Source organism: Lathyrus oleraceus, chromosome 6 (assembly GCF_024323335.1).
Source record: "Lathyrus oleraceus cultivar Zhongwan6 chromosome 6, CAAS_Psat_ZW6_1.0, whole genome shotgun sequence".
NCBI lineage: Eukaryota > Viridiplantae > Streptophyta > Magnoliopsida > Fabales > Fabaceae > Lathyrus > Lathyrus oleraceus.
In genome coordinates, this window is record NC_066584.1 from 13,893,125 (window position 1) to 13,965,213 (window position 72,089).

General features: G+C 37.5%; 2 protein-coding genes and 2 pseudogenes across 2 annotated transcripts; 3 read left to right on the forward strand and 1 right to left on the reverse strand.

Moving 5' to 3' along the window:
* Positions 1-23,749: 23,749 nt before the first annotated feature.
* LOC127093672 (30S ribosomal protein S2, chloroplastic-like) lies at positions 23,750-24,259 on the forward strand (annotated as a pseudogene).
* Positions 24,260-25,221: 962 nt separating this feature from the next.
* On the forward strand, positions 25,222-28,187 carry LOC127094535 (uncharacterized). Its single transcript, XM_051033359.1, has 4 exons — positions 25,222-25,496; positions 26,705-26,775; positions 27,474-27,609; positions 27,882-28,187. Exons 1-4 carry the CDS (start codon positions 25,340-25,342, stop codon positions 27,965-27,967), a joined length of 450 nt encoding a protein of 149 aa, XP_050889316.1. The 5' UTR covers positions 25,222-25,339; the 3' UTR covers positions 27,968-28,187.
* A 6,895-nt stretch (positions 28,188-35,082) lies between these two features.
* Positions 35,083-37,363, forward strand: LOC127093673 (uncharacterized; annotated as a pseudogene).
* Positions 37,364-37,668: 305 nt separating this feature from the next.
* Positions 37,669-53,238, reverse strand: LOC127093674 (uncharacterized). The gene is made up of 2 exons (XM_051032607.1): positions 50,982-53,238; positions 37,669-37,847 (listed from the first exon to the last, which is right to left on the reverse strand). Exons 1-2 carry the CDS (start codon positions 53,236-53,238, stop codon positions 37,669-37,671), a joined length of 2,436 nt encoding a protein of 811 aa, XP_050888564.1.
* Between the last annotated feature and the right edge of the window lie 18,851 nt (positions 53,239-72,089).

The window sequence follows — 72,089 nt, forward strand, 5'->3', positions numbered from 1 at the left end:
ATTCATGATTTGAATCAAATGAACAAGTAAAGTGGAATAAAAGAAAAAACATAATTTTAAACATTTTTTAGTTGATTCGAATCGTGAGGAAAGTGTGATTCGAATCAAAGACCTCGTGATTCAAGTCATGTGCAAATTTTGATCTGAATCAAATGCAACATGCCCAACTGGAAAATGCTGAAAAACTCTTTGATTTGAATCATGTACAATATTTGGTTCGAATCAAATAAAGCAGAGGTGACCAGTAAGAAATTGATTAAAGTCATGTATAAAAAATGATTAGAATAAAATGGTTAGAAAGTTCCAGTTTTGCCTTTGTCCAACTTGATTTGAATCAGAAAGTGTGCTTGATTTCTATGATTCAAATCAAACACATAAAATCTCAAATTTTCATGGTTTTAAAAGCGTTTTGAGGTTTTCCTTTGTATCTAACTCATATCGAAAACATAAAAAGTTCTTATTCCACTCACTCATGCAATTGACTAAAAACATTATGATCAAGATCAATCCTAACCAATAGTTTATGCATTCTAAAAACCAATATTTTTCAAACTTGATTCAGAGACGTGCAATTATGAAGGAGACTCAATAATCGAAATAAAATAAAAGATGAAAGCGATAAGACAAGTAACAAAATAACCAGATTGAGGTGCTCCCCCTGAATTAATTAGGGATATGCAACTACATCCCCCCCCCCCTTTTGATGTCTGACAAGCTTTCATTTGGAATTGAGTCGACTTTGAGTATAACGCAAAAAATGCTTATGCTCCCCTTGAAACATTTCACACAATCTCTAAAGAAATGGTGTCGGATCGCAATGTGTTTGGTCCATGAATGAAGTATCATATTCTTAGTAAGGCTTATTGCATTAGTACTATCTCACTTAATCGGAACGCGGTCAAGTTTTAAATCATAGTCTAATAATTATTTCTTTAGCCATAAGACTTATGCACAAAAACTACCAGTAGCTATATATTCATCCTCGACGGTAGAAAGAGCAACACTATGCTACTTCTTATCGTGCTAAGAAACTAAATAACTTACAAATAAGTGACATGTATCACTAGTACTTTTCCTATCAGATTTGCACCCCTTGAAGTCGAAATCAGAATAACCTACTAGGATACAAGCACTACCTTTAAGATACCAGAAACCGTGATGGGAGGTCCCGTTAAGATACCTTAAAATACGTTTTACAGTCTTAAAGTGGAAATCCTTAGGTGATGCTTGATATCTAGCACACATGCACACACTAAACATGATATATGTCCTACTTGTGGTTAAATAGAGCAAGGATCTGATTATACCTCTATATTTGATTACGTCAAAATCCACTCTTCTTTCATGTTTGTCAATAAACACATTTGAATCCATAGGTGTTAAGATACTCTTCGAATATTTCCTATCGAACTTCTTGATAAGCTCTAAACAATATTTCGTTTGACTTATGAAAGTGCCTTCGCCGACTTGCTTGATTTGCAATCCTAAGAAGTATGTTAGTTCTCTCATAAGTGACATCTCAAACTCTCTACGTCAAACTAGCAAAATCTTGACAAATATACCGTCTCAAGTTGTTGTAGTGATGCTGAGGATAGAAAATCCACAACTAGTTATGTGTTTATGCTAGGTGGTACACTAGTTGCTTGGAACTCAAGAAAAGAACCAGTAGTAGTATTGTCGTTGTGTGAAGCAAAGTACATAGATACTTGCCTCTGTGCATGTCAAGCAACATGGATGATGAATTTGGTTGAATAAATTACATAGAAGAATCATGGAGCAATTACCATGAATGAAATTCTAGTTATCAGACTTTAGATGTCACACGGGTTGTTATGACATCCAATTCTGCAGAGACAAGAATTATGCAGAACTTAACAGTAAGTGCAGTAAATAACACAAGTAATTGTTTACCCAGTTCAGTCCAACATGACCTACATCTGGGGGCTACCAAGCCAGGGAGGAAATCCACTATCAGTAGTATTAATTCAAAGCTAAACTCACCCGTTTACAACTTGTCACTTAATCCCTACCCAATGCAATTTCAATCTTACTCTAAGATCAGAGTTCCTACTCACTCCCCCTCAATCACCTCAGTGATTACTACCTTTAATCAATATTAAAGACAACGTTGAAGTCACACTTCAAACAACTCTTGATTGTGCTTAACAGCTTTAATCAAGATACACAACACTCACGCTTAAAAGCTTTGAGCGACACAACACTTACAACTCAATGAACACCCTATACCAAAACAATCATCAACGTGACAATGGCTTGGCTTACAAGATATGTCTAATACAAGACTCAAAAATACAGCAGTGAAGTATGATGGACACACTCAATCTTCACGCCTCAAAATCCCCAAAACTGAATGAAGGAACGACTTCCTTTTATATTGCAGTACCTGGGCTTTTGCACTTGTATTCTCCTGAATTTAAGGTCACGCGAGTTCCCATAAATTCAATATCTAGGTTACTAACAAATAGGCTATTTGTTAGGTTCATTAAATGTAGCTTGGTTGTTGATTTCTTGGTTTTTCTCTAAGCTGTTGACTTCCTGAAGAATAGCCTAAGAAAAAGCTGAAACAGAAAACTGAACAACCTACAATATAGCATATGCTGTTAGGAATGAATGTCACGACATTCAGCTAGACATCAAGGATCATATGCTGAGTCTATTTTTCCAGAAAACAGACTGTACAATTTTACTGACCTGTACATGACCAATATGACCATACTACAGTAACAGCTTACATTAATAAATGTCAAAGTATCCAATTTGACATTTACACATTTGGCCTTAAGTTAGTTCTGTTATCCTCTTGAAGAATAAACTAAGAAACATATTGAAGTGTAGCAGAACACCACTCTGTCTATTATTCAGTATATACTGTCCATGATGAATGTCATAACATCCAGTTTGACATTCATACAGTAGGCCTTATGCCAGGTCTGGTTCTTCCTTGATAACCAGACTGCAAATGAATACTGAGCTCTAACAGAACACCAACTGTTCTATTCCTCAGTATCTGCTGACAGGGATGAATGTCACAGTATCCAGTTTGACATTCAATAAATCCTGTATTAGCTAATCCTGCAGTGACTACTCAAGTGTGTCATGACATCAGTCAAGACATCAGAGTACAGTTAGATATTCTAACCTACAATTGCAGTCACACATACACACCATGTCATGACATCAGTCAAGACATTAGAATCCAGCTAGTGTTTTACCATATAATGCAGCCAATTTAACACCTACAAACCCCCCTTTGGCAAATTTTTGGCTAAAACACTTTGATCCCCATAACAAAGTTCATAGCAGCGGAATCACACATCTAGCAGGAAATAAACCTAGCTAATACACTCAGAGTGGCAGCACACTCACATACATGGAAGTTAAATAAAAACTTCACAAAGCAGCACACATACAGAGGAGCAGAAGTTAAATACAAAACTTCAACACACATCAGCTGCAGGGGAGGAATCTTTGAATCTGTCATGAATGTCTGTTTTCACAGACCAATCTGTTGTCTGGGGTATCATCACCTGTTACTCCCCCTTTTTGTCACAAATGTTGCCAAAGCCAACAACATAACCAGAAAAAAATGACAGACTTACAGACTTGGTTTTACTTCACAGTTTCAACCAAGTTAGTACCCACTTGATCTTGCTTCACAACTTTGATCAAGTAATCACCCACTTTTGCTTTACTGTAGGTACAACCATATCAGATGCCATGACTTTGTTTCTGACATCCAGAACCACTCCTGCATGAACAACGTCCTTGAATTCCTGCAGGTGCATAGGCCTTCTCACGTTAGGGTGTCTCCTTACCCTCTTGTTGCCACACTTGTTGCAAGTGGTAAAGCTATGATCTGTTGACCAATCAGAACATAGTTCCAATAAATACATTCCAAACATCAGTGATTGCTATAAGGTCTCAGAGAGACATATTCCCAGTTTGCCCCTTAAGTTTTCAAATTGAGTAGCATCCAGAGCCTTTGTAAATATGTCAGCCAGTTGAAGTTCAGTGGCTACATGTTCCAAAGTAATCACCTTGTCTTCCACCAGATCTCTGATGAAGTGGTGTCTAATGTCAATATGTTTGGTCCTGCTATGTTGGATGGGATTCTTGGAGATATTGATGGCACTGAGATTATCACAGAACAATGTCATGACATTTTGAGTGACATTGTACTCAGTGAGCATCTGTTTCATCCAAACCAGTTGGGAACAGCTGCTTCCAGCAGCTATGTATTCAGCCTCTGCAGTGGACAGAGATACACAATTCTGCTTCTTGCTGAACCAAGATATGAGATTGTCTCCCAAGAAGAAACATCCTCCTGATGTGCTTTTTCTGTCATCAGCACTCCCAGCCCAGTCAGCATCACAGTACCCAGATAGGACAGGCTCAGACCCATGTGAGTACAGCATTCCATAGTCAAAAGTCCCATTGATGTACTTGAGAATCCTTTTGACTTGGTTCAAGTGGCTCATCTTAGGCTCTGCTTGGTATCTCGCACACACTCCAACTGCATAAGAGATGTCAGGTCTACTTGCAGTTAGATATAGTAGACTGCCTATCATGCTTCTATACAAGCATTGATCAACACTAGGCCCTCCATCATCTTTGGTTAACTTCAGATGAGTAGGAGCAGGAGTCCTTTTGTGCCTAGCATTATCCATACCAAACTTCTTAACGATGTTTTTGGCATACTTGCTTTGGGAGAGGAACATAGAGTCCTCCATTTGGTTGACTTGCATTCCAAGAAAGTAGGTTAGTTCCCCAACCAGACTCATTTCAAACTCAGATTGCATCTGTTGAACAAAATGTGATACCATTTGTTCTGACATACCACCAAAGACTATATCATCCACATAGATTTGAGCAATCATGATTTTGGCGTCTTCATCCTTCACAAACAAGGTTTTATCTATTCCACCTTTTCTGTATCCATTTAAGGTCAGAAATTCGGTTAACCTTTCATACCATGCTCTAGGTGCTTGTTTCAACCCATACAAGGCTTTCCTCAGCTTGTATATATGCTTAGGTTAGTTAGGATCACAGAACCCTTTAGGTTGTTCCACATAGACTTCTTCATTCAAGTAGCCATTCAAGAACGCACTCTTCACATCCATTTGGAATAGTTTAAACTTCAGAATGCATGCTACCCCTAACAACAATCTGATGGACTCAAGCCTAGCCACAGGAGCAAATGTCTCATCAAAATCAACCCCTTCAACTTGAGTGTATCCTTGAGCTACTAGTCTTGCTTTATTCCTAGTAATTACTCCTTTCTCATCAGATTTGTTTTTGTAGATCCATTTGGTACCAATGATGTTGGTCCCTTCAGGTCTTGGAACTAGCTCCCATACTTCATTCCTTTTGAACTGCTCAAGTTCCTCTTGCATGGCATTGATCCAGTAGTCGTCAGTCAGGGCTTCTTTCACATTCTTTGGTTCAACCTTGGATACAAAGCAGGAATTTGAGCTTATTCCCTGTGACTTGGTAGTCACACCACTATTAGGATCCCCTATGATAAGATCCTTAGGGTGGTCTTTCTGAATTCTGATAGATGGCATTTTGGTGGTTGCATCTACTTCACATTCAGGAGGAGGTTCCTGTACTTCTTCAGACTTGAATGGAATGTCAGTTGAACTGTCAAGGAATGTTTCAACATCCTCTATGACATCGATCCCTTCCTCTTTATCATCCACAATAACATTTATGGATTCCATCAGGACATTGGTCCTGTAGTTGAACACTCTGTAGGCTCTGCTGTTAGTAGAGTATCCCGGAAATATACCCTTATCACTTTTGGGATCCAGCTTCCTTCTCTGTTCACGATCTGTGAGAATGTAGCATTTACTTCCAAAGATATGAAAGTACTTCACTGTGGGTTTTCTGCCCTTCCATATTTCATATAGAGTGGAGGAGGTTCCTTTTCTCAAGGTGACTTTGTTGTGGACATAGCACGCGGTATTCATTGCTTCAGCCCAAAAGTGCATGGGGAGCTTCTTTGCATGAATCATTGCTCTGGCAGATTCTTGAATAGTTCTATTTTTTCTTTCAACTATCCCATTCTGCTGGGGAGTTATAGGGGAGGAGAACTCATGACTTATTCCTTCAGACGAGCAAAACTCATCAAACTTGGAATTCTTGAACTCCGTACCATGATCACTCCTAATCCGGACCACACAACTGTCCTTTTCCCTTTGAAGTCTGATGCACAGGTCTTTGAAGACATCAAATGTATCTGACTTCTCTCCGATGAAGCTTATCCACGTGTATCTGGAATGGTCATCAACCACCACGTAGGCATATGTCTTCCCACCAAGACTTTCAACCTGCATAGGTCCCATTAAGTCCATATGCAACAGTTCCAGAACTCTTGAAGTTGTAGGATGTCCCAGCTTTGGATGTGACATCTTGGTTTGCTTGCCCACCTGGCATTCACCACAGACTCTTCCTTCATCAATGAGCAGCTTTGGGATTCCTCTGACTGCTTCCTTGGATATAATCTTCTTCATTCCCCGTAAGTGGAGATGTCCAAGTCGTCTATGCCACAGCTTCACCTCCTGTTCTTCCTTGGCTGAGGAGCATATTGTGGAAAAGTTAGAGACTTTAGGTTCCCACAGATAACAGTTATCTTTGGACCTGGTTCCTCTCATAACTTCCTGATTGTCACCATTTGTCACAATGCACAACTCCTTAGTAAACTGAACATAGAATCCTTGATCACACAGCTGGCTTATGTTGATGAGATTTGCAGTTAGTCCTCTTACTAACAGTACATTATTCAGTTTTGGAACTCCAGAGCAGTCCAGCTTGCCCACACCTTTTATTTTTCCTTTGGCACCATCACCAAAGGTCACATAGCTGGTAGTGTGAGGTTGAATATCCACCAGTAGATTTTCCATACCAGTCATATGTCTTGAGCATCCACTGTCAAAGTACCAGTCTTCTCTGGTAGAAGCCCTTAGAGCTGTGTGTGCTAACCTAGCATACCATTGTTGCCTCTGGCTGGGGACATAGCGCTTGTATGTCTTATGCTTAGGCCTGACATGCGAGGCTTGGTTAGGAAAACCATGAATCCAGTAGCAGAAGGCTTTGATATGTCCAAGCCTACCACAGTGGTGACACCTCCACTCCTGGTATTTCCTCTTCTGATGATTATTCATCCTAGTTCCCCGATGTTGAGACATTGGCTTTGACTTCCGCTTGAACTTCTGAACTTTAGCCTTTGAGCGTTTGTGTTCAGCTGAGGATCTTTTCCCAAATCCTAGGCCAAATTTGGTTCCAGACTTCTGTCCCACCTTTAGAATTTCTTCCAAGGTGTCAGTTCCCTTGTTCATCATTCTGATGGATTTAGTCATCTGATTCAGCTTGGGGGTCAGCAAGGCTATCTCACCATTTAGACCCTCTATGGCTGTCAGATGCTTCTGTCTCTCATCTTCCAGTTCCTTGATGAGTTTCTTCTGTTTTTCTCCTTGTGCACGGACTTCTGCACTGGTGGTACACAACTTCTTATAGGCTGCAGCAAGTTCATCAAAGGTCAGTTCACCTGCACTTGAGTCATCATCAGAGGCACAAACACTGGTTAGTGCAGTGACATGCTTGGCAGATTCTCCTTCAGATTCACTTTCAGAATCTCCTTCAGACCATGTGATAGTTATCCCCTTCTTTTGCATCTTGAGATAAGTAGGACATTCAGCTCTGACGTGTCCATACCCTTCACAACCATGACACTGGATTCCCTTGCCTTGGTTGAACTTTTCTTCAGAAGTTGATCTTTTCCTGATGTCAGACGGGATGTTCTTGACATTAGGTCTCCCTCTTTGATCAATCTTCTTCACGAACTTGTTGAACTGTCTCCCAAGCATGGCTAAAGCTTCTGATATACTTTCATCACCTTCAGTATATCCTGCTTCTGACTCCTCTTCAGCATTGGATACAAAAGCTATGCTTTTGTTCTTCTTTTCAGCATTCTCACACAAGCCCATTTCAAAGGTTTGGAGAGAGCCAATGAGCTCATCCACCTTCATATTGCAGATGTCCTGCGCCTCCTCTATGGCTGTGACCTTCATAGCAAATCTCTTAGGCAAGGACCTGAGAATCTTTCTTACAAGTTTCTCTTCAGCCATTTTCTCACCTAGTCCACCAGAGGTGTTTGCAAGTTCAAGAATATTCATGTGAAAATCATGAATAGTCTCATCTTCTTTCATCCTCAGATTTTCAAACTTGGTGGTCAGCATCTGAAGTTTGGACATCTTCACCTTGGAAGTACCTTCATGAGTTACCTTGAGGGTATCCCAAACTTCCTTAGCTAGTTCACAGTGGTGCACCAGCCTGAAGATGTTCTTACTGATTCCATTGAACAAAGCATTCAAGGCCTTGGAATTTCCAAGAGCTAATGCCTCTTGCTCCTTGTCCCACTCTTCTTCAGGAATCTGCACACTGACTCCATCTTCACCTGTCTTCGTTGGATGTTCCCATCCTTTGTTGACAGCTCTCCAGACTTTGCTATCCAGAGACTTTAAGAAGGCTATCATACGAGGCTTCCAGTCATCATAATTAGAGCCATCCAACATGGGTGGTCTATTTGAGTGTCCTATATCCTTGTCCATGGTACTAGAAAGTAACTTCCCTAGATCTCACCCAGAAATTCACAGGCAGGGTGCCTGCTCTAATACCAATTGAAATTCTAGTTATCAGACTTTAGATGTCACACGGGTTGTTATGACATCCAATTCTGCAGAGACAAGAATTATGCAGAACTTAACAGTAAGTGCAGTAAATAACACAAGTAATTGTTTATCCAGTTCAGTCCAACATGACCTACATCTGGGGGCTACCAAGCCAAGGAGGAAATCCACTATCAGTAGTATTAATTCAAAGCTAAACTCACCCGTTTACAACTTGTCACTTAATCCCTACCAATGCAATTTCAATCTTACTCTAAGATCAGAGTTCCTACTCACTCCCCCTCAATCACCTCAGTGATTACTACCTTTAATCAATATTAAAGACAACGTTGAAGTCACACTTCAAACAACTCTTGATTGTGCTTAACAGCTTTAATCAAGATACACAACACTCACGCTTAAAAGCTTTGAGCGACACAACACTTACAACTCAATGAACACCCTATACCAAAACAATCATCAACGTGACAATGGCTTGGCTTACAAGATATGTCTAATACAAGACTCAAAAATACAGCAGTGAAGTATGATGGACACACTCAATCTTCACGCCTCAAAATCCCCAAAACTGAATGAAGGAACGACTTCCTTTTATATTGCAGTACCTGGGCTTTTGCACTTGTATTCTCCTGAATTTAAGGTCACGCGAGTTCCCATAAATTCAATATCTAGGTTACTAACAAATAGGTTATTTGTTAGGTTCATTAAATGTAGCTTGGTTGTTGATTTCCTGGTTTTTCTCTAAGCTGTTGACTTCCTGAAGAATAGCCTAAGAAAAAGCTGAAACAGAAAACTGAACAACCTACAATATAGCATATGCTGTCAGGAATGAATGTCACGACATTCAGCTAGACATCAAGGATCATATGTTGAGTCTGTTTTTCCAGAAAACAGACTGTACAATTTTACTGACCTGTACATGACCAATATGACCATACTACAGTAACAACTTACATTAATAAATGTCAAAGTATCCAATTTGACATTTACACATTTGGCCTTAAGTTAGTTCTGTTATCCTCTTGAAGAACAAACTAAGAAACATACTGAAGTGTAGCAGAACACCACTCTGTCTATTATTCAGTATATACTGTCCATGATGAATGTCATAACATCCAGTTTGACATTCATACAGTATGCCTTATGCCAGGTCTGGTTCTTCCTTGATAACCAGACTGCAAATGAATACTGAGCTCTAACAGAACACCAACTGTTCTATTCCTCAGTATCTGCTGACAGGGATGAATGTCACAGTATCCAGTTTGACATTCAATAAATCATGTATTAGCTAATCCTGCAGTGACTACTCAAGTGTGTCATGACATCAGTCAAGACATCAGAGTACAGTTAGATATTCTAACCTACAATTGCAGTCACACATACACACCATGTCATGACATCAGTCAAGACATTAGAATCCAGCTAGTGTTTTACCATATAATGCAGCCAATTTAACACCTACAATGAAGATCGACAACATGTCTGCTATCAATCTGGCGAAGAATCTTCGACATATATTTTAGACTTAGCTTTATTTGTTTGTTTTAGCTGAGTTAGTTAGGTTAGTTGGAGATTACTTGGTGTGCACACAATCTCAGCCTATAATTGTAATATGTAGTTACATGAAGAAAAGATTGAATCAACTTCAGTTTGAAGGCATATAGAAACTATACATAAATATTCTTCTTCTTCCTCTTTTCTCCAAAACCCTAATTTCTCTTTTCTTCCCCCAATTCATCTTTTCTTTTCTTCTTCAATAATCGTTGTGCAGCGGAATCATCTTGCAACCACGGTGTGGTTGATTCACTCGAGTGAAGAATACAGAACAAGAGCAGTAATCAACCGAAAAGATTGTTTCTTGTTCATCAATATTGATTCGCAATTCTCCAAGATTTGGTCAATTTTCACATCAAAAATTCGTCGAAATCCCAACAACCTTGTGGTTCGATTTGATTTGCGGTTGAAAAAATGAACATCGTTATGACTAACATAATACTTTTTAAAATATGGAGGGGAATTTTTATTTTATTTTAAGTTTAAGAGACCAAAATAAACCTCAAATATAAATAAGATACACGATGGAAAATTATATTAAGCCTTTATTTTTTTACAAAAACTTTATTATTTTTATTATTGACTATTTTTGTTTATTTAAATGTGGTGCATTTTATTCTTTTTATTATGATTTTGTTTATTGAATTTTGTACTATAATTTATTTTTTCATTTTCATTAATTTATTTAAAATATTGAATATGTTGTGTTAGATAATTGTGTTGTTTTGGGTTGACAAATTTCTCTTTAGTAAAATATACTCAAAATTATTATTATACATACGATTATACGATTTTACTTAACATAAAATTTGTAAGATTTTAAAAATAAAAAAAGCAAATTAATTTTAAAATCTCTTCTTCTTGTAAACAAATGATATATTTAATTAAAATTTATCTTTTTTCCTTCTCTCCTTTCTTATAAACAAAACACATATTTAATTAAAATACTTCATATCCTACCCGAAAGTTCTTCAAAATTTTGTATTGTTTAGAATCAGTCCATCTTATCCTATTTCTTTAGAACGCTTTCACATTGAAAATAAAATAATTTTTAAAGCTTTGATCTTAAAGACAAGATCTAATATAGTGCTTATGTAATGAAATTATTTGAATTCTAATTAACAGAAAAGTGTGTATTGAAAAAATTATATTAGAGTTTTGATATCGTACATCTCATCATACACACTGTTGCTATAATGCACGCTGTCGTTTTGTTCACAATGTCATCATTTCTTTCTCTCTTTTTTGGGTGCAAACAAGGTTATTATTTACACCTTGTGTTCAACGTGTAACTTAAGAGAACAGCAAAAATGTTGGTAGTGTATGAACTAAAGCTTGCCACTTGAGTGCTTTTAAAGGTCTTAATTTAAATCCTTGTTTTATTTTAAAAACACACAGCTAAATACCTAACACGCGATTGAAATAGATATTACTATTGTGAAACTTAATCATTTGTTATCTTTTCTATTGTGATGTCTAATCCGAACAATTTCAACCATTTTTTTTTAGTAATTTGATATGAATAACATAAGAACGGAGGAGGAAAAAAATGAGTTTATTTGTGCATTTAGTATTTCGATTCAATGAGTTGTTGGTTTGTCTACTTGTGTTTATTGGCGTCAAATTCATTCACTAGGTGCTCATCATTTCACAAGCCGATTTATATTTTGCAATTTGGTTTCACGTCTATTTTGTATCGATCGATCCTAAGTCCGTGTCACTACGGTTTTGAGGTATTGTCTGTATTTGGTGGATGACCCTCACGGTTTTATCCTTTAGGAAATGTGTTTCGTTGGATTGAGGTGTTTTAGTGTTGTATATAAACCACCATTAGCCTCGATTCCGAAGTAATGTGGAATTATTTTGGTCAATCCATAATAGTTGCACCTCGGTCGAGGCTAAGGGGCACGATGTGAACTTTGAGTTCCCACAACTGGAGCCATTGTACTAGAATCAGAATTGATCGGTGATTGAAATATGTGGAGTGTGATGGTGGATTTGAGCTTTTGGTGCGGTGGAAGAAGGGCTAACCTTCAAGGTTAGCACTCCAACGCGCAAGTTAGTATGAGAATAAGATAAGTGAATGGAGTTTGAATTTAAAATGTACCTGAGAAATTGCGTGTTTCCCTTTATATAGTAGGGTGATTATAACAACTTGTTACTCTTTAGATGTGGAATGCGGAGATTCGTCTGATGGATCTTGAATTTAGATCACCTACACTCTAGACTAGGACGACGTCCTTATTCCATGAGTGACACGGTGGAACAATGTGTTCTCTGGGCAGTAGCTTTTGAGCCTTCTGGTGTGTGTGCGTGTGTGTGAGCGCATTTGTACGTGTGTGTTTGTTTGTTTGTTGAAGATTTAGATATATGTTTACTTTATTTTTTCTTTGGGATTGCTCTCTATTACCTTTGAGTTGTTTCTTATTTTATTAAGTCAGATTTTATGTCCCCCTTGTCGCTTTTTACTCTTCTCTTTATTTTAATTAATTTATGATGTTGTCGAAGATGATTTACTCACAATGTGCATCCTTCTTGCCAAAAAACAACTGCAGTTTAATAAGTATGAATTCCCTTGTTGTTAAAAGTAGCATTATTTTATTGATTGATCTAGGTAATATTATACAAGAAAGACTTTAAAAGTTTGAAGTCATACACGTTACTTGCATAACAAATTTCTCAACGAACTCTAACTACCTTAAGTTACAACTCAATAAAAATTTAGTTACAAACTTTCATAACAAAGTTACAACTCAACACAAAGTTAGTTACAAGCTTTCAAACCAAAGTTATAACTTAGCACAGTCGAACTTGAGCTCAAAATTAAGTTCGTAAAATAAATGCGTTTTAAGATGAACCAAAATCCTCATAGATATTGAATCTTTCAATCTCTTCACATCTTGTGGCGTCTTAACCTTTACCCCGTGGTGCATCCCTGGCCCCGTTATCCCTATCTACTGCGATTCATTCCTCTCCCTCTCTGTGGTGTCCTTGTTCTTGATTCCCCACCCCCCCCCCCCCACCCCTCCCTCCAAGATTTCTTAACGATATTCTCCTGTTCAATATTTCTTGAGTGAGTGTGGTTGTGTCCACCCTGTAGTTTTTCTCTTAGGATTGTTGCGGTTGTAGCCAAAATAAATCATTGGATGTCCATTACTACTACAAATAAAATAGGAATGTACTTGGCCTCCCTACTCAAGTTTGAAGGTCCAAAGAGAATGAATTTAATTTCATCCTAGAAAAAATTAGAAAATTAATTAATGGCTGAAAGAAAAAAAAACCTCTCATATGTTGGAAAGTCATCCTCATAAAATCCATAGCTCAAGTTATTCATATATATACACCATGAGTGTGCTTAAATTCCATGAAACTATTTGCAATGAAATGGATAGTATAATCCATAATTATTGGTGGGTGTTGAAGTAAAAAAGTAAGTAATTGTTTGTATCATCTCCACAAGAACGGGTGTAAATATCAAAAACCATTCAATCATTTCTATAATTCTAAGATGTTTAAAAAGTTTGATTGTTTGGTAACTAAGTTTAAAATATTAGTAAATGAAAATAAAAGTTTAACAAAATAGAATTGAGATTGTTAGGGTTAAATTTTGTTATCATGTCGTCATGCATTTTTTTGTCAATTATGTACATTTTTAGCCATCCATTAATATTATCATCTATCACTCTGCATTTGTTGTTTATGTCAAAACAACGTGAAATCAGTTTTATTGACTAATAGATAATTTTTCAGTCTGTTAACAAATACGACAATGTTAAGATTTAACAGTATATGTGAATATTAAACCTAAATCTGTTTCCATAGTTTAGCATTTAACAAATGAAACTTTTTCATCTAGTTAAGAAAAGTATCTTTCAATATCATTATAACAAGTTATAAGTAGTAAATTCATAACAAGCATTAAGAACGAAGATAATTGTCACATATCGAAAAATACGAGCACAAGTGCGTCGCACGCTCGCGGATGACTAACAGAGTCGCCACCAAACTTTATTTTTTCCAAAAAAAGAAAAGGGAAAATATCGATAAAAATCCTAAAACTTGAAAAAGATAGTGTCGTTACAACCAAATCGGGTTCGGGAGTGAATTTTGCAAGGGAAATGTATTAGCACCCCTCACATCTGTTGTACTCAACGGGAACCATTTAGTTAGTTTTGCGCATAAGTGTTAGGTTAAAAATGTTTGTTTTCTCGAGTTATTTAAAAATCTAAAGAGAAAAAGAAAGGGGTCACAAAAAGGTTTTTTATTAAGGTGTCTGACAAGATTGCAGGTTTTGCTCCTACGTATCTCCGGGTACGATGGAGAACTCAAGGTTATGCAATTTTGGATATGAAATGTTTGTTTGTTGGCCGATTTTAGCGAAAGTTGTCATTATCGCAATCGAACGGAAAACATTACTTACCCAAAATAGTTAGAGGGGGCATTTGCATCACAACATAATGAATTTTTATATCAACATTCGTGGGAAGACGTCACTTAGCTCACTCACACATATATGGATGAAGTGTTGTTTTGCACCGTCTCAAGACGAAACATCTTTCGTTTAAAAAAGAGTTTGAAGGTGAAATCCAAAAGGCAAAAGTTTGGATGTGTTGGATATATTTTTGGGTGATGATGAATGTTCGGATGGTCAAGATATACATCTCCTATCCTAACCCTCAGGAGATCGTGATATACACCACGCTCCTTTTTCATCTTATTTGTTAAAGGGGTTTACATGTAGTTAGGTATTTTGTTTGGACGACGAACATTCAGATGGTCGAGATATACACCTCGTATCCTAATCCTCTGGAGCTTGTGATATACACCATATTTTTTTAGGCCAATTTATTGAAAAAATGATTTGCATCGATCGCATTGAGAGTTTTTTTAAAGGGATGACAAGTGTTCGAATGGTCGAGATATACACCTCGTATCCCAACCCTCAGGAGCTCGTGATATACATCATGTTCCTTTTTTATCCTTATTCACAAAAAGATGTTTGATAATATTAAGTGTTTTTTTTTTATTTTAAAAATGTACTCGACGCTAATCAAGGTTTGATTTGCGTTGTGAAATGATCTATGAAAAATGTTTTAAAATAGACAGTAAAAATGGTTGAAGAATAAATGAAAGGTGAGAGTCGAAACACAAGGTTGGAATTACATCACGAAAGCGTGATGACGCAAACTCTAGCGTGAGGCGTAACTTAGCGCCGCAAATAAATCAAATTAAAACATTACATATAAATGCAATAGAATAAGAGGATAGAAGCGCATATAAAATAATTACAACACACAATCATCCAATTGAATCGAAAAATAAACAAACACAAAGCATGCACGAATTAAGGTATCATACGCGAGGAAGTGAATCGAGGTCACGTAACGCGAAGACGTGTGATGAAAAGCTACCAAAGTAAAATTTCAATTCGATTTAAATGTAATAAAAATTGAATCGTTGTATGTCAACATAAATTAAATCACAAGTTGCAAATGCATAAGTGCGGTCATCGCAAATAAATCGAAACGCAATAAAATATATCATCACGAAAGCAAAAGTCACATGTCGAAATGCAAAGTGGCGAAAAGCAAAATGCAAATTGTCGTTATGCCAAACAATCAAACGTGCATATGAAACCGAATAAAACGCGACGGAAACCAAATTAAAAATGGCGTACATAAATAAAAGTCACAACAGCTGGCGAATTGCTAACATAAGTGTGGTCATCGCAATAGAAGTAAACGCGCAGAAAACGATGCTGACAAACAAAATTAACCCGAATAGAAGTAAACGCGCATAAAACGATGTTGACAAACAAAATTAACCCGAATACACATAATTCTTTTAATCCAATTTCGATGTAACGGTAGACAATAAACTGAATATTTACATTAATATGTCATTTCATATATAATAACAAACTTTCTCCTTAATTAGGTTTAGAAAAAACAAAGATTGAATGTTTGATAGCATACTCGTTTTAATCCACATTATACTTCCAACTTGAACTATTCACCACCTGTTCAATGCGACTGTGAATTATTAATTTTTATAGTATCTTAATTTTTAAAATTGTGAGGTTTTGTATAGAAGACTCAATTTAATTACAATTCAACTATATAGATTGTCTTGAGTCATACTTAGTTACATTCAATTTGACAAATATTTATAGAGGCTCTATCTAGACACATTGTTAATTGAAAAAAATATAAAATTTTATTTAATCACAGTTCAACGTAATAAATGTGTATCTTTACTTAAATATGAGATAAGCAGGAAAGAATATGAAATCTTCTGATGTATTTCACTTTATACGTTCTTATAGAGATTTTGTGAACTTTTTATATACTTTCAATTTTAAGTTTTATTTTGAAATGCTATTCATATGTAGATATGATATTTTTTTCTAAGTTTTATATGTTAAATTTTATGTACTATTTCAATTTTAAAATATTTTGTTTTGACAAATTAATTATTAAAAATATGGTATTTTTTTATTAGATTTATACCTTAAGTTTTGTCAAATTTTGGCAAAGTTGAAAAATCCTTTTATAGAAAGTTGACAATATTTTTTCTGGGACTTTGCATTCACTTCTCTGCCTTAAATCTCTTTTATTTATAATAAATATTATTTTTTAATACTGTTAAATCAATTTAATTTTGAGTAAGAATATTAGATATAGAGACATAAGTTCGAACACATTCGAACATATGATATTCTACTCATTTTTAAAGAGTTAGGATTTTAATTATTAAATTATTTGACAAAAGAATATTCACCTCTCTAAAAACTATTTGCTGCATCGATCTATAATCAATATTATACTTTATTTAATATAATATCAATCCTAGTTGATAATATATATATATATATATATATATATATATATATATATATATATATATATATATATATATATATATATATATATATATATATATATATATTAATATTATGCTTAAGTAATTATGTTTAGTTTTACCATTCTTCACGACGGTTGGGAAGAGTCGAAAACATCAATGAGACTAATGTTTCATGACCACAAGAGAGGAAGACGTCACATTTCTATCCAAAATCTTAAGGTATTTCACCAAATCATAGATAATATGAGACTTTAACCACTCACACTTGCACCCAACATTCTCTCCCACAAGTGTGAATCTCTCACATTCTATAACAGGATCCAACACCGAATCCAACTCCCGCTCCTCTAAAACCCGAACTACGGCTCTGATATTATTATTGGGGAGTCCGGGAGAGTCGGGAGCACCAATGAGACTAATCCTCCAGGACCACAAGAGAGAGACGCCACATCTCAACCCAGGACCTTAAGATGTTAGGTAAATGAATCATCTCTCATAAATCCAACATTTCACTCATTCATAAGTAATGTGGGACTTTAACCACTCAGAGTTGCACCCGACAACAATAATATATTTATATAATATTAGTATTAATTTGATACTTTTACAACTCAAATAATGTTAAATATTAGTCTTTTTATCTGGAAAAACTAATCTCTAAAGTTGTACGCAGAGTATAGTAGTTTTTTTTAATAAAAAATTGTTGGAAATCCACCACAATCTATGGAGAATTTCAATCAATCTTGATGAACAAAATTGTTATCAATCACGCAATGATAGTGAAAAGAAAATAATAACTAAGAATGAAAGAAAAGAACATTGGAGAAAAAAAAATTCTGCAGAGTTTTCTCTCTGCCCACAACCTGTGGAAAATTTCTTTATTCACTTTGCAACTGCAAAATTATGTGAATACAATGTTATGACTTCTCTATGACAAGAATAGAGGTTACTCCCTCTATTTATAGATTTAGGTTAGTTTGCTCTCTAATCTAAAATCCAAAACTATAAAAGCCCAAAATAGCTACCACTACTAAAAATAGGCCTAAGTCAAAATCCCGTGTAAAACAACATGCTTCGACACTTAGACACACTAATACAACTTAACACACTAGGTGATTTGACACTTTCTTGTTTTGTTGAGCAACCTGCTTCGACACAAGGAATTAAAATTCAACACATCACCTAATTAATTATGTCTAAGCTATCTACATTCATCATAGCTATTAGTCTTCTGAACACTTTGACATGCACTCCCTTGTCATGATGTCTGTAATCTGATTCTCAGTTCTGCAGTATTCCACATTCATCTTCTCATCTGCTACCTACTCTCGAAGACAATGCTACCTCATTTCGATGTGCTTTCTTCGACCATGTGCCATTGGATTCTTCACCAGATTGATAGCCGACATGTTGTCGATCTTCATGGTAATTGCTCCATGACTCTTTACTGTTATCTCTTTGACCAGATTCACCATCCATGTTGCTTGACATGCACAAAGGGAAGCAACTTGTATTCTGCTTCACACGACAATAATGCCATTACTGGTTCTTTTCTCGAACTCCAAGCAACCGGTGCATCACCTAGCATGAACACATAACCAGCTGTGGATTTTCGATCCTCAACATCACTACGCCAACTTGAGTCGGTGTATCCCACTAGTGTACATTTTTTCCTTCATCATCTGCAGGAAACAAAATGTCATAGTCGAGAGTTCCTTTCATATACCTTAGTATCCTCTTCATCGCTTTTAGATGTGATACATTGGCTTCTGCATAAATCTACTCACCATACCTACACTATATGCTGAGTCAGGCCTTGTGTGACAAAGGTATCAAAGTGATACAATAAGTCTTCTATATTGGGTTGGGTCGACATCATCTTCATCTGAATCTTTCAACAGTTGTAATATGGGCTCAGATGGAGTCAAAGTTGGGTTGCAATCTTGCATCTCAAATCTCTTGAGTATTTCGCCTGCACACCTTCTTTGATGCATCATCAAACCTCTACTACTCTTGTAGAATTCGATACCAAGGAAATATGAAATGTCACACAAATCTGACATTTCAAATTCCTTGTTGAGATCACCTTTGAAGTCTTCGATCTCTTTCTTGCAACTACCTGTTATCAACAAGTCATCGACATAGAGACATAGTATAAGCAATTCACTTTTGCTTCTTCTTACATATACTCCATGTTCAATTTTCCACTTTACAAATTCCTTCTCCCTTAGGAAGCCATCTATCTTCTTATTCCAAGCTCCCGGAGCTTGTTTAAGTCCGTACAGGGCTTTATGCAGCCTATACACCTTTCTTTCTTCACCTTGTTTCACAAACCCAGTTGGTTGTGCAACATAAACTTTTTCTTCTAAGGGGCCATTTAGGAATTCACATTTCACATCCATCTGACACATTTGCTAGTTTTTCATGTTTGCTTGACCAACAACCAACCTGATTGCTTCGATCCTATCAACAGGTGCAAAAACTTCGTCGAAGTCGATTCCTTCTTTCTGAAGAAATCCTTTCGCCATAAGTCCCGCCTTGTGTCGAGTCACTTCTCCTTTGGGATTCAACTTCACCTTGTATACCCGTTTCACATCGATTGCCTTCTTGTATTGGGGCAATCCGACAAGTGACCAAGTGTTGTTGACTTTAATTGACTTTGGTTCTTTGTTCATTGCTTTCACGCACTTTGAGTCTTTCAATGCTTCAACTGCATTGACTGGCTCGACATCTACGTAGAAAACATAGTGTACTAGCCCACCTTCTTCATTGACCATATCATCTGATGTAATCACACATTCTTGCAACCTTCCAGGCATGTGTCTTATTCTTTGAGGTATGCTTGGGCCTGCTTCACCTCCGACTTCTTGTCAAACTTCTCTTTCGATGTCACTATCTAGTTCGTCATATAAGATTCTCACTGAATCCTTCTTAACATTCTCAATCCAATCCCATTCCTTAAGCTCATCTATGATCATGTCCCTGTTGACCACCACCTGCTTGTTCACTAGGTCGAACAACTTGTATCTTCCAATCGAATGATATCCTATCAGGATCATCTGTCTCGACTTGTCATCAAGTTTTCTTCTCAGCTGATCTGGCACATGTCTATGTGCTATAAATCAAAACACCTTCAGATAACTCAAGCTAGGCTTGACACCATACCAACATTCTTCTGGCGTGATTCCTTCTACCTTCTTCATCGAACATTTGTTCAGGATATATGTTGCAGTCGACACAGCTTATCCCCATAATTTTTTAGGCAGATGCTTGCCTTTCAACATGCTTATCACCATATTCATGATGGTTATATTCTTCATTTCTACGACTCCATTCTTCCGTGGAGTGTAGGGTGACACCACCTCATGCACAATCCCTTCTTTCACACATAATGCATCGAAGTCTTTCGACATATATTCTCCACCACCATCAGTCCTCGGAAACTTGATCTTTCGACTGCTTTATCTTTCGATCATAGATTTAAACTTGGTAAATATCTCGATCACTTCACTTTTCTTCTTGATCAAGTAAGTCCATAGTTTTCAACTGAAATCATCTATGAATGTAACAAAGTATTTGTTACCTCCAATTGAGTCCACCTGGATATGACCATATACATTATAGTATATGACTTCAAGAATTGCCTTCGACCTACTTCCTGCATCCTTACTGAAGTTGTTCTTATGATGCTTCACCTGCACACATTATTCACACATTTCATTTGGAATGTCGATTTCTGGTAATCCTGAAACCATATTTTTTCTCTTCAAATTTCTGATGTCTTTGAAATTGAGATGGCCCAGTCTATAATTCCATATACATTCATGCCTGGTATGTACAACACATTTGAAATTACTTACCTCTTTCCATCTTTCCTCATAATCAGAACAACACCTTCAACTGCTAGAGTGTTGTCATTTGCAAATTTTACCATGTTCTTCATTGAGGGCTTTATGTTGACAAACCAATATTTCCTTCCAGACATGTGTGATGAGCATCCTGAGTCCAAGTACCATTGGTCCTTGAATCTCTCTTCATCTCTCGTAGTAACCATCAATAACATCTCTTCTTCTTCATGTTTCGCCAGCTTTGCATAAGTTTCTTGATTCTTCTGCTTTTCTAGACAATCACTAGAATAGTGACCATGCTTCTGACAATTGTAACACTGAATGTGACTCTTGTCTGAATTTTGACCACCACCTCTTCCTCTACCTACAACACCACCTCTTTGGTTTCCTTGGTTCTATGGTTTTCTCTAACTCGACCAGTTTCCTTCTTGCTGATTTTGACTAGTCAAATTGTTGTAGCCTCCTCTGCATTTGTTGCTATTCCAACTTCCTTTGCCTTTCCTTTCTTTTGCTGAATGCGCTTGCAAAGCCATATCACTCTTCGACTTTCCTGCAGCTCTTTCAGTCATTCTTTGTTCATGAGATTCAAACGTCCCTTGAAGCTCTTCCATTCTCAGTTTTGACAAATCCTTCGACTCTTTTATGGCTACTACCACGTGGTCGAACTTTGGAGCCAACGACTTCAAGATCTTTCCAACAACAAATCTTGATTTTAACATTTCTTCACATACCTTGATTTGATTCACCAGTTTTATAACCTTAGTGAAGAAATCAATTATGCTTTCATTATCTTCCATCTGAAGCAATTCATACGTCCTTTTGTGAGTTTGTAATCTCACCTCTTTCACCTTCTCCCCTCCTCCAAACGACTTATCTTGAATTTCCCATGCTTCTTTCGTTGAATCTACATGACTAATCTTTTCAAAGTTATATGAATCAACACATTGATGGATTATACAGAGAGTTTTGTAATCTTTCTTCTTCAATTATTTATGTGCAACTCTTTCTTGATCCATCACGTTTTCTGCAAGCGTTGTTACTCCTTCCTTCACGAGATCCCAAAGATCTTGATAACAGAACACAACCTTTATCTGCTTGCACCGATTCTCATAATTGTTGTTCTTGAGAATCAGAGGATTTGCTGGAAAATGCCCGTTTGGATGATTCATTGCTATGATGATTTTCTTCCTACAAATCGCTAAAACCGGAGCCCTTGATACCTGATGTTGGAAATCCACCACAACCTATGGAAAATTTCAATCAATCTTGATGAACAAGATTATTATCAATCACGCAATGACATTTTGTGAAGCAATTCATACGTCCTTTTGTGAGTTTGTAATCTCACCTCTTTCACCTTCTCCCCGCCTCCAAACGACTTCTCCAGAGTTTCCCATGCTTCTTTTGCTGAATCTACATGACTAATCTTTTCAAAGTTATATGAATCAACACATTGATGGATTATACAGAGAGTTTTATAATCTTTCTTCTTCAATTATTTATGTGCAACCTTTTCTTGATCCATCACGTTTTCTGCAAGCGTTGTTACTCCTTCCTTCACGAGATCCCAAAGATCTTGATAACAGAACACAACCTTTATCTGCTTGTACCGATTCTCATAATTGTTGTTCTTGAGAATCGGAGGATTTGCTGGAAAATGCCTGTTTGGATGATTTATTGCCATGATGATTTTCTTCCCACAAATCGCTAAAACCATAGCTCTTGATACCGGATGTTGGAAATCCACCACAACCTATGGAAAATTTCAATCAATCTTGATGAACAAGATTATTATCAATCACGCAATGACATTAAAAAGAAAAAAACAATTGAGAAGGAAAGAAAAGAACGTTGGAGAAGAAGAATATTTTCTACAAAGTTTTTCCTCTGTCCACAACCTATGGAAAACTTCTTTATTCACTTTGCAACTGCAAAATTCTGTGAATACAACGTTATGACTTCTCTATTACAAAAATAGGGGTTACTCACTCTATTTATAGGTTTATATTAGCTCACACTCTAAGTCAAAGCCCAAAATTATAAAAGGCCAAAATAGTTAACACTACTAAAATTAGGCCTAAGTCGAAATCCTGTGTAAAACAACATGCTTCGACACTTTGACACACTAATACAACTCAACACATTAGGATATTCGACACTTTCTTGTTCTGTCAAACAACATGCTTCGACACAAGAAATTACAATTCAACAAAAATAAAATTGTTTCAAATTAAAATGATTATAAAAAAAAATTCAATTTTATATTTTTAGTTGTATTTTATTTTTTGGTTAAGTAGTTAATTTTTTATATACTAAAAACGACATTCATTAACTCAAATTGATAGAATATATTGAATAAAATAAATTCAAAATCGCTATAAATTGAAAAGAATGAATCTGCAAACAAACTCATAACACCCACACTAATAGAATATAACGAAAAATATCTCCAAATGTGACAAAGTCTACAAATATGACAAAATTGAAATGTTCGAACGTCAAAGTCATTGATTGAATATGCACTGAATTGAAACCAATATGTCAATCTGAACCGAACAAATACCGCACAAAGACGGGAAAACAAAATAACATTGCAATAAGACGACGACCAACACAATGTTGCACTAAGACGACAAAATCACGAAGAACAAACCTAAAAATATATGTGAAATCACTTGTTTAAATGAACAAGAAAGGAAAAAGAATTTAAAATTTAAAATTTAAAAGGGTGATTTTTGATCAAAAAATGATCTTAAAATTACTCATTTTTAGTGGATGAAGAGACAATTTTTAATTGTTGGTACAAAAAAAACAGTCGATTTAATAACACGGGCTGCAATAAGAGCTCGATGTCATTATGTTAATAAAAAATGGCTCTGAGGCATGTTAACGAATTGGTATATTACATAAACGAGACTTGGTAAGTTCAGGGACTTGAGAATGGAGCAAAAGACGGGGAAACTGAACTCTCTTCCAAAAAGAGATGCCGCTATGTTGAAGAGACAATTATCTCATTTCGAAACATATTTAGGCGACATAAAATACATGACAGGGTTACCTGATATTGTAATAATCATTGATCAGCAAAAAGAATATACGACTCTTCAAGAATGTATCACTTTGCAAATTCCAACGATTTGTTTAATCGATACAAATTGTGACCCAGATCTTGCAGATATTTTGATTCCGACTAATGATGATGCTATAGCTTCCATCCGATTAATTCTTAACAAATTAGTTTTTGCAATTCTTGAGGGTCGTTCTAGCTATATACAAAATTCTTGATTAATAATAAGATAAAACCATTTTTAGGTTTGATTAGGCGGTCATAGATTTTTGGAATTGGTTGTTATAGCATTACAAAATTGTGTAAAAAGAAATATTTTGTGATTCGTAGTTAAAATAGAAAATCAAAGTAAAATAAGAAAATTGTTGAATCAAAATAATTCTCTTTCAAGTTATATATATTTTTTTAACTTTAGAGGGAAGGGCAATATGAATGTTCTATTATGTTACATCAACACATTAAACAGATTCTATGATATATCTGCCGTGGAAGTAGGTCAACATTTCTATTAGCAAATAAGGGATTTTCAAGTGCATGTTCAAGTCCTTATTAGCTCTTGGGTTGTAATTGCTATCTTATTAATTTCAATCATTCTAGTTGTTAGAAATCCGCAAACTATTCTCACGTCTAGTCAGAATTTCTTTGAATATGTCCTTGAATTCATTCGAGACGTGAGTAAAACTCAGATTGGATAAGAATATGGTCCATTGATTCCGTTTATTAAAACTCTATTTCTATTTATTTTTGTTTCGAATTGATCAGTGCCCCTTTTACCTTGGAAAACTATAAAATTATCTCATAGAGAGTTAGTCGCATCCAAATGATATAAATACTTTTGTTGTATTAGGTTTACTTAGGTCAGTAACCTATTTCTATATGGATATTTAAAAAAAAAGATTGACCTAAAGATTGACCTAAAAAAGAAAAAACTAAGGTTGAAGAAAGAATGGAGAGTGATGTTTGCTAATTATAAGTTTAATGTTTAAACTTCTTTTTCTAAGATGTTTAATAATTAAAATTCACCTTTTAAGATTTGAGATGTTATGAAATTCAAGATACACTTTTACATTTTGATGTCTACACTAATGTTCAACTATTAGATGAACTAACTTAAAATGATTTATTAATATTTATTTAACTTTTTATATAAGTTAAATAAAATACTATATGTTTATAAGTTCACTTAAATTACAATTAAATTACAGTTGTAGAAATGGGCATTTAGTTGCCATAAAGAAGATAGATAGTAAGAATCAATCAACTAAACTTCAACGCTTCGTTTCAATCTTATGTAAAAAATGGAGGTGCAACAATGGTGGAAGCTTAGATTCTCTTTCAAGAGCGCAACCATTCTCGTCTGCTTCCTCAACATAATCACTGCTATCTTCTTGCTTCATGATTTTTTCACTTCACCCTACACCCGCACTAAACTCTCCACTGCAAATTATAACTCAGGCTAGCCTTCTTCTCTCCCTCCTCTCCAATTTAATTTCCAGATTTTCTATCCTATTTGTTGAAATCGATTATGGTTTTTCTTTTTTAGGGGTTAGATTGTGGGGTAAAGGGGTTTGAATTTGTTAGGTCTTTTGATTTTGACTTTATTTATTGTTTGATATATTGGTGATTTTTTGTATTTGGTGGTTCTTCTTAGACATTGGGGTTTTGAATTTGAGTTGGATTGGATGTTTAATTAATGTATGGATGATGTTAAATTCAGATGAATTTTGATAGTTAATAATTGGCAAATGGTCCTTAACCTAATTGATGAAGTTTGAACAATTGAAGTGATATATTGAATGTGGATACTTTTGTGTTGCTAGAGAGGAAGGCACACATAGATTTGATGTTCCTTACAGAAATAATGGCAGATTCTTTGGCGGCGCCATGTCGTTTTAAGATAGAAATGGCAGCTTAAAATGGCATATTTTTGGCACTCTGCCATCCCAGTCGATCATCTCAAAGTCTCAGGTTTGAGATGATCGATTGGGCTAGTCCACACAGAGTTTTGCTTTGGCTTTAAATGGGCTTCCGCAAGTGGGCGGTGGGATGATTAGTCGGTCGCAAGGTCGGATTGTACTATAACTATTTTTTGTGCCTACCATTCCACTCTCGTGACAAGAGAAAATGTGAGAGAATAGCATGAGAGGATCCAAATCCGAGATCAGACCATAATGCTACTACAAAAATAAGATTAAGGAACAATCATAAGGATGGTAAGAAAACAATTGTATCTTACAAAAGATGTAACAAAACATTTTTGTTAGATTCTTTTTATGTGCTGCAAGCAAATACACTTTGCTTGTAGGTACAATCTTCTCCAATCCTTGTCTCTCATATATCTTCTTGAAGGGTGGGAAATGGAGGCAACATGTATTTAACTGATAGCATGCTTGGTTAAAGAGGCTTCGATACCATGTCGAGGAGCCATTTATCTCAAAGGCTCTATCTGTTATGTATAGGATCTAGAGTTCATTTTCATCACAAAACATTCATTAAATTCACAGGCAGAAGAATGAAAACTTTCTTTTTTTGAGCATTGGACTGTATTGGCATTTCATAATTGACACTGATTCTACTTATGAAATGCTTCGAGTTGGAATAGACTAATATACTCTAAAGTATTTGTTAAACGTGCTTCTGATATGTTTTGATTTAAATTGCAGCTCAACTCATTTACATTAAGGAATCTGAAGAAATCCGTCTTGCCATGCTACCGGTGGAGCTAATAAAAAGAGTGAGCTTCAAACTGTTTTGTTGTTCACTATATTAATTATGAGCATGTTGTTTGTTATACATGAATGCTAGCCAAAATGCCAGAAGCTTAACTTAGAGAGGAAAAATAGATTTTGTTGGAAGTAGTTCATACATTTTTCTGCAAATGATGATTAATTTGACAAGTTTTGGAAGAGACCTTAAACTTTTTTGTGGGTTTCAGTTCATTCTCTAGTTGAAAAACTTGGAGGTAATTATAAAAATTATTTACACACAAACCTGTAACCTTTGACAGTACCTTGCAGTTCACTGACATCATATATCTGAATTTGCTAAAATCTGTAACCTTTTCCTGAAAATAGTCTTATAAGAGGGATAGAAAATGTAGATCTGTATTCTGCAGCTTTTGGTCATGTGGATCGAACATTGTTGAGAGTCCCACATTGGATTGGTAGGGTTGAGTTAAGTCAAATCTTAATTATTGGCTGATATTAGGTCCGTTGAACCTATTACTTGACCACTTGGGCCGCACTCCAAATTTCATTGGGTGCGAGGGGGAGTGTTGAGAGTTATATATTGGACAATAATACGGTCAAAATAATATTTATAACCAGTGGCCGTCGCCTTACAGGTCTATTTTGTGGGGTTGAGTTAGAAGGCACATAATTCTAGTATTTTGGAATGCATTTTTTGTGTAAATCTGAGTGTGTTCTCCCTCAGGTGAAAGAAATTGAGCAGGAAGGCTACACCAAACCAGAAACAGCCCAGAAGAAAGACACTAAGCAAACAGCTGCAGTTGATCTGTCTAAAAGGTTAAAGGATTTCCGTTCCGTGAATGATGCTTCCAGCTTGAAAGGTATTCCTCTTTTCACCCTATAAACCTTTATTAATCATAACTATCTTTTATGTTGCTAACACAAGCAACAAACACAAAAAGCGTGCATGCTCATCACTGCCCTACGAGGAGTACTCCAAACACTCTTTTCAACAGTTATTCTAATATTCAGCAAACATTATAAAGATGTTAGAATTAAGCTGATCCGACATGGATTAATTCTAGTCTAAGGCTAATATAAAAACCATTTGTTCTAATTGTTTTGATTATGCTTTGATGCTTGTGGTTATCAGCTTTGGAGGAATGGCGTAAAAGAAAGATGGAGAGGGCGAAACAAAGAGAATTGGAGAAAAATGGAACAGGATCCTCTCAAGCTTGAAGATAAATGTGTAATGGGGAAATGAGTAGGTCATTAGTGTATACTGCATAGCATTGTCACACCCCTTTGGATCCTTTCCTGCATAAAACAAAGGGAGGGAGGAGAGATGAAGGATATAAAAGAGAGAAAAGAAAACAAAAATAGCTTGTGATTGATACCATGTGACTCACATAATTTTATTTTTCTATAATACTGAGATATAAAGAAATAACTTACCATATATCTTGTTGGATTATTATATCACATAAACAGTGTTTTAAAATATGCATCAGTGATCAATCCGGCCATGGTAACAACTCATTCATAGACAGTTTAAATCCAAAATTTACCCAAGGCGACAGTTTAAATCCAAATTTTATCCAAGGCTCTGTAATCTGTTTTAGATTGATCGTGCGAAATGGTATATCATGGAATTAAGAGCTAAATAAATAGAGATTTTATTTTATTATTTGTATATCTTTTATAATTTGAGGGATTGGAAGAGAGCGAATTAGTTACGGAATGAATTTCATCATGTTCTATTGTTTTATTTATTATTTACAAATTCAAATAAATGGAATATGATTAAATATCATTTCATTCCATCACATTGTTAAAAAATAAGTATGAGTTGGATTGAGAAACAAATGTGACTCCTAAATCCCATATTATTTGGAAAAGTAAAGGTTGAACACTTTATAAATGAGAGGATTCATACCCACTCAAACAAATGAGAGACATCACATATTTACAAAAATCTTTATTTAAAATTGATTTAATTTTTATATAAATTATTTTATATTTTCATGATAATATTTATTGCAAATGAAGTATTTTGATAAATACGAATTAATGCTGATGAAAATTTAAAATAGGTCTTATAAAAAAATAAACAAATTCTTTAAGAGGGTCATCTATTTAAGAGTAGTAGTATTGTAATATAAAATTATATTTATTGATTATTGATTCTTATTAATTGATAGCTATATTATATTACTTTGAAATATAATAATTAGAAAGTAATATACATACTATATAGAGGAAAAAAATGAGAAAAAAAATGTTAAAAGTTAATAAAAATAGGAAATATTATGTAATATATATTTTGTTTGTAAAAAAAAACTCACTCCATCAATTTGATATAGTGTGGTCTAATGGTAAAGTTTTGTTCAATCTTTATATCTTCATCTTTGGTGGATATTCACAAAAATTATTTATAATAAATAAAATAAAAATTCACAAAATGAGGATTAGTATGGACACAAACAATTACCCAATAATATAAATGAATATGAGTGTGGATACGGATACCTTAATACACACGTCGTCCTATATCTGTACAATATATATTTATATATTCTTATTTTTATTATTATATGCACATGATAATTTATCAATTTTATTATATATATCACTATTTAACTTATATGTATTTTAATATAAATGTTTGTTTATTTTTTAACTCAACTATAACATCCTTGAACTTTTTTAATGTTGTTAAAAATTAAAAATGACGTGATAAATTATAGTTGATTGATTATTTTTTTATTAAAAATGCGGGTAAACGGGTTTGAGTATGAGTACTTAGACATTCATAGAATACGAGTACGGGTACAAACGTTTTTAATTCCCATGTGGATATAAGTTCAAGTATGGGATTTTTTTCAAATTGCATGTATGAGAACGAGTACTATAATACTCTATAGAAAATTTTATCCCATACCCCGATCAATTATCCCTCTACCCCTACATTATAACTATTTGGACCAAAATGTTCTCATATAAATAAGCTATATTTATGAAATTTCTATTTTTTACTTCACTTTCGCTTCAAGATTTCCGGAACATCACATTCGTTGTTGTAAATCGAAACTCATAGAGTAAGTCTTCCGATTCACAATTAACATACTGGAACACATTTAATAAGTGTTCCAGTTCGCTCCAGTTTTCAAACGTTGAACCAAAACTCTTCTTAAAAGACTTTCGGTTTTCAAACTTTGAACCGGAACTCTTCTTAAAAGACTTTCGATTTTGCATTATTTTTACCGGAAGTCTTTTTAAAAGTGTTTCAGATTTTCACACAGGAACTCTTTTAAGAAATGTTACATTGCGTTGTTTTTTTATATTGGCTCGAAGACGAGGCAATGACGGTAGAATTCTAGATCATAGTTTAGGACAAGGCACATCTACATCCCCAGCAAAACCGATTGGCTTTCCCGAAGGATCGTACGATAAGTCTCTTTTGGTAAAGTACGAACATCATGTTGTTCGACATTTATGGTTCGGTGAGTAAGTAAACGACGTATATTTGATATTGAATAATATTTGAATATTTTATATTGTGTTTTATAATATGTGTTTTAATTGTTTTTAGGAAAAAGGTCTGAAGAAAGAGTTGAAGGTTGTTGGATACGGGCTTAAGCTGACATCGAGGGTTCCACAAGCTCTTCCACAACAAATGGAGAGTTGGGTTTCTATGTCTGGATTGTCTTCACTTCAGAGAACCAGCTTGACAAAGATAGACATAAACATGGTATCCTCATTTGTGGAGAGATAACATCTAGAGACATCTTCATTTCACATGTCGTTTGGTGAGATGAACATTACTCTGGATGACGTCTCTTGTCTACTTTACTTCCCATCAGGGGGGTGTTCTGGAGCCCTCAAGATGTCACTGAAGAGGTTGTTTTTGAACTTGTTGTTGATTACTTAGGAGTGTCACATAGTGGGGCACAAACACATGTTTGTAGCTGCAGGAATTTTTACTATAAGTTGGAGTGGTTATACGATTTATTCATAGCGCATAAAGTTGCTTCTAGCTGGGCATACTAGAGCGTATTTGTTGATGTTGGTGGGTTCCATAGTTTTTGCCGACAAGACCTTTACGCTTGTCAAGGCACGATACCTCTTACTATTTACAGACTTAGAGAGATGTTCGGGATATAGTTAGGGAGCAACTGTATTGGTTACCATTTACATATATCTCGGAGATGCTTCCATATTCAGTTGCAAGCAGCTCGGTGGATATCCCATTCTCCTACAGATATTTAATTTAATTTTGTTTATTATATGTTAATTACTTTTGTATAGTATATTAATTTAATTTATTTTGTTTATTATGTTTTTATATTGTAACGGTGTTGGATTTACGAGTACTTTCCAACAGTTGGAAAAAGAGGAGAGAATTGGAAACCAACTGATAATTTTGGTCTTCCTCGAGCGATGAGATAGTCCTATAAGCAAGGAGTCCTGAAGGTGGATGACTTGCGACCTATTTTGGACGAGCTGACACCTACCGATGCCATATGGCATCCATTCGAGGATCATAGAGTATGACGTCAGTTTGATGAGTTATGTTTGTACAGGGGGTGTATGAAATGAGGTGACATAGTTGTCCATGCTTTCCTGACAGATGTACACGTCAGTTCGGATATAGGCAGTATGTTCCAGCCCTACCTCCTGATTGTATGATGACTAATGATATTGATATTGAGTGGATTAGTTATCATCAGAGCACTGTTGTTGTGATATGTCCGACAATATTGGCCACCACTCCATCTGATATAGATTATGGATACTTGGAGTGATATTATTGTGTTTCGCATCCTCGTTTGGTGCCGCCCCATCGTGATGAGCTAAGAGAGGTGTTCGTTCCTGTTTACGAAGCAGGACCATATGATCCTAATTGGGCTCGCGTTTCTACATTGATTCATTGTTATCTCAGACAAGTTAATGCTGAAGAGGATGACCCGTAGTTTGCTGATTTATTTGAAGCTTTGCATATTTCTCGTTCACATTGATTTATGTATTAACTTTCAGAGTTATGTTTAATTTCTTATCAATTATGTGATCATGAGACATATGAATTAAAACTGGATGACATAATATAATATTCATATTTTGATTACATATTCAGGCTAATATAGGCATAAGTAATTGTCAATGTTGTAGACGTCCTGCAAATCCTAACATCCAAGACGTTGCTGCTGGACAACGAAACTTCTTCCAATCTAATGGTGGCAACAAAAACCCCCCTTTCATGTTTACCTGATAAAAATAATTAAAACATTAAGTCATATATTTAATAAAGTGAACTAAGTAAATAATTAAAACAGTAAGTCATATAAAATAAAGTACATACTTGAACCCAATGATTTTGGTTTACAAAACCAATGCAATAAATGGAGATATTTGGTGAATGTGAAGTTGTCATAGGAAAGAAAGTCATACACGAATTTCCTAAACACACATGTACAAAATTATAGCGATTCTCTATCAAGTAACCCATATCTGGTAGAGTCAACCATTTTTGTGGTGACTATGGACCAAAGGATTTTATCATTAAAGATTCTCTCACTTCTGCTAACTGATTACAAAATAACTTGTAATACAAACTTGATCTTTTCTTGCCTATTATTTCCAACTCCAAGTTTCAGCGAACCATTGACCAACCATCCTCACCATATCTATGCAATGATGTAATGACTCTAAATCCACAATTACCATCTGATACGATATTAACTACATCTTCAATATATGACCTAATATGATTAGGAAATTGAAGAGTGAAATGTTTCTTTGATTGTGGCTGCTTCTTTGATAATTTCAACTTCTTCGAAGTCTGTGATGGTTGAGATTGTATCTGTGAAGATTGATATGCTTGATCAACATACTCATGATACGAAGGGTCCCTATAAACATCATATACTAATGTTTTTTTTCCTTTATTCTTCACTCCTCCTTCGATTTTTAATTTCTCAGGTGGTGGACACAATGAAGTCATTGTGGGTCAGACAAGTTCACAAATCCTAGTTTTTAATGCCATTTTGCCAACAATATCTAATGACCTAAACTATTTCCACAATTCATCTATTTCACGACTCATATCCACATCCGATCCATCATCTGCATCTACCTCTAACTCAACTTCCATACTTAGTTTCCTCCAATGAACATGAACAACATCTATTGGTATCAGTATACCACCAAGTATGTATCTTTCTAACTCACAAGCATAAGGTAACCCATAATATCTTCTAAGAGTACAACCACATATTTGCCTATTAGTTCCAACATAATCCACTCTCAATAACTCTTCAGTAATACGTCTCAAATCAGCTCGAGACACTGAACTACGCAGATTACCGTAAAATGGACTTATGTGCGCGTGCTCAACTTCGTACAAACTTTTTTGAAAAGAAGCTCTAATGTTTCCCAATTGTAACCTCAAGTTGTTATTCATAGCTTCCCAACATTTGACCATGTCACGTATATTGTTTCCCAACATCTACTTTAACTTCCAATGAGTAGATTCAACCCTAAAAACAATACATATTAAAAATATTAAGAATATCACATATTAAAAAAATACATAGTAAAAAATATAAGACATACCGGTTAGTCATCGTGTTACCTAAATGTAGAACTCGATTAATCCATGCTCCAATAAATCTTTGTCTATGTGGAGTCAACCATGTGACTTTCACATAATTAATAAATCCACTAAAATTAACACATGTCTGCTCAAGTTGATGCAACCGTTGATCATACTCAACCTTATCACTAGCCCAAACAACTTTCATCCATAATGTGTCGATCGTCCTTTGCATGTCATTCACCACATATTGTTTGCATTTTGCACCAACATTTTTTTTTAATGTAAAATCTACATAGCAAATTAATCGACCTAGGAAACATAATTTAAATTGCTTTCATCAAAGCAAGATCTCTATCTGTCAAAATCACTTGTGGACACAAATCTTTATTCACAAACAGTTCTTTAAGTTTCTCCAATATCTAACAAAAGTTCTCTGTCTGTTCAGACTCCATATACGCAAATGCGACAGCAAAAGTCAACTCGGTTGATGTCATGCCAACAATTTCAAACAAAGGTTGTCTATATTTATTTGTCTTGTATGTGTTGTTCATAACTAACACAATAGAAAAAATATATCAACAACTTAACTGAATCGGGATGGGCCCAAAATATCTCTCTCACAAGTTTCGAGTCATCTCTTTTTCTACTTTAATACACATAGCCTACTTCCTCAATAAGCTTAAACAAATGTTGTATCTCACTTCTAGGGCCTCTTATCTCTTTTTCTATCATACTCTTATGCTTGTATATTTGCGTGATTCGTGTGACATTCTCTGGATCTCGGTCTTGCAAGAAAAACAATGTGTGTCTAGGTGGTACATGTCTCTTTGTCAAATCAACGACATGCTGCTTCTCATTTGTGGTCAACCTATCAATAAAGGAATGACCTTCTAATCTATCAGGTAAGCCATGGTTATGAAATCCATATTTTACGTCAATCTTTCAGTCAGACGGGGACAAAGGTATTAAGAAGAAAGGGTAGGCCCATGCCCCCACCACATTCTTTGATTAATATTTAATAATATAAATAAGAGATTAATTGAAATACACTGTCAGTGTAAAAGGATTTTACACCATCACTTAATTATAGACGTTGGATATTAAAAGAAGTTTGATTTTTATTTTAAAAATCTATAAAGTAATACAAACGGGTGATGGTGATGAACCGACGGTGTAAATTTTTTTACACAGACAGTGTATAGTAATTAATCTCTATAAATAATATATTAATATATTTAATGTACTAAAAATTAGGAAGAAAAATTAATAATAGCCCCCACTTAATAAAATGATTAGGAGTATCACACACGTCCATATGCATTTAAAATAAAATAAATTCTTTAAATAAAATTAAAAAATTTAACTCCTATTCCTTTTCATATTCCTATTAATTCTTGTTTACTCTTTCCAAATAGAAACAAAATACTTTTTCGTATTCTTCTTTCTCCCCTTCCTTATTCTCTCACTACAAAATGTCTCTCTATTTCTAGCTTCTTCTCCATTGTTGATCTTTTAAAACGTAAATTTTTTAATTTTAATTTTTATGAATTTATAATTTTTTATTATTATTATAATAAGAGTAAAAAATATATTATTACTTTATTGAGCTTGTGATTGTGTTAATGACAAATAATTTATTTTTAGAGTTTTGTAGTGTTTGTTTGAAATTGTTGTGTTTGTATCAATTTTATAGTATTATTATGAATTTTTCGAATATGATTTTAATTGTGACTTTTTGTTTTGTTTTTAGTAATAAGCAATGGAAAAATATTTCAAAAGAAAATCAACAGAACAATCATCAACTCCTAATCCTCAAACACCTAATGAACGTCGAAGCCTCAAACTGGGTCCTCCCATGAAAAAAAGGTTTTTGTAGTTTGAATTGGAAAAACTTCCTAACGATCCCGATTTAAGGCCAAAAATGTCAGATTATCATCATCCAAGTGATAGAGATGAAATTAGAAGATATTATTTGCAAAAGGGTCCTTGTCAACCAAAAGAAATTATTTTTCCACAAAGAAAATTTGGAGATACCTTTCGTAAGTTTAACTCAGATTGGTATTTAAAATATGGTAGTTGATTGAAATATAGTCAGAGTGAGGATGCTGCATATTATTTATGTTGTTATCTTATAAGATTACATCCTGAAGAACATAAAGGTTGCAGTGATGCCTTTATAACATAAGACTTTACAAATTGGAAAAAGAGTGAAAGGTTTCGAGTTCATCTTGGTGATGTAAGTAACTCTCATAATCAAGCATGGAGAAATTGTCAAGCTCTAATGAAACAAAAGCAACACATTGAAGGTGTCTTGTGTAAACAATCCAATCAAGTTAAAGAGGACTATCGAATTTATTTGACAGGTATAAATTATTGCATTCGATATTTATTAGCACAAGATTTAGCTTTTCGTGGTAATGATTAGTCAATTTCATCCAGAAATATGGAGAATTTTCTTGAACTTATGAATTTTCTCATTAATCATAATGAAGATATTTATAAAATTTAGAAAAATTGTCGTGGAAATCTTAAGTTAACATCTCCTGATATTCAAAAGGATATTGTTAAAGCTGCAACAACGGTCACTACTCAAGTTATACTGGATGATCTTGGAGATGATTTATTTGCTATTTTAATTGATGAATATCATGATATCTCAGTGAATGAGCAAATGGTTGTGGTTATACATTATGTAAATAATGAAGGAAAAGTTATTGAGCATTTTCTTGGTCTTGTTCATGTTTCAAATACTAGTGCTCTAACGTTGAAATCGGGTTTGGAGTCATTATTTGCAAAATACGGATTAAGTTTGTCGAGGATACATGGACAAGGTTATGACGGAGCAAGTAATATGCATGGTGAATACAATGGTCTAAAAAGCTTGATTTTTAAAGAGAATTGTTCTGCATTTTTTATTCATTGTTTTGCCCATCAATTCCAATTAGCTCTTGTGACATTAGCAAAAAAGCATTCCAAAATTGCTTTATTTTTTAATTTGGTTGCTAATTTGTATAATGTTGTTGGGGCATCATGTAAGTGCCGAGATATTCTTCGTGAAAGTTAAGCTACAAAGGTGAAACAAGCATTGGAACATGGAGAAATCTCTAATGGACGTGACTTAAATCAAGAAATAACAATTAAGAAGGTTGGGGAAACAAGGTGGGGCTCACATTATGGTACATTACTTAGTATAGTTTCTCTATTCTCTTCTATGATTGATGTGCTAGAAATGGTTGAGGAAGATGGAACAGATTTAGATAAAAAAGGTGAAGTACTAATGCTAATGAATTATATGCAATCTTTTGAATTTATTTTCATCTTGCACTTGATGAAAATAGTTTTAGGAATTACACATGGTTTATCTCAAGCATTACAAAGAAGTGATCAAGATATTGTAAATTCTATGAAGTTAGTAAAAGTGTCCAAAATAAGGCTACAAGCTATAATAGATAATGGTTGAGATTCTTTGTTGAATGATGTTTCACTATTTTATGAGCATAACGATATTGACATTCCAGATATGGATGACACTTTTCAACCGACGCAAAAAAAGTCAAAGAGAAAAATAGAGGAAGTATCTAATTTACACCATTTTCAAGTTGAATTGTTTTATGAAGTGATTGATCGACAACTTCAAGAGTTGAACAACCGTTTTACAGAAGTGAATACTGAGTTGCTCATTTATGTAGCTTGTTTAAGTCCAAGAGATTCATTTTCTGCATTTGATAAGGAGATGTTGATTCGTTTAGCTCAATTTTATCCTTCAAAGTTTTCTCAAGTTGAATTATTGGCACTAGATTGTCACTTGAAAACTATTTCTTAGATGTATGCTCTGACAGTGAATTTTCAGGATTAGAGGGGATTGGTGATCTTTTTATCAAGCCCGTAGAGACCAAAAAACATGTTGTGTACCCATTGGTATATTTGTTTTTAAGTTATCTCTGATATTACCGGTGGCAACTGCAACAGCTGAAAGAGCTTTCTCTGCTATGAATATTATCAAGAATCGAATGCGAAATCGCATGGTGATGATTGGTTAAATGATTGCTTAGTTACTTACATTGAGAGAAATATTTTTGTTGATGTTGAAAATGAGAAAATTATTCAACATTTTCAGAACATGAAAAATCGTAGAGAACAATTATAATTTAAATTTATATTTTTGAAAATGACATATTATATTTATATTGACCACACTACTAAAAAATTCTAGCTCCGTCCCTGCAGTCAGACCCATTTTTCGCCGGAGTTGACATGATTTTAAATGGGGATCCACATTTTTTGGTCGCACTTTGTGTTCCACTATCAGTATCCTTGTATTTCCCATTTTTATCACAACCAAATATTAATTTGTTACTTCTCTCTTGCCTGTTTCAGTATCTGAACGAGTGATAATAACGATTACTTTATTATGGATTTCAACATCTTTAATCCACCTTATCACCTCTTCTCGTGTACCAAATCTTTGAGTAGTTGAAAAAGCACCAAGAGTATCTACGCATATTTGAGGAAGAATTTTCATACCTGTACAATAAAAAATTATCCAAAAAACTAATAACAATGCAAATCGGAAGACTTTATAAGAGTTATGGAACACATAAATAACACACCAGAAATCTTTAAGAAAAAGTTTTGTATATATTAGTGTGTTAACCCAAACACATATGTTAAGTGTTCCGGAACAATACTTTTTTAAAACTAAATCGGAACTCTTCAAGTAAGTGTTCTGGAACACGTTTCACATTAAATCAGATGTCTTTCACAACCGGTTAAGAAAAAATACATACCAAAAGTATTTTCCAATGTGTTCCGGTACAAGACTGAAGAGTATAATTTTCTAAAGTGTCAATTGAATGGTTAAAAATAAAATAATAAATTAATTATAAATAAATAAAAATAAAAATAATATTTTAAACAAAATATAGAGATATAGATATAAAATTTTCTACTCTACAAAATTTTCTACTCTAATTCATATATTTTATATCCTAACATTTTGAAGAAACACTATGGCAAAATGAAAAGAAGACAAATAATTTAAATAAAAAGTAAAAAAAACTCCAATGGCACTCTAACCGATAAAAAAAGGATGGGGCCATAAGAAAAATTAATTATACAGTTGCTGCCACGTTGTTATTTTTTTTCAACCAAAGAAATAGAAACGAAAAAATGACTAGACAACATAAGCAGGGAATAGAGTAGAATGGAACGCAATAAAAAAAAATCATTTTACTGTTTAATATTTCATGACAAAATAAAATAATTTTGTTTATTTAAAGTAAAAAATATGGAAAAAGTTTCCTCTTCCATTCCATTTTTTTTAATTAATTCAAATAATGAAATATAATTTTATATCATTTTATCTCATCCTATTACATTTCATTTCATCGATCTAAACACATTTTTAAAGATATTTTTTGTTTGTTAATTGAAGAGAAAGAGCCATAGAAGTAGAAATAGAGAAAATATTTGGTTGTTTGTTTCTCTTATACTTGTGGTAATGCCACCAATGGGACTGGATTGTTGTTGCCTCTTCATTCTTTGAAAATTCAATTAATTTTGTTTCTAATGATTTTATTTTCAATTGTGTTTTATATAAATTGAAATATTCTTATTTAGTATTCAATTGTAAATTAGGTTTTGCTCCAATTCTTATTTGATATTTAATTGTAAATTAGATTTTGCTTTCTTTTTCTTTTGATGAGGATTGACGGCAATAACAACAACAACGGCGATGATCAATGTATCTGCACGGTGATGGAGATTGACAGTGACTAGGGAGGGAATAATGATGGAGAATGATTATAGAAACAAGTTGCAATGGTTTTTTTTTAAGGAAAATTTCAATGGGTTTTGTTTGTCACTGCTTTGTTCTTTTGGTTGAAAAAATGACTACGTGGCAACATTTCGACAGTCTAGTTTATCACATTGAAGAAAATGGGTGTAAGTCGAATGTTAGAGAATCCAAATCTCTAGAGAAGTTGAGTTAGAAATCTCATTGTTTTTTTTAAAGGACCGACACGTTGACAGGTTGATACAATAATTTTTTTAATAAAAAATATCAATTAAAATATTTATTGAAATATATTGACAGTGTAAAAGAATTTTACATAATCAGTTAATCATAGATATTAGAATAAATTTGAATTTTATTTTAAAAAGCTATAAAGTAATATAAACGGTGGATGTGATGGTGATGAATCGACAGTGTGAAATTTTTTACATTGATAATGCATAGTAGTAAATCTCCAAAAGGATTTAATTGAAATACACTGACAGTGTAAAATGATTTTACACGGCCAGTTAATCATAGACGTTGAATATTGAAACAAATTTGACTTTTATTTTAAAAATCTATAAAATAATATAAACGACTGACATTGATGAATCGACAATGTAAAATTTTTCACACTAACAATGCATAATAATTAATCCCTTATAAAATTCTAAACTTATCAATTTTTTATGTAAGATTGTTGACTTAATAATAATTTTTATATTTTTATTGAACTCATTAATTATATATTTTTATATCTCTAACAGTCATTACGTTTATTTTTTTTTAAAAAAAATTTATATGATTAATGAGTTCAATAAAAATTTAAAAATTATTATTAAATTAACAATCTTACGTAAAAAGAATTGAAGAGATTAGAATTTGACAAATTATGAGAAATTTTAGGCTAAATTTATGAAATTAAATCAATTATATTAACTCATTTTTCTCTTTACTCTTAGGAGATTTTTTTTAATAAATATTGTAACTTACAAATAAAAGGAAAAGTAAGAAAAAAGTTTTTTTATTTTAGATTAGGATCTCCAAGAATGATGGAGAGTTCGAGAGAGTCGAGAGCACTACTGAGACTAATGTTCAAGGACCATAAGAGCATCTCCAGCGGCAGCAGTACTATGGTTTTTCAGTCCAATTTGCCAAGTGGAAGTGGTTCTTTTACTTTTGAATGAATGGAGTTTGCCATATTGGCAAGACCGGTGCTTCATGAAGCAACGGTTCCTTCTTTTTTCTTCTATTTTTTTATTTAAAAAGTAGCATGTGCCATGCAACGGCTACTTCCTTTTTTTATTTATTTTTTATTTAGAAAGTAGCATCAAACGGCTACTTATTTTTTTTTATTTATTTATTTTAATATATTTTTTATTATAAATATAATTTTGGTTTCCAAAATTTTACCAACACAAATTTCTCTCACTTTTATTTTCTCTTCAATTTGAAATTTCTCTCTCACAATTTCATCATTTTATTCCTATACTTTTAATTTTTTTACAACAATTTTTTCTCATTAGCATTTTTTTTACAAAATATTTAATTCAAAATTTCATCTTTTTACTTCAAATTACAATTGTTTAGGCCAAATGGATCCTAATCATTTTCATTATCAACAAGCTTTTTTCAATTACATGCAAAATTATCAAAATCCTAATCCTCAAAATTCTCAAATTCCACCGGTGCCAACAAACCCCGCCATATTTCTTCCGTCACCAAACAATCCAAATATGTATCCTATACCTCAAATGAATTCTAATAGTATGGAATTCTCTACTCAAGTTCCACCATTTTCTACTTGTCGCGGCGGGATTTTTCACGAGATTAAGTATTGATTGAACTTAACCCGTTTGAAAAATATTTTAAATGCAAGAGTCGCCACCGTCTTTTATTTTATCCAAAAAGAGGAAGGGAAAAATAACGATAAATCCCTTTAGAGTTACGGGTTCGGGGGTTGGTTATGCAAAGGGAAGGTATTAGCACCCTCTACATCTGTGGTACTCCACAGGAACCTTTTTGCTTATGTTTATGTGAATGCTTTGCTTTCTTCGCTTTGATCGTTTGATTGGGGAGATGAGAAAAGAACTTGATTTTATTGTTTTTGGACTCGATAAAGTCGTAGACTTCATGCCTACGTATCTCCAAGGTGCAATGGAGAAATCAGAATCCACGTAGTTCTCCCAAAAGAAAAGGGGAAAGTCTGTTTTGTTGATTTTAGATTTGAACGAGCCTAAACCCTAAAGAAATAAATAAATGGGCTCATTACAGGAAAGCCCAAGAGTAAGCTTATGAGTGTGTGAAAAGGGTTTCTTAAACGGCGACCGTTGGAATCGCATCGGGTTTCTCTTTTTGGATTTTTCGATTTTTAACATAAAACGTGAACAATGCAATTAAACACACAATACAAAAAATAAAAATAAAAATAAAAAATGCGAGAAAGTAAATTATTACAACACAGTTAGCTATGAATAGTTAGTATTACGAATAGTTAGTGGAGTTAATCGAGCTGAAACTGAAACGAAACTGAAACGAAACGGTTAGTAACAACATAAACAAATATAAAAAAACAATATAAACATTTACTTTAGACAAAATAAACATTTGATATAAATAAACATTTAATTAAAATAAACATTTAAACAAATAATTAATTTAACTAACATTTAAATAAAACATATATGCAAAATAATAATAAAAGATAAACAATATTTAGTAAACAAAAGTAATATATATATATATATATATATATATATATATATATATATATATATATATATATATATATATATATATATATATTTTAGACAATAAATATATAGTAGACAAAAATAATATATATATATATTTAGACAAATAATATATAATAGACCAAAAATAATATATATATATATATATATATATATATATATATATATATATATATATATATATATATATATATATATATATATATATATATATATATATATATATATATATATATATTTAGATAAATAATATATAATAGACAAAAATAATATATATATATATATATATATATATATATATATATATATATATATATATATATATATATTTAGATAAATAATATATTAAAACACATGTCGGCAAGCCGGAACTTTGCCGATTTCAGAGATAAGTGAAGAACCTTACCTTGTGTGAAGAGGATGAACTTCTGATCGTCCAAATGATCGACCGAAAGTTGGAAACCGTCACCGACGCACTGCTGGCTACCTTCGCGAGTACCTGACTTCAACGTCACTTTTGATCGGTGAAACGACGCCGGAATGAAATGAACCTTGGATATTTGTGACCTGGACTCGACGAACTTCACGGATATGTTGTCGGTTCTGAATTTCGGTGGATAATCGGGACGATTTTGGGTTACCGAAAATGAAGAACAAGTGATGAACAAGGTGAAAGTGATGGCTTTGGAAATTTTTCTGATATTCTCTTTTTTTTCTACTGATCTTTACCGCCACTACTTTCTTACTTACTGATATCTCCCCCCCACCTTATATGTTAACACTTAATATATATATATTATGTCCAAAAGCAACTATGGCGGTGTAAACGTAACTTAAGGTGAAGGTTTTCTACCAAAATATCTAACAAATAATAATATATAAACTTATATATTAATAATAATAATAATAATAATAATAATAATAATAATATAAACTATAATTAAACTAATTAAACCTAATTAATATCTAAACACAATTAAATACTAAACACAAATAATAAACGGCACACGATTAAAACACGATAAAAATCGAGCGACACGAACGCGATAAAAACGATGACAATTTCATAGCAAACCAGACAAATTGATAAAAACCAGTAAACCAGTAAAATCAACAACACGACACTACCGGACTCGATTAAAACACACGGCACGACACGTAATTAAATAAACAAACCTAGGCAATAATAAAATCAACACGACATCACGAAAACGCTGACAAACACAATCACAAATAATCGGACAATACGAAAACCCTAATATATTCGAAATACAGTCAAAATACCGACAAACAAACAATTAAATAGATAAAAATGCACAAAACCTAATCGAAGCGATGCCACGCACAAAAGAGATAAGCGAGATAAATACGAGGCAACGATATCGGCCAGGTTTTGCTAAAACAACGAAATACAACGCGGTAAGCAACGAAAACACACAAAACCTAATCAAACCAGTTGTCATGCGAAGTTTAAGAAATTGAGATGAATACGAGACAACGAGATTAATCAGGATATGGTCAACAAAGCCAAAGTCAAATTTTGGGGTGCGACAGATGCCCCTATTTAATTAACTTAGGCCAGATAGCCGGAGGCTATCGAATGGCGTAAGGTAATTAAATATGACAAACACCACAAAATTTGACCGCAAATGCATGTATGCATGATGCAAAAGACAGACAGACACAGAGACACAGGAGTGCAAACTCTACTGGGGAAGGACCTACACCGACTCAATGCATGAAGGTAAACACTGAGAATACTCAGCTGGGGAAGATTCACTACCTATTCATAGATGGAAAATAGGAGGAAAAGAGATATCGACTCAATGTTGACGATACATCACTATCTCATAGATGAAAGTGGGAAAAGATCAATATAACAAGAGTACTGATGTGACAGTACATTACCAACTCAAAGATGGAGGTAACAGAAAAGATGAATACCAACTCAAGGATGAAGGTATAACAAGGGCATAATAGGAATCGAACTGCGTTAACTCATGGTTGACAGCTCACTACCCACTCATTGATGAGGTAAACAGGACATGCCAACTCAAAGTTGAAGGCAAGCTTCAAAAGATTGATAATAACACTGCTAGGGAAATCAAATTCCAACTCATTGATGATGGTGTAGATGAAGAATCAGATCTAAGGATCATTGTGCAGACTTACAGTTGAATGCACACTACCAACCCATTGATGAGGTAGACAGAGAAATGCCGACTCAAAGTTGAAGGCAACCACCGATTCATTGACAAAGGTGTTTAAAAGAATTTAGAACATATTCTCCTGGAGATGTTTATCATTACCGACTCAAAGATGACGGTGGAAGGACAAAATGTACCTAACTCATAGATGAAGGTACTCCATCAACTCAAAGACGAAGATGGAATCAGAAGTTATCTGTGCAGACTCAAAGATGAAAGCACACTATCAGTTCAACAAGGATCAAACATACCCTACTCATAGATGAAGGTACTCCATCAACTCAAAGACGAAGATGGAATCACAGGAAAATGTGCGAACTCAAAGATGAATGCATACTACCAGCTCATAGATGAGGGCTCACTATGTACCTAAATCATAGATGAAGGTACTCCATCAACTCAAAGACGGAGATGGAAACATAAGAAAATTGTGCTGACTCAAAGACGAAAGCACGTTACCAGCTCAAAGATGAAGGTAACAGGATAAAGTGTACCTAACTCATAGATGAAGGCATTCCATCAACTCAAAGACGAAGATGGAATCAAAAGAAACCTGTGCAAGCTCAAAGATGAATGCACACTACCAGCTCATAGATGACGGTACTTCACCAACTCACAGACGAAGGTGGAATCAAACGAAATCTTGCTAACTCAAAGATGAATGCATATTACCAGCTCAAAGTTGCAGGTACTTCACCAACTCAAAGACGAAGGTGGAATCAAAAGGAATCTGTGCTAAACTCAAAGACGAAAGCACGCTACCAGCTCAAAGTTGCAGGTAGAACCATGGAACTTTCTGTGAGGATGTTATCAACTCATAGATGGAGATAGTAATTAATTTATCCGAGGGATAACAAAGGTTACCACTCATGGATGTAGGTAACTCAAGTTTGTAATGGGTACCAACTCAAAGATGAAGGTATAAAGGACTTGGACACAATATCTGTCATGTTTGTTTTACTGAATGAGAGTCACAAAGACTATATTGTTGCCTTCTTTTACTGGCAATTTCTGAGCTTTATCTGGAGACACGAGGTTCAAACTAGGATAGAACTAGAATGAAACGGTCAAACAAGACTTCAACTGAAGAGGAATGAACTCATCAGGATTTACAACTGAAACAACCATCTTCCACGAGGCATAGATCTCTGTGGGGAACATGACCAATAAAAGGTATTTTGCTGCTTATGAGGATACTCTATATGGAGAGATTGACTCAACCCACAATATAAACAAGGAAACAAGGTGCATATGAATGCAAGCATGATATGTCATAGATATGCATGAATATTTAGTAATGAATGCATGATGGACAGACAAAACTAGGAATAACTGAAAATGTTAACAGCTGCATAAGGACTTGCTGGAGATTTGCACTGAGACTCGCTGGGGAGTAGTACAAAGACTTGCTGGGGAATTGGTACAAAAGCACCATATCCAGGTTTCTTTAAAAGTTTGTCTCTGCTGAGGATTCCGTAGAAGAATGGAGATGCCTTCTACTTCAAAAATGCAGGAGATTCCCTGTGGTTCTTGAATTTGTGAGGTATATGAGGATTGGACCTTTCTGAGGACTCCGCTGGGGATACAAGGTGTTATCCTCTGGAAATAAGATGATATTGTAAGAGAAGTCCTGCAATTCTTGAATTTGCTGATAATGCAGAAGGGATTATTCTTCTGGAAGACTCCGCTGGGGATAAAGTCCGCTGGGGATAGGTGGTATCTTTCCAGGGAATAAGAATATAGGGGAAATCTATCCTTGATTTTTTTGCTTTAATTATCATGGAGACTTTCTGTATCTGAAGACTCTGCAGGGGATTATGGTGTCTGATATCTGGTTACGAGATCTTTCCTCTAGGAGACTCTGCCGGGGAACAGTGATGTCTGACCTTTGAATATAAATGAGAATTCAGGAGAAATCCTGCAATTCTTGAATTTGCTTAAAATGCATAACACACTCTTCTTTTACTACAAAACATTACTGAGGAGGAGACATATCCTTCTATTGAATGGACAGAGAACAACAGGAGATTCCCTGTAGTTTCTGAATATCAACTTTCTTCACTCGCTGAGGGATGGAAACCTCTGTATTACTCCTGCTCAGGGAAATCAAATCTTCCTTCTCATCCTCTGCTGGGGACATTGCTGATCCCTCCTTAATAAATTACTGGGGAAATACCTGTAGTAATCCCATAGGCCAAATCTGTAACTTAAAACCTGGATCAAAGTCTTCATGACCAATTAACCGGGGAGTCTTCATGATCAATTAACTGGGGAGTCTTCATGCCCCAAGTGAAGGGAATAAACTTCTTGAAATATTTCTTGCATGATCTCTTGAGGAAAACTAGGAAGCATAGCTGGGGATATCCAGAATCACAATCTCTGCTGGAGAAATATTACTGCCAAGACACCTGTGGAGATTTTTTCATCCTATACATATAAGGATAGTAACATGAACATGCCTAGTTGGAATCACATGATTTCAGAATTACTGGGACCACATGTCTCAATCCTTTTATTGATGTCCACAAATCAAAATAAATAATCTTTATATTTTTCAAAAACTGTTTTTAATTCAAAACTTTTGTTTCAAAACATATCTGTCAAAGTAAAAGAACTTTCGTAAATTGAAATGAAAATTAAGAGTGCCAAGAAATATAGAAAGGCTCAAATTGATTTGATAGGATGGTAATCAGCCAACAACGTGATTCCATAGATCTTTACAAATTGGAAAATGGTAATTTCGTGGAAAAAGGGTACGTTGAACTACAATGACATCATTCTCTCTTCCACTTTTGACCTGTATTGCAGCCTTGAGAAAGTTGGAGAACTGTTGAAAATATTCTGATACTTCAATGATCTTATCTCTGTTATGCAGTTACTTGCCTGAAATCCCTAACTTTTGCCTAGATTGCCCTTTCGGGTTTTCAATCTACCGGGATAATATTCTCTTTGTTTTTTTATGTCTCTAATTTTTGCTTGGACCGCCCTTTCAGGTTTTCAGTCCACCGAGACACTCATTTTTGCCTAAGCCGCCCTTTCGGGTTTTCAACTTAGCGAGCTGTTCTTTTCATTTTTTAGGCGAAGTATTTCTTGACTGCATCTGTATTCACGGGACGTGGAAGCTCTTCACCATCCATGTTTGTAAGAATTAAAGCACCGCCTGAGAAGGCTTTCTTGACAACATAGGGTCCTTCATAGTTAGGAGTCCACTTGCCCCTAGAATCATTGTGAAATAGTATCATCTTCTTGAGCACAAGGTCACCCTCTTTGAATTCTCTCGGCTTAACCTTCCTATCAAATGCCTGCTTCATTCTCTTTTGATATAACTGTCCATGGCACAAGGCAGTCATTCTTTTTTCTTCAATCAAATTCAACTGACCGTATCTGCTTTGACACCATTCAGCCTCAGACAACTGAGTTTCCATTAGTATCCTCATTGATGGAATTTCAACCTCTATCGGTAACACAACTTCCATACCGTATACAAGTGAAAATGGGGTTGCCCCAGTTGAAGTACGGACTGATGTTCTATATCCGTGTAGTGCAAAAGGCAGCATTTCATGCCAATCTTTGTAGGTAACAACCATCTTTTGAATGATCTTCTTGATATTCTTATTTGCAGCTTCAACTGCCCCATTCATCTTGGGACGGTAAGGAGAAGAGTTGTGATGCTCGATCCTGAAACTTTCACATAATTCATCCATCATTTTGTTGTTCAGATTGGAGCCATTGTCAGTGATGATCTTGTTTGGAATGCCATATCGGCAAATGAGATTATTTTTGATGAATCTGACCACCACTTGCTTTGTCACCTTTGCATACGAAGCTGCTTCCACCCATTTGGTGAAGTAATCAATTGCCACGAGAATGAAACGGTGTCCGTTGGAAGCTTTGGGTTCAATCATACCGATCATGTCAATGCCCCACATTGAGAATGGCCAAGGAGCAGAAATCACATTCAAAAAGGTTGGTGGTACATGAACCTTATCAGCGTAGATCTGACATTTGTGACACTTCTTTACAAATTTGTAGCAATCTGATTCCATGGTCAACCAGTAGTAACCAGCTCTCAACATCTTTCTTGACATAGAGTGGCCGTTTGCATGAGTACCAAAGGACCCTTCGTGAACTTCTTTCATCAACATTTCTGCTTCCTTTTTGTCAACACATCTGAGTAAGACCATGTCATAATTCCTTTTATAGAGCACATTCTGATTAAGGAAGAAACTGCCTGACAATCTTCTCAAAGTCTTTTTATCTTTTTTTGTTGCTCCAAGAGGATACTCCTGAGTCTGAAGGAAATGCTTGATATCGTGGTACCATGGTTTATCATCAAAACTGGCCTCAGCTGTAAACACATGTGCTGGTCTATCAAGTCGCTTGATCACAATTCTAGGTACTTCGTTTGGAAAACCCACTTGATACATTGAAGATAACGTAGCTAGAGCATCCGCCATATGATTCTCATCCCGAGGAATGTGATGCAATTCAACCTTGGTGAAGAAAGTCAACAATCTTCTTGCATAGTCTTTGTATGGGATCAAGCCAGGGTGGCGTGTTTCCCATTCTCCTTTGATCTGATTGATAACTAACGTTGAGTCACCATAAACAGTAAGATTTTTGATGCGGAGGTCAATGGCTTCTTCAAGACCCATGATACAGGCTTCATATTCAGCAATGTTGTTTGTACATTCAAAGCAAATTCTTGCCGTGAAAGGAATATGAGAACCTTCTGGAGTGATAATGACTGCACCTACTCCATGTCCATAAACGTTGGAAGCTCCATCAAATATTAAACCCCATTGAGAATCTGGTTCAGGTCCTTCTTCAGGAAGTGGCTCTTTACAATCTCTGGATTTTAGGAACATGACATCTTCATCAGGAAACTCATCCTCATTATCATCGTGATCTTCAACGGGTTGGTGAGCAAGGTACTCAGCCAACACACTACTCTTGATAGCTTTCTGGGTATGATACTCAATGTCGTATTCTGATAACAGCATCTGCCATCTTGCAATCTTACCAGTGAGTGCAGGCTTCTCAAAAATGTACTTGATTGGATCCATTTTGGATATCAACCAAGTGGTGTGACTTAACATATACTGCCTCAATCTCTTAGCAGCCCAAGCCAATGCACAACATGTCTTCTCGAGTAAGGAGTATCGTGATTCACAGTCAGTAAATTTCTTGCTTAAGTAGTAAATGGCGTGCTCTTTCTTTCCAGTTTTGTCTTGTTGACCCAGAATACAGCCCATAGAATTCTCAAGCACTGTCAAATACATAACTAACGGTCTTCCAGCAACAGGTGGTAACAAGATAGGAGGCTCCATGAGGTACTCTTTGATACTGTCAAATGCTTTCTGACAATCCTCTGTCCAAACACAATTCTGACTCTTTCTCAGCAATTTGAAGATAGGTTCACAAGTGGCAGTCATGTGAGAAATAAACCGGGATATGTAATTCAATCGTCCTAGAAAACCTCTCACTTGCCTTTCTGTTTTTGGTGCGGGCATCTCTTGGATAGCTTTTACTTTATCTGGATCAACTTCAATGCCTTTTTGGCTGACAATGAAGCCCAAGAGTTTACCTGACCTGACGCCAAATGTGCATTTGTTCGGATTGAGGCGAAGACGGAACTTCCTCAATCGTTGAAACAGCTTCAATAGATCTACTAAGTGACCTTCTTCTGAACGAGACTTCGCGATCATGTCATCCACATAAACCTCAATCTCTTTGTGCATCATGTCGTGAAAGAGCGTTGTCATGGCTCGCTGGTAAGTAGCACCTGCGTTCTTCAACCCAAACGGCATTACTTGATAACAGAATGTTCCCCATGGTGTTATGAAGGTAGTTTTTTCCATGTCTTCGGGAGCCATTTTGATCTGGTTATACCCGGAGAATCCGTCCATGAAGGAGAATATGTCAAACTTTGCTGTATTGTCTACCAACATGTCAATGTGAGGCAGGGGGAAATCATCCTTTGGGCTTGCTCTATTTAAGTCACGATAGTCGACACACATTCGTACCTTCCCGTCCTTCTTAGGAACTGGCACAATATTTGCTATCCACTCTGGATACACTGAAGTGGCAAGAAAACCAGCATCTATTTGCTTCAGAACTTCTTCTTTAATCTTGACGGCCATATCTGGATGTGTTCTTCTTAATTTCTGTTTGACCGGTGGACATTCTGGCTTCAAAGGTAGCTTGTGCTCTACGATGTCAGTGTCGAGACCAGGCATATCTTGATAAGACCAAGCAAACACATCTACATACTCTTTCAACAGGCTGATCAATTGCTCCTTGACCTGTGGGGATAACAATGCTCCAATTTTGACTTCTTTCACATTTTCTTCCGAACCCAAGTTGATTGTTTCCAAAGGTTCCTTGTATGGCTGAATAATGTCTTCTTCATTTTCAAGCTGGCGGGCGACCTCTTCCGGAATCTCATCCCACTCTTCCTCTTCAGCTTCGAATACAGAATGTTCAAAGTTGGGAGAGGGCATGATGTCATTGTGTTCAATGGGTTTAAGTAACCTGCACAAACAATTGTTTTTAGAGGACTGACCATGACATGCAAAAATGTGTTCTTTTTAAGGTTTTTTTTTTTTTGTTACCATTTTCCGAAAAGGCTGAAAAGATAAAAAGACACAAGTGTATGGGAACACAAAAGATCTTTTTCATTGATAGTATGTTTTTGACAAAAGTGCCCATTTTACAAAATTAATGCTTCGCGCTTTGGGCTAAAGCGGAAGATTTTTGAAAACTGACGAGCTTAATTACTTTAATATGTGGACACAATGTGGGATGTCAACTGCAGTCCAGTTCTTCATAACTACTCCTGGTGTCACAAATCTGGGGCCTTCGTCTTCTGTCTTTTTCTCAAAAGTATCCTCTTCAACTGCTACCATGTTGATAAACCCACCGCTGTGAAAGATATCTTTGAAAGGTCGCACCACTGAAGTCTGCACTTGTTTTCCACCAACAAAGCCTAATCCTGTATGGTTAACGTTTTCTGGCAACTCTATCACCTTGCCCCATATTTCTGTAGGACCTGTCTTGACAATCTGCTGGGCGTCTTTGAATGACGCGATTGAACCTTCACTTTTCTTGTGATCATCAATGGTCAGGGTTTGAAATGGAGTTTCAACAGCCGTCTCGTCTACTTCTATCACACTAAACGATGAAAGGTGGCTAATCAGCATAGCCTGCTCCCCATTAACCGTCACTATTTGCCCATTCTTGACAAACTTTAACTTTTGGTGTAACGTGGATGTAATGGCACCCGCCTCATGAATCCATGGGCGTCCGAGCAGACAGCTATAAGCTGGCACTATGTCCATAACCTGGAAAGTGATCTGGAATACGTGTGGTCCAATACCAATAGGCAAATCAACTTCTCCAATGACTGTTTTTCTTGATCCATCGAACGCTTTCACAATAATTCCACTGTGCCGCATTTGCCCCCCTTTGTACTTTAGCTTCAACAAGGTAGACTTGGGCATGACATTCAGAGATGAACCGGTGTCAATTAGGATATTAGACAAAGAATCCCCTTGACAATTGGCTGAGATATGGAGAGCGAAGTTGTGATTCTTTCCTTCTTCTGGCAGTTCTTCATCACAAAAGCCTAAGCCATTGCACGAAGTGATGCTGCCTACAACATTGTTGAACTGCTCTGCTGTTATATCCTGTTCTACAAAGGCTTGATCAAGCACCTTCAGTAGTGCTTCTCTGTGGACAGCTGAGTTCAATAATAAGGACAGGATCGAGATTTTTGATGGTGTCTGTAGCAACTGATCTACCACTTTGTAGTCACTGAGCTTGATAATTCTGAGTAGTTCATCTGTTTCTTTGTCAAGGGTTGAATTGCTTGTTTGCCCTTCTGCTTCTCTTGTCACTGGTACCACGACTACTGGATCTTTCTCAACATTTCTACTTGGGATAACCGGCGGAGCGAACACGCGACCACTGCGCGTCATTCGGCTATTTGCTGCGATATTGGTAACTGAGGCTAAGGTTTTAATCTCGACCTCTTTACCGTTCTCAATAATAGTTGCTGCATAGCGGTAGGGGACCGCTTTATCTGAAGTGTAAGGCATTGGGCCCGGAGGGCAAATCACCACCGACTCCCTCGGATGATAAGCTATCTCTACTTTCTCTGGAATGTTGAAGCAAGGAATGATGACATTCACTTCTTGTTCTTGTGATTCTGGAGAACTCACTTGTCTAGAAATCTGAATCAAACCCTGATCAAGGACGCCTTGCAAATCATCTTGAATCTTCCTACAACCTCTTGAATTGACTGAACATGTACCACAGATCTGGTGGTCATGTTGGAATAGACCATGAGCACATAAAACAGAATGAATTTCAACCAAAGACCGCCGAATCTCCTCTATCTTCGTAACACGTTGTTCATTGAGACAGACTTCTATATTGTTCACTGATGAAGGACCATGACTTGGCATTGGATTGTCCTTCACATTGGGATCCATGTTCTTGAAGGTCAGGATACCTGCTCTTGTCAACTTCTGTACTTCCAACTTTAAAGCAAAACAGTTGTCTAAGTCATGACCTGGAGCATTCTGATGAAAGGGACAAGATACCTCTGGCTTGTACCACCAAGGTAGCACTTCTGGTACAAGAGGTCGTGGTCGTGGTTGCACAAGGTTTTTAGTGATCAAAGCTGGATACAATTCTGCATATGACATTGGAATTGGATCAAAATTGGTTCTTCTTTGCTGCTGTGGTGGACGTTGTTGTAACTGATGTTGATGTTGTTGAGGTTGATGTTGTTGCTGATACTGAGTATTCTGTTGGAAGCGTTTGGTACGCTGCTGAGGGTATTGGACTTGAACTGGAGCGGAAGTGATTACTGGAGTCACGGCTGTTATATGTTGGTGTTGGGAATGGTAAGGATAATTGATCCTTCTTGGATGATTATAGGACACAGCATTAGTTTCTTGTTCCTTCTTTTTCATAAAACCGCCGTACCTCTTTGCCCCGCTTGAAGATGAACTTCCTTCTCTGACTAGACGCCCTTCTCGAACTGCTTCCTCTAAACGGACTCTCATGTTTACCATGTCAGTAAAGTCTGTAGGAGCGCTTGCAATCATCCTCTCGTAATAAAAAGTATCAAGAGTCTTTAAGAACACTTTCGTCATCTCCTTTTCTTCCATAGGTGGAACAACCTGTGCTGCAATTTCGCGCCACCTTTGCGCTTATTCACGGAATGTCTCCTTTTATCTTTGTTGCATGGACCTCAACTGATCTCGGTCTGGCACATTATCAAGGTTGTATTTGTAATGTTTGATAAAGGCCTCGCCTAAATCGTTGAAAGTCTTGATCTGAGAACTGTCTAATCCCATATACCAGCGTAAAGCTGCACCGGTAAGGCTGTCTTGAAAACAATGAATGAGCATCCTTTGGTCGTTGGTGTACATTGACATCTTTCGCACGTATATAACCAAATGGGTCTGTGGACAAGAACTTCCTTTGTACTTTTCAAATTCTGGTAGTTTAAATTTTGCTGGCATCCTTACGTCTGGAACCAAACACATATCATTTACATCTCTGCCAAACAGTTCTTTCCCACGAAGAGCTTTTATCTCTTTTTGTAATTCCACAAACTGATCCTGGAATTCATCCATTCTATCATTGAGACCAGGATCCTCACTTGGGGTAGGGCCGTGATAGACAGGTTCTCCTAGGTGAGGAGTATAGTGAACAACGGGAGGCACATTAGTGAAGACAGGAGCATTTGGTGGAACGAACTCTTGTTGATATCTATCTTGATTAAGATCCCTGGGTATTTCCCGAGGACGGGATGCTGTGATGGTAACAGAAGTGACTGGGACAGCGTTGATTTCTGAAGCGATGACTGTAGTGACGGGTGCTGCTGTTGTCTGATTCTGAATTTGAGGTTGATTCTGTGCCGAAGTCTGTCCTGAATTATGAACTTGAGCCCTAGCCTGGGCTTCCTCTGCTTGTAGACGGGCGGTTAACATTTGGTTGCGCATCTCTGCTGCCTGTGCTTGCGCCTGGATCTGTGCATCTTGTGCTTCGGCAACCTGAGCTTGTGCTGTTTGAAGTTGAGCAGCTTGGGCTGCTTGGTTTGCTATCAATGTCTCGACCATAGCAGAAAGGCGGTCAACCTGAGCTTTCAATTCTCGGTTCTCGTTATCTGTTATCTCCATTCTTCTTTTGTAGTTGGCTCTTGTGTTGTAATTATGCGTCAGCTTGAAATGGATCTGCTGGCGGGAAGCAACTGTTAGAAGACTGGACCAAGACAGACAACCTGTATGCACGTGATGCATGGATATGCAAAATGAATGATTTTCCAAGGAACTCTAAGTGAAGGAAAAGATAGAATTGCAAACATTTTTGATAACAAAACAAAATTTTTCATTTTAAGCATTTTTATCAAAATATACAAAGTTATCAACCCAAAATACAACCAAGAAAACCATTTAAGGACATGTGTCATCAGGACGAGCATAAACAAGTAGGAGTTGTCCTTCAAGTCTCTCAATTCTTTCTTCATAGGCCTTCTGTATAAAAGCTTTCTCCTTCACCAAACTGTCTACAAGACCTTTCCATGCACCTGAGGACGGTGGAATCTGGGAGTAATCTGTTGTGCCTGAGGAAAATAAATCCTCTTGCACCCTTGGACGTTTACCTGCACGATCTTCTCCACTCTGCTTCTTTAACTGTGTCCGAAGTTCTTCATTTTCCATTTCGAGTACCTGGGCCTTATCCTTCCAAGCGTCTCTCTCTTTCTCGACCCTCTCCAAGGTGGCTTGGAGTTCTTCTTTGTCATCTAGCGGAAGGTAGGGGGTCTTCAACGGAGCGGGTTTGATAGGATCATGATGTGGGTATGGCATTTTCAACTGTATAGCTCTGGCTCTGATCCACTGGAGGTACGGCTCATAGGAGGTTGTAACACCTCAAAATTTGCCCTCCTCTCTTGGGACTAGCTTAACATATTGCATAACATTTTTTAGGCCATTAGGCATTGCATATTGCATATCATGTGGTTACATTGTGCAAGTCATCCTCCCAAGTCTTGATCAAGAAGATGAGGAGGTCATGTGCAAGCTAGGGTTTCATTGGATTGGTCATTAATCATCTGAGGATGTGGAGGTCCAAATTAGGGTTTTGTGATTCTCAAGGAGATTGGTCTTCATCTTGTTTGAAATGATTCATCATCATCATGGTTTTTCATCATCAGGAGTTTGAGCAGGATACCTTGAGATTAGGGTTTTGACCACTGGTCAACCCTAATCAGTTGCATTGGGCCAATCAGGGCATATGAAGGAGATGGGGTCTATGATGGAGATGGGGATCATTTCATGGTTATTTTGAGCTTATGGAGGCTAGGGTTTCATCCTTGAGCCATTTCATCAGAGAATTGGGGCTCAGATTGATCAGTGCATTGCCAAATTCATCTATCAGTTGAAAAAGTCAACTGTGGTCAACTGTGCTTGATTTTATGGATTTGGAGGTGGGAGAGAGTTGGATACACTTCATTCATGTTGGAACAAGTGTTATTTGACATGTCAAAGCTCAAGAATGGAGAAAATAAAGTCAGAACAAAAATTGCCAAAAATAGAAAGTGACTTGTAATGGAAGTTTCCAAAAATGGAAAGTTTTTTACCACAAAATTACATGTCCAAGGAAGCTTCAAATGAAAATTTGTTCAACATGAAAGTTGTATATCTTGTTCTCACCTTTCCAAAAAGTCCAAGAACTTGAAAATCCCATGTATGGTTTGCAAGTTATGGTCCATTCAATTTCAAAAATGACCCATAATCAAAGTGGCATAACTTTCACATGGAGTGTCCAAATTGGATGATCTTTTTATGAGCAAACTCCATTTAACATGTACTTTCATGGTGCATAATCAAAATTCATCAAAAATGGTCAATGCAAAAGGTCAATTTTCAAGTGCACTAATTGAATCCAAGGGCAAAATGGTCCAAGTTGAGAAATAATTAGAATTTTGGCATGGGAGTTTTTGCAACACCTCACATATGCCAATTAGAAATGGTTTGAATGGTCATAAGTGTTCAAGGTCCAATATTTGGCTAGGCCATTTTTGAATTATCATTTAAAATGCATTTTTTGGCATAGCATATGGAAAATGAGAATGACAAAGCCAATCAACATGGAACCAAAGCCAACACATCACAAATGATAATTGGAAGATGTCTGAGCTGTCATACAGCTGTCATATGGCCTAATGGGAAATGCCAATTTTGCCCTTGCATTGAAAATGACATTATGCTAATTATTTCATTTTTGGTTAATTGGTGATTAGAAGGTGATTAAGCAAGAGTATAAAGCTTTAATTGTAACAGAATTTGGATAATAATCACAATTCACAAAAGCTTGTAACTGTTTTTCCCTCCAAAGGTGAAAATTCATCAAGAACCTTCATCAACCAAATTCATTGAAACTTCATCAATTCTTCATCATTTCACGAAATTCTTGTTGCTTCACCTTCCTTGGATCAAGATCTCCATCTGTTTTGACTTCTTCATTGCCAAAAGCTTCCAAATCGCAGCTGTCCAAAGTATGTGCATCAATGGCATTTGAAGATTTCTTTCACTTGGATCAACTTTGAGCTTAGCTACGAGTTCCAATCAACTTCCTAAGCCTTCTCCTTGATCTGTTTTGGACTTTGGCATCAAGAAACACGCAAATTCATCACTGCCATCAATCTAAGGTAAATTTTCGAACCTCCTCATTGCTCAAACCATGCTAGGGCTTTTGTAGTGCGTTCATCGTAGATGATCATGATGTAGATAGTTTTGGATTTGGTTAGATATTGAATGAGATATATTGATTTTAGGTTTGATATGTGTTTACATTTTTGCTCGATCCGTGAGTTGTGGTTAGAGTTAGGATAAATCAATCACATATTTGTCATGTACATGAAAGGACGGTTCTAACGGTTATAAGCATGTTGATTTTGGTGAGAATTTGATGTTCATGTGTTCACGCGTTTTCTGGAAATTTTCTGGAGTGAAAGTGATGAACAAGGCGCGTTAGATCTTCGTTTTCGCCTGGCTGTTTGAATAAGGTGTTTGGCGCCTTTGTCAGCCAATCACAACATTTCGTTGCCGCGCCTGATACGACGTCGTTTTGGCCAGTTTCAGCTTATTTTCAAAATTGCCACTGGCGCATTAAAATAAATAATTATTCTATTTTCTTTTTCATTCCATTTTTAATTTTGTTACCAAATCTTAGAAAATTGATATCTCATTCAAAAATAATCCAAATTGAGTGCAATTTTTTACATTATTCTCATGAGAATGTGTAGAATTTAATGATATTTTTTGTGAATTTTTTGCATGTATGGAAAAATAAAATGATTAGGGATTGTTTGATGTGTCACATTTTTGTACACTTTGCCATTTTCAACATGAAATGCTCATACCTTTGAAGAAATGATTGAAAATTTTTATGCTCATTCTGGACTAATTGATGGTGATTTCCATGTAAAGTTTGTGATTTTTGGATAACTGGTTGATTAGATGTGATTTTTTGAATCTAGGTGTGACAATTTGTGTCACACCTAGCTAGGTCAACTTTCTGTTTTTATTTGCATGGCCTAGGATTGTTGAATTCCTCCAATTTTTTGTGTGAATGATCATTGATATGTCAAGATAACATGTGATTTTTGCTGGAATTTTTGATGGAGTTTTCAATTTAATTGATAATTTTCTTCTCTGTATGCTCATTTTGCAACATTGTGTGACACATGTTTGTATATTTTTTGTGAAATTCTCATAGTGTATTGGATGAAGATGAAATTTGGTATGAGCATTCTAGACACATTATAGGACATCATGGTTTTGATCCCATTCATTTCTAATGTGTTGTCACTGTTTTATGAATTATGGAAGTTGATGCTTATGTTGATGTCTTGAATTGGCTTGTATAAATGTGTCTGGACTTCTTGATTTTCATTGACCTACTTTCTTTTGTCCAATTGAGCTGAAAATTGACATGCTATACATTGAATGAGTCCTGTTTAGGTGTGAATTTTTGTGGAATTAATTGAACTGTTTTGGTATGCTTTTGAGTGAGATAGTTCTGTTTGGTCAATTGAAGTTGCAAATTGCATGTTTGATGTTAAATTGTGCATGAAATGATGATGGTGAATGGTATGAGCATGGGACCAATTGCATTTGCTTTTGATTTGTTTTAATTTGATTTTGGATTGGTTTTGCTCGCCGTTTAGATTTTTTTATCACTTTTGGACCCTAGGCTTGGCCTAGTGGTCTTGTTTCTCACATTTGGTTTGACTTTTCAGGATGAAATGCACAATGCTTAAGGAGATTGCTTCAAGTCAATTAAATTGAGATTGTTTGATGTTGAGAACTAATTTGACTTTGTTTTGTAGGTTGTGAGGCATGAGTTTGAGCTTATAGCTTGCACTTGTGTGCATTGACTTGTGTTGTCTGTATAGATTGACTTTTGCTGTTTATTGTTGGTCTGTCTGAGTACTGATGATACTTGATTGATTTCAGGTACATTTAGTCGCTTACAGTTCTTTAAGAACTTGCTTGCTGCTGCTTGGTTTTTAAACCACTTGAGGTAGGACTTCTATTCTTCATGTAGTCTGGAAGACCTGGCCTGTTACTTGGCCAGGCAACTGTCTGAAGTCCTCCTTAAGAGGCGATGTTTGTGGTTGTTTACATTTGTGCCCAAGCAGGTAAAGACCTCTATGAGGCAATTGGTGGATCAAAGGGATATGCAATCTATCCCCCACTATTCTGATGAGTCGTCCCTCTGCTCACACGGCACTGTGTTGATGCATTGGGACACAAACCCAAGATCTTGTGCTGTTGCACAATCGAGTCAGAGTCTTTGAGCGTAGAAGGGTCCCTCCATTATGGACTCACGCTCCTTTGTCTGAAGCTCTCCCTGGTCAGGGATAAGAGTTGTGGAGTCTAATCTTCACTCACCTTTCATCTGCTTCACCTTAGCCTCGCAATGGCAAGGTTAAAAGCGAACAATACCCATGTACAGATGACTGGCTTCGGCAGTCAAACCCATTGTTTGAGCCTCACTTGACTGGTTATAGTGTGTGCTTTGTGAATATTTGTTTGCTCTGTTTGCTTGTATGCTTGTATGCTTGCTTTCTTCCTGGATAGGATTAGTTTGCGGTTGTGCAAGTAGGTAGAAACCTCAACGTAGGGCAATGATGCATGACAACACTAGGCTCGAGTACAGCTCCCTGGTAGTGTGTCTTCCCTTGGTTTCTGGCTAGAATGTCTTTCCCTTTCGGGGGAACTACATCGCCCTGATCCTTGTTCCATACGAGGTATGTAGGCAGGAGACCGTGCGAGGTCTCTCCGGGCACCTTTTTTTCTTTTTGTGTGCGTTTGCTTGTTATCTGTTTGTGTGTCAGGATATGGACGTAAGCCCAGCGATTGGCTGTACGTATCCTGATTATGTTGTTTGGTTCGGAAGCTGACGTAATTCCATCGAGTGGTTGTCGGGTTCCCTGTTTGCCTTTGGGTGTGTGTGTCTTGTTTGGCGTGCGTGAGCCGAACTACGGCAACTCTGATTCTCGTTCCAGACGAGATACGTAGGCATAGGATGCGACGTCCTATCGAGCTCTCTTCCCCTTAACCCCACCTGTGTTGTCTTTGGTGCGTGTGTGTGTGATGTTTAGCAACCTTTTTTTTCTTAGAGCGTGGATCCCGTCGAGTACGACGGACGTGAGGGGTGCTAATACCTTCCCCTTGCGTAACCGACTCCCTTACCCTTTCTCTTTGGTCGCGAGACCATGCTTTTTCCAGGTTTCTCTGAGCGTTTCCTTTCCCTATCTTGGGATAAATAACGCGCAGTAGCGGCTCTGTGTTGTTTTTTGTTTTAGCTCGCCGGTTGTTTTTTCGCGGATGCGACAGCTGACGACTCTGCTGGGGACACATCGATGTAGACCTGTGCTGGTCCATCTTCCCTAAGCGAGTCCTTCCTAGCGTTCTAGGATAGTTTAGGTTGCTTGTGATGCTTTATTTATTGCATTTATTATTCTAACCAGTGTATATATCTGCATAAATATTTGCATGCATCATACTATCATGTTGTTGCCGTCCTCTGTGCAGGTGGTTTCTCTGTTTGGGGTGGGTGTTCTGAGTGGGGCTAAAACCCAGGCCCGAGTATACACCTAGGATTAGCGTGGTCTCACGTCGCTCACATGCCGGTTGGGCACATTGTTGCGACGTGACATACACAAGCCGGACGAGGTTCATCTGAGAAGTGCTCTTCCAGTGGGGTTTTCCACTTTGGTTGGGTTATCTCTTTTGAGCTATTGACTCTGGTGACCGATCATTTCCCGGATCTTTGGTTTAGACGATCTCAGGAGAGCTACAATGGCACACCCGAAAGGGCAAACCCATTGAGTATCTCTGCCCGATTGTCGAGACTATTATCCGCCTTAGGATGACCTGATTAGAGTTTACCTGTGAGGGGAGGGTGATTCTTACAGATGCATGTTCTGTTGGTGACTCAGATGGTGACTTTTGTTCCGTGGATCAGAGTCCTATTTATAAGTCGGATTTATGGCCTTTTATTTCTGAGACGCCGGAGTGCTGTCCGTGTATTTATCAGTGGGGATCCGTTTATTTCAGGATTCCCCGGGCCGATTCAGATGATTTTGGGTATCTGTTCGGAGATGGTTTAATGATGATGATGATGTATCTGTCTTCCGTTTATTTCGGAACCCTTGAGATGGATTGGTGGTTACTTGTTCCCTCAGATGGTTATGGTCAGTTCAGAGATCAGGCTTCAGTGCAACAGATGATCAGATGGCTTGGAGGATGGCAATGCATTGCATTCATTCATCAGCATCATTACATAATGCATCTATTTGCATCTAACACATGTTTACCCATATGCAAGGACCCTTTTGATCGAGATCCTGGTTGAGAGACTTTCTGCTCAGACATGAGGAGACCCGGTTTGAAGGATGATGTTGCTTACAGTTTCTTCGACCCAGAGATCAGTGTGCTGAAGGATATGATAGCTTTGATTGCACCCGACCATGTGGGGTTGTTTCGTGAGGTGTATGGGGGTATTCTGAAGATGGTTTTCAGACTCACTGACAGAGACAGGAGTGCCATTCATACTCTTCTCCAGTTCTATGATCCTAGCTTGAGGTGTTTTGTCTTCCCAGATTACTTACTCGGGCCGTTGATGGAGGATTATGCTGATATTTTGGGCCTTCAGATCAGAGATCAGGTTCCTTTCTATGCTACCAAGGAGGAACCTGATATTGGAGGGATTACCCGTGCTCTTTATTTGAGTCCGGAGATGGTGAGGGGTAATCTGAAAGAGAAGGGGAAGTTGCCTGGTTTTCATCTGAGCTTTCTGGAGGCTAAGGCTAAGGAGCAGACGGAGTTGGGTAACTGGAAAGCTGTCTGTGCTTTGATTGCTGCGAGCATTTATGGGATCATTCTGTTTCCTAACCAGAAGAACTTCGTGGATATTAATGCCATTCGCTTGTTTGTTCGAGGAAATCCTATTCCCACCTTGATTGGAGATGTATATTACTCAGTTCATAACCGGAACGAGAAGAGGCGTGGGGGATTGATTCGATGCTGTGCTCAGTTGCTACTCAAGTGGTTTATGGGTTATTTGCCGTCCAAGGGTGATTTTGTTCTTCTGGGCCAGAATGTTAATTGGGAGACCAAGTTGATGGGTTTGAGGGCCAAGGACATAGATTGGACTCACAGTAGTGGGGTTGGACAGGATTTCATCTGCAGTTGCAGGGGTTTTCCCAATGTACCGCTTATAGGAGTTCAGGGTTGCATTAATTATAACCCGACACTTCTTAAGAGGCAGATGGGATTTGCTATGGAGCTTCCTCCGTACAAAAGTGAGGTTCAGGAATCTGTGTACTTCCCAGTTGAGGGTAATCAGGCCCAGGTGAAGTAGGTAGCTGAGGCATGGCGCAACATTCAGAGGAAAGGCAAGGTTTCCTGGGGTAGAGCTAATAACGGATCTTTTCCTCCGTTCGATGACTGGCTCAGTAAGAGAGTGGAGCTTACTTGTCTACCGTTTCCTATGGTTGATCCTTGGTATCCGTTGGTTGAAGAGACTCCTTCTACTATTAGTATGGACGAGTTCTTAGAGATGAAGCGGGAGAGAGATCAGTTGCTCGCAGAGAAGACAGAATTGGAGATGAGTGTTGCTCGGGTTCAGAGGGTTAACCAGGAGATCAGAGTGAAGATGGAAGATCAAGACAAGCGGCATGCCCTGGAAGCAAGGCGTTTTGAGATGGATACTGCTTATTATGGGAAGGTCAGTCAGGCCTTGGCATCTTCAGCAAAGGAGCATGACATCACCAAAGAGAGATTGGCTAGAGCTTCAAAGGTCATTGAAGATGAGAAGAGAAGGCAAATCTTGGTGAGAGATCAGAGGGATGACCGAGTCCGAATTCTCATTGCTGAGTGGGAGGCAAAGCTGAAGGTTAAGGATTCAGAGAATCTGAAGATCATCGCCGAGAGGGATCACTACATGGCTGAGAGAGATCACTACTTCAGACAGATGAAAGTTCACCAGAAAGAAGTGGGGAGACTACAGCAGGAGAATACAGAGCTCAGGTTCGCCGCAGAGTTCGCAAGGATGGAAGATGAGATAGGGCCATCTGTGGGACCCTCATCTAGCTAGATCTTTCATTTGTATTGGATTACCGTCAGGCTTGTTGACGGAATCCATTGGCTTGTATTTCTTTCCCGATTCTGGAGATTTGTATCTGATTTGATGTATGACTATGGCACTTATTGTGCACTTTGCTATGTGATGGGTGTTTTCATTCAGTGATTGATCTTCAAGCTTTATTTGCTTTACCGTATGCACTCACACAAGCACACACATGGTTGGGGGTATTTTGCTGAATCACATATTTCCGATCCGCACGATAAAATTAAATGCTGAATATCACAATATTAATGCCGGATTATTATTTGTCTCAATGATGCCAGGATTAAGAGACAAAGTGTCCTTCATATGGATAAACACTGCATTCATGCATTGATCATAATAACCTGTGTTTTATTTTGCAGGTATCTGTTGCTAACATGCTTGATTGTTACAGGAATCATTGCTCGTGCTCGCAGAACTGTACCTTTGCACTCAACCCGACCTCACAGATACTTCACAAGACGCAATACTCCCAGAATGATGGATCTTCCGAACACAGATCTCCTCGAGCTGAAAGACAATATGAACGAGCTGATCAACATTATGCAAGGCTTTGCGGTTGGTCAGAAGGCGTTGGCTGATAAGATTGAGAAGCTCGAGCGGGCTTCTGCAGCAAACAGCGGTGTAAACCTGGATGGAGTCTCCAACCAGGGGCTGGGGTCTAGAGATGGCGGTAAGAGGACAACTGTTGGTATTGTGAGTAATGCTGGTGGATTTGGTGTTACTGCTGGTGGTGGGCCCGGTCTGGGGCAGAATATGAAGGACGATCTGTTGCCTCCATTCTACGGGTTTGATGATGACAGAGAGGAAGACAGGGAGGCCGATCAGTTTTCAATGCATAATGAGCCTTTGGGTCAGTATGGGGTCCAGCCACAGAACAAGGAGATTCAGCTGCTGGCTGAAAAGATTAAGGTGCTGGAGAGTTATGCCACTCCTGGGGTGGTGAATATGTCTAATATGGGGCTTGTTGAGGGGATTGTGATCCTGCAAAAGTTCAAAGCGCCCACTTTTGATCGTTATAACGGGAGTTCTTGTCCTGAGACTCACCTGCAGGCCTTCGTCCGCAAGATTTCAGCATACACCATGGATCAAAAGCTATGGATGTACTTCTTCCAGGACAGTCTGTCTGGAGGTTCCCTGGAATGGTACACCAAGCTGAAGTCCTCGGATATTAAAAACTGACAGGATCTTGGGGACGCGTTCTTCAAGCAATATCAGTTCAATGCTGACATGGCTCCGAGCCGTACCTAGCTGCAGGGTATGTCTCAGAAGAATAATGGAGGGTTTAAGGAGTATGCCCAATGGTGGAGAGAATTGGCTGCAAGAGTGCAACCTCCCCTGGTTGACCGGGAGATGTCAGATCTTTTCATGGGGACCCTGCAGGGGGCTTATGCTGAAAGAATGGTTGGTTGTCCGGTGACCAACTTTTTTGATATTGTTGTGGCCGGAGAGAGAATAGAGAGCTGGTTGAAGCTCGGAAAAATTCAGGGCACTGCTTCTGCTTCTTCTTCGGGGTCAAAGAAGCCATTTGGTAATAATGGCCAGAGGAAGAAGGAGGGTGACACCAGCGCTGTTTATGCTCAACGAGGACCCAGTAGGGACCGTTACTTCCAGCACACTGCTGCGGTAACCATTCCTGCTGAGTCTCAGCCTGTACCGCAACAGCAGCAGAGACAACCGTTTCAACAAAGGCCTCAGAGGGCCGGATATCAGGTCAGGGGGAAGGCTATGGACAGACAATTTGACAGACCTCCGGTGACCTATGCTTTTCTGTTTAAGAAATTGACAGATTTGGGGCTTGTACAGACACGGACTCTGGCACCTTTGAGACCTGATCAAAGGCCAGCCAGTTATGATGAGAATGCAAAGTGTGAATTCCACTCAGGTGCGCCTAGACATAACATTGAGAACTGTAAAGCTTTTAAGCACACAGTTCAAGACCTGGTGGATTCTAAGGCAATCAACTTCGCACCATCTCCCAACGTCAACGCTAATCCCATGCCCGCGCATGGTCAAAGGGGGGTGAATGCAATCTCCGAGGAGGGCCGAGTTGGGTTGTCTACAGTTGATCAATTGAAGACTCCGTTGGCTGAGGTCAAGGGGCTGTTGTTGAAGAATGGGGTTCATTCGGGCTGTGGTTCTGATTGTGCTGAGTGCACTATTTCTGTTAAGGGGTGTGAATCGTTGAGAAAGACTGTCCAGGGTTTGATGGACAATGGAAATATATTGATTGAAAAGAAAGTTGATAAGGAAAAAGAGGAGGTCTCCACCATAACAATCTACTTTGATCCGTTGGATTTGTCTAATCTGGCTGAAGCGGCTCCAGTTACTATCATGGTACCTGGACCGATTCTCTATGACAAAGATGATGCCGTGCCATGGCATTATGGGGGAGAAGTCTATTGCAATGGTGAGAAAGTAGAGGAACAGACCGCTAGTGAAACCACCATTTCAAAGGTGGATAATGCCGGTACCAGTGGTTTCACTCGCAGTGGCAGATTATTTGCTCTGGAGGCCCTGAGGGGAGGAGAGGGAGAAAAAGAGAAAAAAGAAAAGGCCGAGGCTTTAGCCAGGGCGAAAGGAAAGGCAGTGGTTAGTGATGGTACTCCAGTGGTGACACCGGCGCCTGCGGGGTCGGATGAAAAACTTGATGATGATGCAGAGGAATTCTTAAGGATCATCAAAAAGTCTGAGTACAAGTTGGTTGACCATCTGCAGCAGACTCCCTCCAAGATATCGATCTTATCTTTGCTGTTAAGCTCCGAGGGGCATAGAGAGGCTTTGTTGAAAATCTTGAAAAAAGCCTATGTTCCTCAGGAGATCACAATCAATCAATTGGAAACTGTGGTGTCTAATGTGCATGCCAGCCATGGGCTGGGTTTCACTGATATGGATCTAACTGTGGATGGGAGGAATCACAACAGGGCACTACACATTGCTATGGAATGTAAAGGAGCCGTGCTTTCGCATGTGCTGGTTGATACCGGCTCCTCTTTGAATGTGTTACCGAAGAAGGCTTTAGCTAAGCTGAACTGTGATGGGCTGATTTTGACTCCAACAGATTTGATAGTGCGGGCTTTTGACGGGTCAAAGCGGGCCGTGTTTGGAGAAGTTGAGCTTCCTGTGAAAATAGGCCCGGAGGTGTTTAAGTCGACATTCTATGTCATGGATATTCAGCCGGCATACAGTTGCTTGTTGGGTAGACCGTGGATCCATGCTGCTGGGGCAGTGACTTCGACTTTACACCAGAAGTTGAAGTACATCTGGGAGGGCCAAGTCGTCACTGTGTGTGGGGAGGAGGACATCTTTGTCAGCCACTTGTCCTCATTCAAATATGTCGAGATGGACGGCGAAATCTGGGAGACGCCCAGTCAGGCATTTGAAACTGTTAAGGTGGAAAATGCTCTTTTTGCCAAAGAAGAAGAAAAACCGTCCATTGCTTCATACAAGCAGGCCGCTGAGGTGGTTAAAAGTGGAGAGGCTCCTGGTTGGGGCAGAATGATGGATGTCCCAGCAAAAAAGGATCGCTTCGGAGTGGGGTACCAGCCTGGCAGAGGCTCATCTGGGCAAGGCAGAGGACGTCGTACGTCGGTCACCTTTACAAGTGCCGGAATGCTGGATCCGGATCACATATGCATGATGAGTGAAGATGCTGATAGCGACTGTGACATGGACCGGTGGATAAAGCCGTGCACGCCAGGGATGGGAGTCCAGAACTGGAAGGCTGAAAAGATCATCCGGGTCACTCTGCTGGAAGAGTAATATTTTTCTTGTTTTAGTCTTATATGCATGAAAGCCATACGTGTTGCCCGACACGTAATGGTTCATTGTAAGGGCCACCTCATGTTTAAATTTGCAAATTTGCATCATTAATAAAGGATGTTTTTCAATTAAAAACGGTGTTCCCTGTTTTTTCATTTATTTTTGCAGTTTAAAAATAAAAACAAATAAAAATGGCAATGTTTCATTTTTCTTTTTTCAATTTGTCACACCGGTTCTAAAGCAATGCATGAATCAACATTCATGCAGATGCGATTCTCCTCCGGATCTCATTGATAACAATCCTGTTACACCCTTGTATGACTTCGACAATCCGATCTATCTTGCTGAAGAAGAAGACGAAGAAGATTGTGAACTGCCAGGGGAATTAGCCAGGTTATTGAAACAAGAGGAGAAGGTGATTCAGCCGCATGAAGAGCCGATTGAGATTGTGAACTTGGGTACCGACGAGGTTAAGAAAGAAGTGAAAATCGGGGCTGCTTTGGAGGAAAGTGTCAAGAGCAGATTGGTAGTGTTATTGAAAGAGTATGTCGACATCTTTGCCTGGTCTTATCAGGATATGCCAGGGTTGGATACCGATATTGTTGTGCACAAGCTACCGTTGAGAGAAGATTGTCCTCCAGTGAAGCAGAAATTGCGCAGAACTCGACCTGACATGGCGATGAAAATCAAAGAGGAAGTGCAGAAGCAGTGGGATGTTGGTTTCCTTGCTGTCACTAATTATCCGCCATGGGTCGCGAACATCGTGCCAGTCCCGAAGAAGGATGGGAAAGTGAGAATGTGTGTGGACTACCGAGATCTGAACAGAGCTAGTCCGAAGGATGATTTTCCACTACCTCACATGGACGTGTTGGTCGACAATACAGATCAATTCTCGGTGTTTTCCTTCATGGATGGCTTTTCTGGCTATAATCAAATTAAAATGTCGCTAGATGATATGGAGAAAACGACGTTCATTACACCGTGGGGTACCTTTTGTTATAAGGTGATGCCATTCGGTCTCAAAAACGCCGGTGCTACTTATCAGAGGGCCATGGTGACTTTGTTTCATGATATGATTCATCATGAAGTCGAATGCTATGTTGATGACATGATAGCAAAGTCCCAAACAGAAGAGGGACATTTGGTAGATCTGGCCAAATTGTTCGACCGGCTGAGGCAATTCAAACTGAGGTTAAATTCAGATAAGTGCACTATCAGAGTGCGGTCCGGTAAGATGTTGGGGTTCATTGTAAGAGAGGAATCGAGGTTGGTCCTGTGTAAAAAAAAAATAAAAAAAAAATAAAATAATAATAATAATAATAATAATAGAAGAAAAATAAGAGAAACGCCTGAACCGAGAGGAAAAAAAGAGAGGTTCGTGGTTTCTTAGGTAGATTGAACTACATGTCATGGTTCACATCTTATCTAACAGCCACGTGTGAACCCATATTCCAGATGAGAAAAAAGATCAAACGGTCAGGTGAAATAATGATTGCCAAGGGGCATTGAAAATAAAAGAATAAGTTGCAGGAACCTCTGATTCTGATACCTCCTGTGGAAGGAGCGATTGTCAATCTGGTACCTGACAGCCTTCGAGGGGTCTACGAGGTGCATTGGGTCAGCATGACGAGTCTTGTCGAAAAGAGCATGCAATTTACCTTAGCAAAAAGTTTACCGACTGTGAAATAATACATTCACTGTTCGAGAAAACTTGATGTACTTTGGCATAGGCTGCTCGCCGATTGAGACAGTATATGCTGGTTCATGCCACTTTGTGGATTTCCAAGATGGATCTGATCAGGTAGATTTCTGAAAGAGCTAGCATTGACCGGACGGGTTGCAAGAGTGCGAAAGAATGTTGACTGATTTGTGATACTCTCAGAAAGCAATCAAGGGGCGTATTGTCTGATTACATCGCCCCGCAACCCGTTGAGGATTATCAACCGATGAAGTTTGAATTCCCTGATGAGGACATCATGTTTCTCAAATCGAAAGATTGCGAGGAACCAATCCCGGAGGAGGGGCCTGACCCTGAATCCGAATGGATTCTGATGTTTGATGGGGCCGTTAACGTGAATGGAAGCGGTGTTGGTGCTGTTTTGGTTACGCCGAAAGGATCTCATATTCCTTTTGCTGCCCGGCTAACATTTGAGTGCACCAACAACGTGGCTGAATATGAAGCTTGCATACTGGGGATTGAAGAGGCGATTGATTTGAGGATCAAGAACCTTGTCATATACGGAGATTCAGCTCTGGTGATAAATCAAGTTAACGGAAAATGGTATACGCATCAATCTCATTTAGTGCCGTATCGAGATTATACGAGGAGATTGTTGACGTTTTTCACCAAGGTGAAGATGCATCATGTGCCTAGAGAGGAGAATCCTTTGGCAAATGCTTTGGCTACTCTGGCTGCTTTGATTAAGGTGCAATGGTGGAATCAGTTCCCCAGTGTGGAAGTAGGTCGTCTGGATAGACCGGCTTATGTGTTTGCTGTTGATACAGCGCCTGATGATGGGAAGCCGTGGTATTACGATATCAAGCGCTATCTAGAGACTCAAGAGTATCCTGAGGAAGCATCTAAGAAGGACCGAAAGACTCTGAGGAGGTTGGCCATGGTGTTCTACCTGAATAAGGATGGGGTTCTGTATAAAAGGAATTTTGATTGGGTCTTGCTCAGATGTGTTGATGATAGAGAAGCAAGCCAATTGATGAAAGAGGTTCATGAAGGATCGTTCGGTACCCATGCCAGTGGGAATGCAATGGTGAAAAAGCTGCTGAGAGCAGGTTATTATTGGATGACAATGGAGGCCCAATGTTTCAATTTCGTGCGGAAGTGTCATAAATGCCAGATTTATGCTGATAAGGTGCACGTGCCTCCAAATCCGTTGAGCTTAATGTCGTCTCCATGGCCGTTTGCTATGTGGGGCATTGATATGATCGGAAAGATTGAGCCTACAGCTTCGAATGGGCACAGGTTCATATTGGTGGCTATTGATTACTTCACCAAGTGGGTGGAAGCAGCCTCTTATGCGAATGTGACGAAGCAGGTCGTTGCCAGATTTCTCAAGAGAGACATCATTTGCAGATATGGGGTTCCCGAGAGAATCATTACTGATAATGGTTCTAATTTGAACAATAAGATGATGGCAGAACTGTGCCGGGAATTCAAGATCGAGCATCACAATTCTTCTCCCTATCGTCCAAAGATGAATGGGGTGGTTGAGGCAGCCAACAAGAATATAAAGAAGATTGTGCAGAAAATGGTGGTAACCTATAAAGACTGGCATGAGATGTTGCCGTTTGCATTGCATGGGTATCGAACGTCGGTGCGTACATCTACTGGGGCAACTCCTTTCTCATCGGTGTATGGGATGGAGGCTGTATTACCTGTTGAAGTTCAGATTCCCTCTTTGAGAGTCCTAATGGACGTAAAATTGCAAGAGGCGGAATGGGTAAGGACCCGGTACGAAGAGTTAAGCCTGATAGAGGAAAAGAGGCTGGCGGCCATCTGTCATGGGCAGTTATACCAGCAAAGGATGAAGCGTGCTTTTGACAAGAAAGTACGACCTCGGGTATATCACGTAGGTGATATGGTGCTGAAAAGGATCCTTCCTCCTCAAAACGATCGAAGGGGCAAATGGACACCCAATTATGAAGGTCCATTCGTGGTCAAGAAGGTTTTCTCTGGCGGAGCCTTGTTGTTGACGACCATGGATGGCGAAGATTTTCCATCCCCTGTGAATGCGGACGCAGTTAAAAAATACTTCGTATAAGAGACCCGCTGGACGAAAAGAATAAAATAGTCCAGGCAAAAATGGGCATCCCGGCGAACCAAAAACAGAAAGAGAGGTTCGGGCAAAAATTAGGGATAAAAAAGAAAAATGTACACCCGGCAAGTCGAAAACCTGAAAAGGCGACTTGGGCAAAAAAGGGTATCCCGGTGGACTGAAAACCCGAGAGGGCGGTCCAGGCAAAAGAGGGATTGAAACGAACAACTGCGTCTAGCATGATCGTTTGCGCTTTGGTTAAAGCATCATGGATAATACCCGGTAGGGATCAGTTGGAATCGTCTTGTTCAGAAGGCAGAAAGTATGGAGGGTCTGAGGACATATGGGGTGTAACCGAGTTGGAACTCGGTGAGGTCACGGGTTTCACATTGCCATTAGGACAGATTTTTCCTTTTGAGCAATTACCTCTTTTCAGGAATTGCTTCCTTTGTATTGCTCAGTTTGAGCCACACTTTCCAATCAATAAAATGCATATTCAGTCAAATAATTTTGTTTTTGTTTTTCATTACCGCTTTGATTGCAAAAACATCCAGATTATTGTGATAAAGAATTTTGCATTTTAAGACATACAGGTCCCTTCCAATGCATGTTTATAAGATTGAAAGCTTGAAATCTTATTTGGAAGGATGAGTGACCCAAGTGTTGAAATCTTGACACGCCTGGGGCACGGTTTTATCTGACGATCTGTTTTGCAGGAACTGTTAGGTATTCGTCACTCACTTGCAGGTCGTGATGTGGAAGCGTTTGATGAAACAGATCCCCAGAGAGTTCGCTCAGGAAAGAATGGATGAAAGAACGGCAAAGTGACGTTGAGGCGTACGATGATCCTTGATAATAATCAAGAAGACTCTTCAAAATCGGAAGATTGGAAAGTCTGTAGAAATTCCCCACAGGGTCCAGTCAGGGACGAGGGACGATGATGAGACGTCGAGACATCCGACGACCTTTGGAATTAATCAAGAAGACTCTTCAAAGTCGGAAGATTGAAATTTCTGTATCCCCAGGGGTTCGCTCTCCGTCGAGTGCGGAGCGATTGGGAGTACAAGATGATGGAGCAGAAAAGGTTCAGACGAGTCTGGGAATTCTCAAAAGTGGAAAGTCGGTACGAGATTGGGAGGTGGATACCGTAGTTCGACGAGTCGACGGGTGTTTTGTACCAACTTTTCTCATTTCCCCAGCGAGGTCCCCAAGCAGAAGTAGAGGACCAACTCCCTAGCAGATCCAAGGTTTATGGATTCCTCAGCCGAGTCGAGATGGTTATCCCCGGCAGGTAAACGATGTTCCCTCAGCAGCCAGGTCAGAAGGTTGCTATTCCCCGAGTGGAGCGGGTTTCAATGAAATATATCTCCAGCAATGTTCATCCTACCAGTGGATTGGACGAGTTTCCATAGCAGACTGATATCTGCATCCCCAGCTGAGTTGATTCTACCTATGGATTGCATGGGTAATCCCCAGCGGAGTGGCATTCGCTTCCCTACCAGGGTCAGGATGGTTATCCTCAGCAGGGTGGAGATCGGTGCTTCCCCAGTTGCCAGACCTGGAGGTGGCTGTTTCCCAGCAGAGCTATCTGTGAGCATTTCCCCAGTGAAGTCGGCAGGTATCTGTGAGGGTTCTCCAAGCAGAGTCGGGATTTATATCCTCGGCAAGTCGAAGACTGTTGTATCCCCACAGAGTGTTGGTGGTGCTTATCCCCAGCAGTTTCTCGAGCGGATTGGGTGCAAAGGAAGTTCTTCCCCAGCAAGGGTTGCTTTACCCCA

Coding starts and splice junctions, on each gene's coding strand:
- LOC127094535 (XM_051033359.1), top strand. CDS start 25,340: ATGGAGGTGCAACAATGGTGGAAGCTTAGATTCTCTTTCAAGAGCGCA. Junction 25,497..26,704: donor CACTGCAAATTATAACTCAG/GCTAGCCTTCTT, acceptor TTTAAATTGCAG/CTCAACTCATTTACATTAAG. Junction 26,776..27,473: donor CGGTGGAGCTAATAAAAAGA/GTGAGCTTCAAA, acceptor GTTCTCCCTCAG/GTGAAAGAAATTGAGCAGGA.
- LOC127093674 (XM_051032607.1), bottom strand. CDS start 53,238: ATGGAAGAAAAGGAGATGACGAAAGTGTTCTTAAAGACTCTTGATACT. Junction 37,848..50,981: donor CAAAGATATCTTTCACAGCG/GTGGGTTTATCA, acceptor TTTATTGTACAG/GTATGAAAATTCTTCCTCAA.